This window comes from Xenia sp. Carnegie-2017, unplaced genomic scaffold (genome assembly GCF_021976095.1).
Source record: "Xenia sp. Carnegie-2017 unplaced genomic scaffold, XeniaSp_v1 HiC_scaffold_20, whole genome shotgun sequence".
Lineage (NCBI taxonomy): Eukaryota > Metazoa > Cnidaria > Anthozoa > Malacalcyonacea > Xeniidae > Xenia > Xenia sp. Carnegie-2017.
In genome coordinates this window covers 8,426,124-8,498,212 of record NW_025813483.1, presented here as the reverse complement: position 1 = coordinate 8,498,212, position 72,089 = coordinate 8,426,124, and the positions used below count along the sequence as shown (strand labels likewise).

Here is a 72,089-nt window from a genome sequence, read left to right as displayed (position 1 = left end):
TGATACCGATTGGATAATTTTCATTAGTGTTAATAGATGATTTTTTACAAGTCCTTAGGGTTATTTTTTAGATTGAAAATGATTATACAAACCAGTTGTAAAATTTCAACATCCTTTTATGATGACTAATTGTGGACAATCACAATGTGGAAAAATACATTTTATAAAAGAATTGATAAAATTTAATGATGAAATCTTTGAGCCTCTATTCATAAATTTGTTTAATCTCTTTTGTATTACTATTCATCTAGTTATCAAGAGATGCTTGACAAAATAAAATCGACTATTAATGAACAAAAAATTACAGCCCTGCAAAATTACGAATTTATCAAATGTAAATTGCATATATACCCTCTGTAACTGACATAAAACAAAGATTAGGGAATCAAACATTAATAATGCTGGATGATTTGATGATTAATGCAACGGATAATAAAGACAATTAAAAAAAAATTGGATGAAATTGCTATACGAGACTGTCATCATGAGGATTTTTCTATCATATCACTTGTCAAAATTTAAATTACGGAATTTACAAAATTAATAACAGCTAGAACAAAGAGTCAATACATTATTGTATTCAATAATGTAGATGATAATAGAAATTTAAAAACATTGTTTAATAAGGGATTATCAAAAAATTTTATTGAATGTTTAATAGATGATACGAATGAGAATAATCATGGTTATATTGTTTTCGACAATCATATAAAAAGTGAACATAATGTAAGAATTACAAAAGATATTTTTCGCAATAAATTGACAACAATATATGATGTAAATATTTAATTTTATTTCTGAAATATACTTTTTATTAAATAAGTATAATTCTTGTCGTTACAGATAAATACTTGTATATATAGAGAGTAAATTTTCAAATTTTGTGTAATACTTCTAAGAAAAATATCTTTTTTAAAAAAAATGATTCTAACTTTTTTTAGTGTTGCAATACCATTCCATTTTTTCAATGTTGGTGTGAATTTGATGTATTAAAAGAAATAGTGAATAAAATAAGAATTGTAGAAGTACCATTTATTAATGAAATGACGAAGAGAAGAGATATATTTTGATGAAAACTTTGTCATGAAAGTTCGGAACCATTTTGTTAAGTATTCATTTTTTTCTGAAGTTCTAGTCAAGCGTGATTTACGAGTTGCCGAATTTAGTGTTTCATATAAAGACTTTAAAGAAGAAGAAAACGAAAAGTGATGTTTGTCATAGTAATCTTTACAACAAAAGATATGAAAAAGCACATTTTTCTTTAGATGAAAAAGTATTCTTGATATGAAAGACATGGTTGATCCTAAATTCAATGATTATACATACGATGAATTACATGCTAATAAAGACTTTGTCAAAATGTTTTGGAAAATATGTGTTAGATATGGATACACAACCCAAGATATTGGTGTAATTCCAGATAAAATGACGTAATTATAGATAATTTATTTCTTAAATATATTTTTATATCTACAACATATTCCAATTATTTTTTTCTCATTCTTACTTAGGATATCACTGTTTACTTTGGATCTAAGCTTATTCTTGAAGATGAAGGACATGGTTTATCCTAAATTCAATGATTATACATACGATGAAAATGAATTTTTTCATTATGAAAAATATAATGAATTATATACTAATAAAGAATTTCTTAACGAAATTGGGAAATTATGTGTCACATATGAATACATAACCAAAAATATTAATGAATATCCTGATAGAATGTTGCATATCATAGATATTTTATTTCTTAAAAATTCTTTTAGAACTTTAACATATTTGAGTATTTTTCTTCTCATTCTTACATTTTCGTTCAAAAACTTTTTTAATCCTTGGAAAAACATTTTAGATAAACTTAACAATTTTTTATCATTTTCTAAAGACGAATTATGATTAATTACATTTAAGATATTCATTTTAAAACATTTTTGTAACAAAAAACAAACACCAAACACCACAAGTAGTTGTATTAATAATTTTTTTCCCATTTATTTCCAAGTCTTTTTTGTTTATACCATGGTTATAGAAAAATCTTGAAATTAAATTGTGATGTTGCGCTTTTGAACCCCTAGTTATTATTGGTGTTTTAAAGGGAGTACCACCACCATCTATATTTAAGGTATCGCCATCATCCATTATATCATTTGCATTTACAACTTCCTCTTTTTCAACCCTTCTTAAATCATCCGCTTTATTCAAAAAAACATAACTCTACATTCGACGTCACAATGGGTACCTTCGACGGAGCTGAGACATGCGAACTCGTAGGAAGCTACCTCCTTTCTCAACTACGAAACATCACAACAGACACAGGACTTTATCGAGACGACGGACTTGCCATTTCAAACACCACACCACGAGAAACAGAGAACATAAAAAAGGAAATATGCCTCATCTTCAACAACAATGGACTACACACAACTATCGAAGCAAACAAAAAAATCATCGACTTCCTTGACATTACCTTCAATCTTAACAATTTTTCATATCGACCTTACACAAAACCCAACACTTCTCTGCAATACGTCCACAGCGAAAGCATTTATCCACCAACAATAACAAAGAACATACCCGCCGCCATCAACAAACGTCTATCATCCCTATCATCCGACAAAGAATCATTTGACCAAATAACTGCACCATACCAAAAAGCACTTGACGAAAACGGATATCGATACACACAAAATTCGACTCAGACGCTACTACCAAACGGAAAAACAGACTGACTTCGATTTTTTCTCAACACCACTAAACATATTTACGCTCTGCTCTCGGGCTTCGAGCACTGTTTTATACGAAGAATCATCTAATATAAACTTCCTATATATATATATATATATATATATATATATAAAATGAAATAAAATGGACAAGTGCTTGCTGTCGCTTACTCGGAGTTTCACGCAGTAGGACGATCCGCAGGCAACTGACAGATTATATATTACTTGCTAAATATATACATCGATTAAAAGGTGTTAAGTTACATGACGGCATGCACTAAACATATGGGAACGTTTATTTAAAATGTTCTTTTTACGTCTATTCAGGATAAATAGTCTTTCTTCAAGGCAAAGACGGCAGGTTTTTTGGTTTTTGTTCGGAGGTGGAAGTTGTTTGATGAAGTCCAATGTAATGTTGTAGTTGATTTAGTGTGGTTTCGATATCGTGTCTTTAAAGTGCATGCAGTAACACCTATATAAGTTTTTTTATTTCGTTGTTGTCAGTCGTTGTCGCCTCGATTTTGTAGTAAATCATGTTGGGTTTCAGGCAATTGCCATTTGTCGGGCGTAGGTGTTTCTGTCTGCAGTTACATTAATGAAATGACGTAGAGAAGAGATATATTAATGATAGAGAAGAGATATATTAATGAAATGACGAAGAGAAGAGATATATTTTGATGAAAACTTTGTCATGAAAGTTCGGAACCATTTTGTTAAGTATTCATTTTTTTCTGAAGTTCTAGTCAAGCGTGATTTACGAGTTGCCGAATTTAGTGTTTCATATAAAGACTTTAAAGAAGAAGAAAACGAAAAGTGATGTTTTCATAGTAATCTTTACAACAAAAGATATGAAAAGCACATTTTTCTTTAGATGAAAAAGTATTCTTGATATGAAAGACATGGTTGATCCTAAATTCAATGATTATACATACGATGAATTACATGCTAATAAAGACTTTGTCAAAATTTTTTGGAAAATATGTGTTAGATATGGATACACAACCCAAGATATTGGTGTAATTCCAGATAAAATGACATATTATAGATAATTTATTTCTTAAATATATTTTATATCTACAACATATTCCAATTATTTTTTTCTCGTTCTTACATAGGATATCACTGTTTACTTTGGATCTAAGCTTATTCTTGAAGATGAAGGACATGGTTTATCCTAAATTCAATGATTATACATACGATGAAAATGAATTTTTTCATTATGAAAAATATAATGAATTATATACTAATAAAGAATTTCTTAACGAAATTGGGAAATTATGTGTCACATATGAATACATAACCAAAAATATTGATGAATATCCTGATAGAATGTTGCATATCATAGATATTTTATTTCTTAAAAATAATTTTAGAACTACAACATATTTGAGTATTTTTCTTCTCATTCTTACATTTTCGTTCATAAACTTTTTTAATCCTTGGAAAAACATTTTAGATAAACTTAACAATTTTTTATCATTTTCTAAAGTCGAATTATGATTAATTACATTTAAGATATTCATTTTAAAACATTTTGTAACAAAAACAAACACCAAACACCACAAGTAGTTGTATTAATTTTTTCCCATTTATTTCCAAGTCTTTTTTGTTTATACCATGGTTATAGAAAATCTTGAAATTAAATTGTGATGTTGTGCTTTTGAACCCCTAGTTATTATTGGTGTTTTAAAGGGAGTACCACCACCATCTATATTTAAGGTATCGCCATCATCCATTATATCATTTGCATTTACAACTTCCTCTTTTTCAACCCTTCTTAAATCATCCGCTTTATTCAAAAAAACATAACTCTACATTCGACGTCACAATGGGTACCTTCGACGGAGCTGAGACATGCGAACTCGTAGGAAGCTACCTCCTTTCTCAACTACGAAACATCACAACAGACACAGGACTTTATCGAGACGACGGACTTGCCATTTCAAACACCACACCACGAGAAACAGAGAACATAAAAAAGGAAATATGCCTCATCTTCAACAACAATGGACTACACAACTATCGAAGCAAACAAAAAAATCATCGACTTCCTTGACATTACCTTCAATCTTAACAATTTTTCATATCGACCTTACACAAAACCCAACACTTCTCTGCAATACGTCCACAGCGAAAGCATTTATCCACCAACAATAACAAAGAACATACCCGCCGCCATCAACAAACGTCTATCATCCCTATCATCCGACAAAGAATCATTTGACCAAATAACTGCACCATACCAAAAAGCACTTGACGAAAACGGATATCGATACACACAAAAATTCGACTCAGACGCTACTACCAAACGGAAAAACAGACTGACTTCGATTTTTTCTCAACACCACTAAACATATTTACGCTCTGCTCTCGGGCTTCGAGCACTGTTTTATACGAAGAATCATCTAATATAAACTTCCTATATATATATATATATATATATATATATAAAATGAAATAAAATGGACAAGTGCTTGCTGTCGCTTACTCGGAGTTTCACGCAGTAGGACGATCCGCAGGCAACTGACAGATTATATATTACTTGCTAAATATATACATCGATTAAAAGGTGTTAAGTTACATGACGGCATGCACTAAACATATGGGAACGTTTATTTAAAATGTTCTTTTTACGTCTATTCAGGATAAATAGTCTTTCTTCAAGGCAAAGACGGCAGGTTTTGGTTTTGTTCGGAGGTGGAAGTTGTTTGATGAAGTCCAATGTAATGTTGTAGTTGATTTAGTGTGGTTTCGATATCGTGTCTTTAAAGTGCATGCAGTAACACCTATATAAGTTTTTTTATTTCGTTGTTGTCAGTCGTTGTCGCCTCGATTTTGTAGTAAATCATGTTGGGTTTCAGGCAATTGCCATTTGTCGGGCGTAGGTGTTTCTGTCTGCAGTTACATTAATGAAATGACGTAGAGAAGAGATATATTAATGATAGAGAAGAGATATATTAATGAAATGACGAAGAGAAGAGATATATTTTGATGAAAACTTTGTCATGAAAGTTCGGAACCATTTTGTTAAGTATTCATTTTTTTCTGAAGTTCTAGTCAAGCGTGATTTACGAGTTGCCGAATTTAGTGTTTCATATAAAGACTTTAAAGAAGAAGAAAACGAAAAGTGATGTTTTCATAGTAATCTTTACAACAAAAGATATGAAAAGCACATTTTTCTTTAGATGAAAAAGTATTCTTGATATGAAAGACATGGTTGATCCTAAATTCAATGATTATACATACGATGAATTACATGCTAATAAAGACTTTGTCAAAATTTTTTGGAAAATATGTGTTAGATATGGATACACAACCCAAGATATTGGTGTAATTCCAGATAAAATGACATATTATAGATAATTTATTTCTTAAATATATTTTTATATCTACAACATATTCCAATTATTTTTTTCTCGTTCTTACATAGGATATCACTGTTTACTTTGGATCTAAGCTTATTCTTGAAGATGAAGGACATGGTTTATCCTAAATTCAATGATTATACATACGATGAAAATGAATTTTTTCATTATGAAAAATATAATGAATTATATACTAATAAAGAATTTCTTAACGAAATTGGGAAATTATGTGTCACATATGAATACATAACCAAAAATATTGATGAATATCCTGATAGAATGTTGCATATCATAGATATTTTATTTCTTAAAAATAATTTTAGAACTACAACATATTTGAGTATTTTTCTTCTCATTCTTACATTTTCGTTCATAAACTTTTTTAATCCTTGGAAAAACATTTTAGATAAACTTAACAATTTTTTATCATTTTCTAAAGTCGAATTATGATTAATTACATTTAAGATATTCATTTTAAAACATTTTTGTAACAAAAAACAAACACCAAACACCACAAGTAGTTGTATTAATAATTTTTTCCCATTTATTTCCAAGTCTTTTTTGTTTATACCATGGTTATAGAAAAATCTTGAAATTAAATTGTGATGTTGTGCTTTTGAACCCCTAGTTATTATTGGTGTTTTAAAGGGAGTACCACCACCATCTATATTTAAGGTATCGCCATCATCCATTATATCATTTGCATTTACAACTTCCTCTTTTTCAACCCTTCTTAAATCATCCGCTTTATTCAAAAAAAAACATAACTCTACATTCGACGTCACAATGGGTACCTTCGACGGAGCTGAGACATGCGAACTCGTAGGAAGCTACCTCCTTTCTCAACTACGAAACATCACAACAGACACAGGACTTTATCGAGACGACGGACTTGCCATTTCAAACACCACACCACGAGAAACAGAGAACATAAAAAAGGAAATATGCCTCATCTTCAACAACAATGGACTACACACAACTATCGAAGCAAACAAAAAAAATCATCGACTTCCTTGACATTACCTTCAATCTTAACAATTTTTCATATCGACCTTACACAAAACCCAACACTTCTCTGCAATACGTCCACAGCGAAAGCATTTATCCACCAACAATAACAAAGAACATACCCGCCGCCATCAACAAACGTCTATCATCCCTATCATCCGACAAAGAATCATTTGACCAAATAACTGCACCATACCAAAAAGCACTTGACGAAAACGGATATCGATACACACAAAAATTCGACTCAGACGCTACTACCAAACGGAAAACAGACTGACTTCGATTTTTCTCAACACCACTAAACATATTTACGCTCTGCTCTCGGGCTTCGAGCACTGTTTTATACGAAGAATCATCTAATATAAACTTCCTATATATATATATATATATATATATATATATAAAATGAAATAAAATGGACAAGTGCTTGCTGTCGCTTACTCGGAGTTTCACGCAGTAGGACGATCCGCAGGCAACTGACAGATTATATATTACTTGCTAAATATATACATCGATTAAAAGGTGTTAAGTTACATGACGGCATGCACTAAACATATGGGAACGTTTATTTAAAATGTTCTTTTTACGTCTATTCAGGATAAATAGTCTTTCTTCAAGGCAAAGACGGCAGGTTTTTTGGTTTTTGTTCGGAGGTGGAAGTTGTTTGATGAAGTCCAATGTAATGTTGTAGTTGATTTAGTGTGGTTTCGATATCGTGTCTTTAAAGTGCATGCAGTAACACCTATATAAGTTTTTGTTTCGTTGTTGTCAGTCGTTGTCGCCTCGATTTTGTAGTAAATCATGTTGGGTTTCAGGCAATTGCCATTTGTCGGGCGTAGGTGTTTCTGTCTGCAGTTACATTAATGAAATGACGTAGAGAAGAGATATATTAATGATAGAGAAGAGATATATTAATGAAATGACGAAGAGAAGAGATATATTTTGATGAAAACTTTGTCATGAAAGTTCGGAACCATTTTGTTAAGTATTCATTTTTTTCTGAAGTTCTAGTCAAGCGTGATTTACGAGTTGCCGAATTTAGTGTTTCATATAAAGACTTTAAAGAAGAAGAAAACGAAAAGTGATGTTTTCATAGTAATCTTTTACAACAAAAGATATGAAAAAGCACATTTTTCTTTAGATGAAAAAGTATTCTTGATATGAAAGACATGGTTGATCCTAAATTCAATGATTATACATACGATGAATTACATGCTAATAAAGACTTTGTCAAAATTTTTTGGAAAATATGTGTTAGATATGGATACACAACCCAAGATATTGGTGTAATTCCAGATAAAATGACATATTATAGATAATTTATTTCTTAAATATATTTTTATATCTACAACATATTCCAATTATTTTTTTCTCGTTCTTACATAGGATATCACTGTTTACTTTGGATCTAAGCTTATTCTTGAAGATGAAGGACATGGTTTATCCTAAATTCAATGATTATACATACGATGAAAATGAATTTTTTCATTATGAAAAATATAATGAATTATATACTAATAAAGAATTTCTTAACGAAATTGGGAAATTATGTGTCACATATGAATACATAACCAAAAATATTGATGAATATCCTGATAGAATGTTGCATATCATAGATATTTTATTTCTTAAAAATAATTTTAGAACTACAACATATTTGAGTATTTTTCTTCTCATTCTTACATTTTCGTTCATAAACTTTTTTAATCCTTGGAAAAACATTTTAGATAAACTTAACAATTTTTTATCATTTTCTAAAGTCGAATTATGATTAATTACATTTAAGATATTCATTTTAAAACATTTTTGTAACAAAAAACAAACACCAAACACCACAAGTAGTTGTATTAATAATTTTTTCCCATTTATTTCCAAGTCTTTTTTGTTTATACCATGGTTATAGAAAAATCTTGAAATTAAATTGTGATGTTGTGCTTTTGAACCCCTAGTTATTATTGGTGTTTTAAAGGGAGTACCACCACCATCTATATTTAAGGTATCCCCATCATCCATTATATCATTTGCATTTACAACTTCCTCTTTTTCAACCCTTCTTAAATCATCCGCTTTATTCAAAAAAACATAACTCTACATTCGACGTCACAATGGGTACCTTCGACGGAGCTGAGACATGCGAACTCGTAGGAAGCTACCTCCTTCTCAACTACGAAACATCACAACAGACACAGGACTTTATCGAGACGACGGACTTGCCATTTCAAACACCACACCACGAGAAACAGAGAACATAAAAAAGGAAATATGCCTCATCTTCAACAACAATGGACTACACATAACTATCGAAGCAAACAAAAATCATCGACTTCCTTGACATTACCTTCAATCTTAACAATTTTTCATATCGACCTTACACAAAACCCAACACTTCTCTGCAATACGTCCACAGCGAAAGCATTTATCCACCAACAATAACAAAGAACATACCCGCCGCCATCAACAAACGTCTATCATCCCTATCATCCGACAAAGCATCATTTGACCAAATAACTGCACCATACCAAAAAGCACTTGACGAAAACGGATATCGATACACACAAAAATTCGACTCAGACGCTACTACCAAACGGAAAAACAGACTGACTTCGACAAAATATACTTTGGTACAACCCTCCATTTAGCAAAAATGTCTACACGAACATTGGCCACAAATTCCTTTCATTAATCGACAAACACTTCCCCATAGACCATAAACTCAAGAAAATATTCAACCGTAACACCATCAAACTCAGCTACAGCTGCATGAACAATATCGAACAAATAATCAACAACCATAAAAAACATATACTGAGAACATCAGACAAAACTAACGACAACATGGCGAACAAATAGACACATACAAAAACATGAAACTGCCGATAAAACAAAACTACGCACTTAACGGAAGCTGCCTGCAGTCATCTGTTGTCTACCAAGCTACTGTGAAACCCAAAGACAATAACACAACTGAGACGTACATTGGACTTATTGAAAACGAATTTAAGACTAGACATAGAAATCACACTGCCTCTTTCTGCCACAAAAAAACTACTAAACTCGACCGAATTCAGTAAGCACATTTCGACCCTTAAAGACAGCTACATTGACCACGACATCTCATGGAACATTATCACACACAGCAAACCTTACAACCGCACTAGTAAAAGATGCAATCTTTGCCTCAAAGAAAAATTCTTCATCCTCTACCAACCATCCAAATCATCCCTCAATAAACGCAAAGAACTCGTTTCCTCTCGTCGCCATAGATCCAAGACACTCCTATGTAATTTGTAACTATACACCACAGAATAGATACATACAGAAGCGCCACTCGATGCCGGAAGCTTTGATGTTCGTGTCCCCTGTTTTGAGTTCTACAATCCGGGTATTTATAACGGCGGCCATGTTTCCAGCCAGATGAGTGCAGCCAAATCGTAATATAATATATAGTTCTACGGATGGGTTTTGGCAAATAAACCCAAATATTTCTATAGATTGGCCATTTTTTTAATATTTTTTGTGTGGATACAGTTAACACATCAAGCTCTCAATAATTTATCAGTAATTCGACGTCCATTTTGATTAATGAGGGTTTATTCGGAATATTTACAAAGTAGATATGTATCTGACGAGATGCGTACTCGGTATATGGTTTGTCGTCAGTTTTAATTTTATCATATAAGAATTCTGCAGAGAATCTTGAAGACATTTGTTCTAACATTTGAAATCTCGGTCGTGGCTGAAACAAGTGACAAATCAAATTATCCTCCAGTTAGTTTATATATTGCAAACAACGTTTGGCAGGACATTCGAATCACCAAAATTGTCTACCCAGGTGTTTTAAACTATCAGAAGCGAAGCTGCATGGCCACTATGAAAGTCATCTGATGCCAAAATATTTTGTATTTATCACAGTTGTGACTTGTGAAGCTTTAATGACTTTTTGAGCAAGTTGGAACATAAGCAGCAGCATGTTAGCCTCCACCAATAGAGTGCTTGAATAGCAATTTGTAAAACATATACTGCCATATGGTCCACATGACTTAACTTTGTTATTTCTGCCTTTTTAAATTCAATCAGGAGATTATTTATATATTTGACATGGATGCTTATTGGTGATGTGAGAAGTGAACATAAAAAAGCTTCCTGAATGCTTTTGTGAATTGGATTGGTGTTGGCTTGGCACAGTTTCCCCCTGTTGTCAAATGTTTTAAAAAAGTTTTCTGGTGTAGCTGTGTTTTACCTTTTGGTAAACATTTTACTGTGTAAAGTATTAAGATTTAAATAGCATTAAGAGTAACTATAACTGGTTTTGTCAGAATATGTTCTGTTTGTGACATGATTACTTACAATAAAAATTTTAATTTATTGAATGAAGTTTATGGATTTTAGCAAAAATTAAATGTTCGAGCCCTTTGTTGCAATAATTTCTTTCTGCTGATTGATCAATGCGGTGAATGAAACATAATTCTAATCATTTTTCACATACAATTGTTGGTCACAACTCACAAGTGAAGTTTAACCAAAGAGGTAAGCTGTAGGAGCTTGACAAAATGTTTGACATAATGGCATAGTTGTTAATTTCATTGTAACAATTTATCAATAACTTCATTCTTTAAAAAATTGTAATTTCATGTATTGCTTATTGAAAATAAGACAACAAAAAACATCTTTATTTGTAAGTTAATACAAATTTGACAGACATGATAGCCACAGGAACTCAATATACAATTACAAATAAAAACTTTCAATTACAATTATGCAGACAAGCTACATTGCAAATAAAAAGCCCCGATTCAAGAATCAAATATAAATTAGTTTAGTCCAAATTTTATACTAATAACGTCTTCATCTGAAGAACGTTCTTTACGCATAGTAGGTCGTTTTATCGCTTCTATCAAATCCGTTGACCATTCTAATAGGAAACTTTCTACTAGAAAATACAGAAATAGAATCACACTAAATATATTTATTACTTTTGTCCTAAATTATAAATTCATAGGGCAACTGCCGTTCAATATAAGAGACGTCCTAAACATGGATCTCGCATACAATTCAAGGCAAGAAACTATACAACCCGTAAAATTATATTTGACGAACGTATTTTACAATAAAACTGTTTCTCACCTCATATGCTTGGTATTCTATCCAATGGCATTAAAAATTTTGTCCATAAGTGAATTTAAATTCGTCAAATTTTCGAAAAACAACTCTTCATAATACGAATCTATATACATTCTGGCCAGTTTATCTGGCTGGAGTAATGGTGGACGCAAAAGATGCGCACTTGAGAACTGGGTACAAGTAGGGGACAGATTTTTCGCTGAGTGGCGCTTCTGTATGTATCTATTCTGTGTATACACCTTAATTAATACACTAACTTCCGTCATCTAACTTGTAACAATACACCTTCATTAATACACTAACTTCCATCATCTTGTATAATTATTTTAAGTATTTAAGTACTTTATTCATTAAATCCCCTGAAGAGTGAGCAATCACGAAACAGGCTAGTCAGGATGAATCTGTAGTTTTGTGATTTTTTCTCAACACCACTAAACATATTTACGCTCTGCTCTCGGGCTTCGAGCACTGTTTTATACGAAGAATCATCAAATATAAACTTCCTATATATATATATATATATAAAATGAAATAAAATGGACAAGTGCTTGCTGTCGCTTACTCGGAGTTTCACGCAGTAGGACGATCTGCAGGCAACTGACAGATTATATATTACTTGCTAAATATATACATCGATTAAAAGGTGTTAAGTTACATGACGGCATGCACTAAACATATCGGAACGTTTATTTAAAATGTTCTTTTTACGTCTATTCAGGATAAATAGTCTTTCTTCAAGGCAAAGACGGCAGGTTTTTTGGTTTTTGTTCGGAGGTGGAAGTTGTTTGATGAAGTCCAATGTAATGTTGTAGTTACTTTTGTTTTCTTTCAGTGTCCACGTGTATTTAGAAAGTTCTGTCTCGTTGCGGTATTTAATGTTCGTAATTGATTTAGTGTGGTTTCGATATCGTGTCTTTAAAGTGCATGCAGTAACACCTATATAAGTTTTTGTTTCGTTGTTGTCAGTCGTTGTCGCCTCGACTTTAAAGTAAATCACGTTGGGTTTCAGGCAATTGCCATTTGTCGGGCGTAGGTGTTTCTGTCTGCAGTTACATTTTTTGGGGGGTTGTTCTTGTTCTGAGTTGTTTCTGGGTTAAGCCTTTTTAAAATAGTTTTGTTGTGTCTGGTTATGAAAGTGTTCATGTTTTCGCCGCAGCTGTTGCTTACGCATATTGTGTGTCGGTTGAATATCTTAGTTCACGTGTTGGTAGCGTTAGAAAAGACGAAAATTATAAAACACTCAACAAAATCACTTCCTCTCCACCAAAACAAAACATGGACCAAACGCATGGCTAGCAAAACGTTTGATGTAACCATGGGCAGCTATGATGGAGCGGAAGTTAGCAAGCTTGTAGGGCTATTTTCACTCGACCAACTACAGCACGGGTACGGGAACAACAGGGTGGACTCACTTTTTTGGTACTAGTTTTTTTGTTGTGAAAATGTGCTCAAATGCATGAATTATGGTCTTTTTGTAACAATATGGATTTATGATATAATTCATTTTCATGGGTGTGGATTCACCTTTTTTGGAAAAGCTCCTTTTGTTGTGGAAAATTTGTTCAAATTCATGAATGTTGCTCTTTTGGTAAAAATCTGAAAATATGATAAAGTTAATTTCCAGGTGGGGTGGACTCACTTTTATTGGAAACGTTCTTTTTGATGTAGAAAATGTGTTCAAATGCATGAATGATGCTCTTTTTGTGAATATGATAAAATTCAATTTCAGGGGGGTGGACTCACTTTTTTCCTACTAGTCTTTTGTTGTGGAAAATGTGTTCAAATGCATGAATTATGGTCTTTTTGTAAAAATATGGATTTATGATAAAATTCATTTTCAGGGGGGTGGATTCACTTATTTTCATATTTTTACCAAAAGAGCATCATTCATAAATTTGAACACATATTCCACAACAAAAGGAGCTTTTCCAAAAAAAGTGAATCCACACCCATGACAATGAATTTTATCATATATTCATATATTTACAAAAAGAGCATCATTCATGTATTTGAACACGTTTTTTAGAACAAAAAGACCTATTACAAAAAAAGATAGTCAACCCTCCCCTGAAAATGAATTTTATCATATTTTCATATTTTTACAAAAAGAGCAGCATTCATGAATTTGAACACATTTTCCACAGCAAAAAGAGCTATTACAAAAAATTGAGTCACCCTCCTCTGTGAAAATGAATTTTATCATATTTTTATATTTTTATAAAAAATAGCATCATTAATGCATTTGAACACATTTTCTACATCAAAAAGAGCAATTACACAAAAAGTGAGTCCACCCCACCTGAAAATGAACTTCATCATATTTTCATATTTTTACCAACAGAGCATCATTCATGAATTTGAACACATTTTCTACAACAAAAGGAATTCTTCCAAAAAAGTGAATCGAACCCCCCTGTAAATGAATTTTAAAATAAATCCATATTTTCACAAAAAGACCATAATTCATGCATTTGAACACATTTTCCACAACAAAAAGAACTATCAAAAAAAATTGAGTGCACCCCATCCCTGAAAATTAATTTTATCCTGAATCCATATTTTCAAAAAAAGACCATAATTCATGAATTTAAACGCATTTTCCAGAACAAAAAGAACTATTAGAAAAAAAGATAATCAACCCTCCCCTGAAAATGAATTTTATCATATTTTTATATTTTTACAAAAATAGCATCATTAATGCATTTGAACACATTTTCTACATCAAAAAGAGCGTTTACACAAAAAGTGAGTCCACCCCACCTGAAAATGAACTTCATCATATTTTCATATTTTTACAAAAAGACCATAATTCATGCATTTGAACACATTTTCCACAACAAAAAGAACTATCAAAAAAATTGAGTGCACCCCCCTCCCTGAAAATAAATTTTGTCCTGAATCCATATTTTCAAAAAAAGACCATAATTCATGAATTTAAACGCATTTTCCAGAACAAAAAGACCTATTACAAAAAAAGATAGTCAACCCTCCCCTGAAAATGAATTTTATCATATTTTCATATCTTTACAAAAAGACCATAATTCATGCATTTGAACACATTTTCCACAACAAAAAGAACTATCAAAAAAATTGAGTGCACCCCATCCCTGAAAATAAATTTTGTCCTGAATCCATATTTTCAAAAAAAGACCATAATTCATGAATTCAATCGCATTTTCCAGAACAAAAAGAACTATTAGAAAAAAAGATAATCAACCCTCCCCTGAAAATGAATTTTATCATTTTTTTATACTTTTACAAAAATAGCATCATTAATGCATTTGAACACATTTTCTACATAAAAAAGTACTTTTACAAAAAAAGCGAGTCCACCCCCCCTGAAAATCAATTTTTTCATATTTTCATATTTTTACAAAAAAGAGCATTCTTCATGCATTTGAACACATTTTCCACAACAAAAGGAATTTTTCCAAAACAAGTAATTCCACCCCACTGAAAATGAATTTTATCATAAATCCATATTTTTACAAAAAGACCATAATTCATGCATTTAAACACATTTTCCACAACAAAAGAACTGGTAGAAAAAAGTGAGTCCACCCCCCCTGAAGTGGAATTTTATCATATCTACAAAAAGAGCATCTTTCATGCATTTGAACACATTTTCTTCATTAAAAAGTGAGTCCACCCCAACTGGAATGAACTTTATCATATTTTCATATTTTTACCAAAATAGCATCATTCATGAATTTAAACACATTTTCCACAACAAAAGGAACTTTTCCAAAAAAAGTGAATCCACCCCCAGAAAGTGAATTTTATCATAAATCCATATTTTTACAAGAAGAGCAACATTCATGAATTTGAACACATTTTCTACCTACAAAAGAACGTTTGCACAAAAAGTGAGTCCACCCCACCTGGAAATGAACTTTATCATATTTTCATATTTTTACCAAAAGACATCATTCAAAAAAAGTGAATCCAACCCCCTGAAAGTGAATTTTCTCATAAATCCATATTTTAACAAAAAGACCATAATTCATGTATTTAAACTGGTTTTCCATAACAAAAACAACTATTACAAAAAAAGTGAGTCCACCCCCCTGAAAATGAATTTTATCATATTTACAAAAAGAGCATCATTCATGCATTTGAACACACTTTCTACATAAAAAAGTACTTTTACAAAAAAAGCGAGTCCACCCCCCCTGAAAATAAATTTTTTCATATTTTCATATTTTTACAAAAAAGAGCATTATTCATGCATTTGAACACATTTTCCACAACAAAAGGAACTTTTCCAAAACAAGTAATTCCACCCCACTGAAAATGAATTTTATCATAAATCCATATTTTTACAAAAAGACCATAATTCATGAATTTAAACACATTTTCCACAACAAAAGGAACTTTTCCAAAAAAAGTGAATCAACCCCCCTGAAAGTGAATTTTATCATAAATCCATATTTTTACAAGAAGAGCAACATTCATGAATTTGAACACATTTTCTACCTACAAAAGAACGTTTACACAAAAAGTGAGTCCACCCCACCTGGAAATGAACTTTATCATATTTTCATATTTTTACCAAAAGACATCATTCATGAATTTGAACACATTTTCCACAACAAAAGGAACTTTTCCAAAAAAAGTGAATTTAACCCCCTGAAAGGGAATTTTATCATAAATCCATATTTTCACAAAAAGACCATAATTCATGTATTTAAACTGGTTTTCCATAACAAAAACAACTATAACAAAAAAAGTGAGTCCACCCCCCCTAAAAATGAATTTTATCATATTTACAAAAAGGGCATCATTAATGTATTTGAACATGTTTTCTACATCAAAAAGTACTTCAACAAAAAAAGCGAGTCCATCCCTCCCGTAAATTAGTTTTATCATATTTTCATATTTTTACAAAAAAGAGCAGTATTCGTGAATTTAAACACATTTTCCACAACAAAAACAACTTTTACAAAAAAAGTGAAATTACTTTTATCACATTTTGAAAATGAGTTTTGTCATATTTTCAAATTATTTAAAAAAGAGCATCATTCATGCATTTGAACACATTTTCTACATAAAAAAGTACTTTTACAAAAAAAGCGAGTCCACCATCCCCTGAAAATGAGATTCATCATATTTTCATTTTTTTAACAAAAGAGCAACATTCATGAATTTGAACACATTTTCTACCTACAAAAGAACGTTTACACAAAAAGTGAGTCCACCCGACCTGGAAATGAACTTTATCATATTTTCATATTTTTACCAAAAGACATCATTCATGAATTTGAACACATTTTCCACAACAAAAGGAACTTTTCCAAAAAAAGTGAATTTAACCCCCTGAAAGGGAATTTTATCATAAATCCATATTTTAACAAAAAGACCATAATTCATGGATTTAAACTGGTTTTCCTTAACAAAAACAACTATTACAAAAAAAGTGAGTCCACCCCCCCCCTAAAAATGAATTTTATCATATTTACAAAAAGGGCATCATTAATGTATTTGAACATGTTTTCTACATCAAAAAGTACTTCAACAAAAAAAGCGAGTCCATCCCTCCTGTAAATTAATTTTATCATATTTTCATATTTTTACAAAAAGAGCAGTATTCGTGAATTTAAACACATTTTCCACAACAAAAAGAACTTTTACAAAAAAAGTGAGTCCACCGCCTTTTGAAAATGAGTTTTATCATATTTTCAAATTTTTACAAAAAGAGCATCATTCATGTATTTGAACACGTTTTCTACATTAAAAAGTACTTTAACAAAAAAAGCGAGTCCACCCCCCCTCTGAAAATGAATTTTATCATAAATTCATGTTTTCACAAAAAGACCATAATTCATGGATTTAAACTGGTTTTCCACAACAAAAACAACTATTACAAAAAAAGGGAGTCCACCCCCCTTAAAATGAATTTTATCATATTGACAAAAAGAGCATCATTCATGTATTTGAACATGTTTTCTACATCGAAAAGTACTTCAACAAAAAAAGCGAGTCCACCACCCCTGAAAATTAATTTTGTCCTGAATCCATATTTTCGAAAAAAGACCATAATTCATGCATTTGAACACGTTTTCCACAACAAAAAAAACTAGTACCAAAAAAGTGAGTTCACCCCCCCCTGAAAATCAATTTTATCATATTTTCATATTTTTACAATAAGAGCAACATTTATGAATTTTAAACACATTTTCCAAAACAAAAAGAACATTTACAAAAAAGTGAGTCCACCGCCCCTTGAAAATAAGTTTTATCACATTTTCAAATTTTTACCAAGAGAGCATCATTCATGAATTTGAACACATTTTCTACAACAAAAGGAATTTTTTGAAACAAAAAGAATCCACCCCCCTGAAAATGAATTTTATCATAAATTCATATTGTTAAAAAAAGACCATAATTCATGCATTTCAACACATTTTCCACACAAAAAGAACTTTTACAAAAAAAGTGAAATGAGTTTTATCACATTTTGAAAATGAGTTTTGTCATATTTTCAAATTTTTAAAAAAATAGCATCATTAATGCATTTGAACACATTTTCTACATCAAAAAGAGCGTTTACACAAAAAGTGAGTCCACCCCACCTAAAAATTAAATTCATCATATTTTCATATTTTTACCAACAGAGCATCATTCATGCATTTGAACACATTTTCCACAACAAAAAGAACTATCAAAAAAAAATTGAGCACCCCCATCCCTGAAAATAATTGTCCTGAATCCATATTTTCAAAAAAGACCATAATTCATGAATTTAAACACATTTTCCAGAACAAAAGAACTATTACAAAGATAGTCAACCCCCTGAAAATGAATTTTATCATATTTTCATATTTTACAAAAGAGCATCATTCATGAATTTGAACACATTTTCCACAGCAAAGAACTATTAAAATTGAGTCACCCTCCCTGAAAATGAATTTTATCATATTTTATATTTTCAAAAATAGTATCATTAATGTATTTGAACACATTTTCACATCAAAAGAGCGTTTACAAAAAAGTGAGTCCACCCCACCTGAAAATGAATCATCATATTTTCATATTTTTACCAAAAGAGCATCATTCATGAATTTGAACACATTTTAAAAAGAATCAAAAAAATTAAGTCCACCTCCTGAAAATAAATTTTGTCCTGAATTTATATTTTCGAAAAAAGACCATAATTCATGAATTTAAACACATTTTCCAGGAAAAAAAGAACTATTACAAAAAAAGATAGTCAACCCTCGAAATTTTATCAAAAATTCATATTGTTACAAAAAGACCATAATTTATGCATTTGAACACATTTTCCACAACAAAAAAAACTTGTACCAAAAAAGTGGGTCCACCCCCCTGAAAATGAATTTTAATATAATTAAAAAAAGAGCATCACTCATGCATTTAACACATTTTCTACATCAAAAAGAATAATTAAACAAAAATTGAGTCCACCCCACTTCGAAATGAACTTTATCATATTTTCATATTGTTACCAAAAGAGCAACATTCATGAATTTGAACCTATTTTCTAAAACAAAAGGAACATTTCCAAAAAAAGTGAATTTTATCATAAATCCATATTTTCACAAAAAGACCATAATTTGTGAATTTAAACACAATGAATGATGCTCTTTTTGTAAAAATGCAATGAATGATGCTCTTTTTGTAAAAATTTGAAAATATGATAAAACTCATTTTCAAAATATGATAAAAGTCATTTTCACTTTTTTTGTAAAAGGTTTTTTATGGAAAATGTGTTCAAATTCATGAATTATGGTCTTTTTGTGAAAAAAAGGATTTATGATGAATGCATTTTCAGGGGGGTGGACTCGCTTTTTTTGTGAAAGTTCCTTTTGTTATAGAAAATTTGTTCAAATTCGTGAATAATGCTCTTTTTGTAAAAATATAAAATAAGACAATTTATTTTCAGGGTGGACTCAATATTTTTGTTATAGTTCTTTTTCTTGTGGAAAATGTGTTCCAATGCATGAATTAAGGTCTTTTTGTGAAAATATGGATTTATATATGAAAATATGATAAAATTGATTTTCAGGGGAGGATTGACTATCTTTTTTGTAATAGTTCTTTTTCTTGTGGAAAATATGTTTAAATTCATGAATTATGGTGTTTTTTCGAAAATATGGATTCAGGACAAAATACATTTTCAGGGGGGGGTAAACTGAATTTTTTTTGATAGTTCTTTTTGTTGTTTTGAAAATAAGTTCAAATGCATGAATTATGGTCGTTTTGTAAAAATATGAAAATATGACAAAATTGATTTATAGTGGGGGTTCACCCACTTTTTTGGTAATAATTCTTTTTGTTCTGGAAAATGTGTTTAAATATGTGTGTTCAAATGCATATTTGATGCTCCTTTTTGTAAAAATTTTAAAATATGATAAAACTCATTTTCAAAATATGATAAAACTCAATTCACTTTTTTTGTAAAAGTTCTTTTTGTTGTTGAAAATGTGTTCAAATTCATGAATTATGGTCTTTTTGTGAAAATAAGGATTTTTGGAAAAATCCATTTTCAGGGTGGTACACTCGCTTTTTTTGTGAAAGATCCTTCTGTTGTGGAAAATGTGTTTAAATTCATGAACGATGCTCTTTTGGCAAAAATTTGAAAATATGATAAAGTTCATTTCCAGGTGGGGTGTACTTACTTTTTGTGTAACTCTTCTTTTTCATGTGGAAAATATGTTTAAATGCATGAATGATGCTCTACTTGTAAATATATATTAATATTAATTTTCAGGGGGCTGGACCTACCTTTTTGGTACTAGTTTTTTTTGTTGTTGAAAATGTGTTCAAATGCATGAATTATGGTCTGTTTGTAACAATATGAATTTTTGATAAAATTTCGAGGGTTGACTATCTTTTTTTGTAATAGTTCTTTTTGTTCTGAAAATGCGTTTAAATTCATGAATTATGGTCTTTTTTTGAAAATATGGATTCAGGACAAAATTTATTTTCAGGGAGGGGGTGCACTTAATTTTTTTGATACTTCTTTTTGTTGTGGAAAATCTGTTCAAATGCATGAATGATGCTCTTTTGGTAAAAATATGAAAATATGATGAAGTTCATTTTCAGGAGGGTTGGACTCACTTTTTGTGTAAACGCTCTTTTTGATGTAAAAAATGTGTTCAAATGCATTAATGATGCTATATTTGTAAAAATATAAAAATATGATAAAATTCATTTTCAGGGGAGGGTTGATTATCAAATGATGCTTTTTTTGCGAAAATATGAAAATATGATAAAATTGATTTATAGGGGGAGGGGGGGTAAAATGAAAATGATTTGAACATATTTTCCTATAAATTGAATCTATAGGAAAATGTAATTTGAATGTAATTTGATATAATTTGAACATACTTTCCTATAAAAAGGAAAATCTGTTAAAATTCATGAATGTTGCTCTTTTGTAAAAATATAAAAAATATGATAAAATTCATTTTCAGGGTAGGGTTGACTATCTTTTTTGTAATATTTCTTTTTTTCCTGGAAAATGTGTTTAAATTCATGAATTATGGTCTTTTTTCGAAAATATAAATTCAGGACAAAATTTATTTTCAGGGAGGGGGTGCACTTAATTTTTTTTGATAGTTCTTTTTGCTGTGGAAAATGTGTTCAAATTCATGAATGATGCTCTTTTGGTAAAAATATGAAAATATGATGAAGTTCATTTTCAGGTGGGGTGGACTCACTTTTTGTGTAAACGCTCTTTTTGATGTAGAAAATGTGTTCAAATGCATTAATGATGCTATTTTTGTAAAAAAATAAATATATGATAAAATTCATTTTCAGGGGAGGGTTGATTATCTTTTTTTCTAATAGTTCTTTTTGTTCTGGAAAATGTGTTTAAATTCATGAATTATGGTCTTTTTTTGAAAATATGGATTCAGGACAAAATTTATTTTCAGGGAGGGGGTGCACTTAATTTTTTTTGATAGTTCTTTTTGCTGTGGAAAATGTGTTCAAATTCATGAATGATGCTCTTTTGGTAAAAATATGAAAATATGATGAAGTTCATTTTCAGGTGGGGTGGACTCACTTTTTGTGTAAACGCTCTTTTTGATGTAGAAAATGTGTTCAAATACATTAATGATACTATTTTTGTAAAAATATAAAAATATCATAAAATTCATTTTCACAGAGGAGGGTGACTCAATTTTTTGTAAATAGCTCTTTTATCTGTGTAAAATGTGTTCAAATGCATTAATGATGCTATCTTTGTAAAAATATAAAAATATGATAAAATTCATTTTCAGGGGAGGGTTGATTATCTTTTTTCTAATAGTTCTTTTTGTTCTGGAAAATGCGTTTAAATTCATGAATTATGGTCTTTTTTTAAAAATATGGATTCAGGACAAAATTTATTTTCAGGGAGGGGGGGTGCACTCAATTTTTTTTTGATAGTTCTTTTTGTTGTGTAAAATGTGTTCAAATGCATGAATTATGGTCTTTTTGTAAAAATATGACAATATGATAAAATTGATATTAAGGGGGGGTGGTTGACTCAATTTTTTTGTAAAAATTCTTTTTGTTGTGGAAAATGTGTTCAAATGCATGAATTATGGTCTTTTTGGAAAAATACGAAAATATGATAAAATTGATTTATAGGGGGGGGGTTTACTCACTTTTTTTGTAAAAATTCTTTTTCTTCTGGAAAATGTGTTCCAAGGCATGAATTATGCTCTTTTTGTGAAAATATGGTTTATTTTAAAATTTATTTTCAGGGGGGTGGATTCACTTTTTTAGGAAAAGTTCCTTTTGTTGTAGAAAATGTGTTCAAATTCATGAATTATGGTCTTTTTTTGAAAATATGGATTCAGGACAAAATTTATTTTCAGGGATGGGGGGTGCACTCAATTTTTTTTTGATAGCTCTTTTTGTTGTGGAAAATAAGTTCAAATGCATGAATTATGGTCTTTTTGTAAAAATATGAAAATATGATAAAATTGATTTATAGGGGGGGGTTTACTAACTTTTTTTGTAAAAATTCTTTTTCTTCTGGAAAATGTGTTCCAAGGCATGAATTATGGTCTTTTTGTTAAAATATGTATTTATTTTAAAATTCATTTACAGGGGGGTTTGATTCACTTTTTTGGAAGAATTCCTTTTGTTGTAGAAAATGTGTTCAAATTCATGAATGATGCTATTTTGGTAAAAATATGAAAATATGATAAAGATCATTCAGGTGGGTGGACTAACTTTTTGTGTAACTGTTCTTTTTGATGTAGAAAATGTGTTCAAAAGCATTAATGATGCTATTTTTGTAAAAATATTAAAATATGATAAAATTCACTTTCAATTGGATGATCCCTATTTTTGTAAAAGTTCTTTTTGTTGTGGAAAATGTGTTCAAATGCATGAATTATAATCTTGATGAAAATATAAAAATATTGTAAAATTCATACTCAAGGTGGTGGCCTAAATTTTTTGTAAAGTTTATATTCTTTTGATGAAAATATGGAAATATGAGAAAATTCATCTTCAAGGGGGCAGGAATTCCTATTTTTGTAAAAGTTCTTTTTTTTTTGAAAATGTGTTCAAATGCATAAATTATAATCTTGATGAAAATATAAAAATAATAAAATTCATTTTCAGGGTGGGATGGACTCGATTTTTCATGCATTTTTCATGGACTCATGTTTCCATGTTTTAATCAAAAGACTATAATTCATGAATTTTAACCCATTTTCCACACAAAAAGATTTTTTAAAAAAACCCGAGTCCACCGTCCTGAAATGAGTTTTATCATAGTTTCATATTTTCATCTAAAACTATAATTCATGCATTTTAACACATTTTCACGTCAAAAGATTCTTTACAAAAATTGAGTCCACCCTCTGAAAATGAATTTTAACATATTTTTATATTTTCATCAAAAGACTATAATTCATACATTTCCAAAACAAAAAGAACTTTTACAAAAATAGGGAGTCCACCCCCCCTCAATGTGAATTTTATCGTATTTCCATATTTTCGTCAAATGACTATAATTCATACATTTGAACACATTTTCCACAACAAAAAAAACTTTTACAAAACTAGGGATTCCACCCCCTGAAGGTGAATTTTATCATATTTCCATATTTTCGTCAAAAGACTATAATTATTGCATTTGAACACATTTTCCGCATCAAAAAGAACTTTTACAAAAAAATCGAATCCATCCCCACTGAAAATGAATTTTATCATATTTTCACCAAAAGACTATGTCTCATGAATTTTAAGAAATTTTCCATATCGAAAACTTTTACAAGGAAATCGAGTCCACCCCAACTAAAAAAAATTTGACCATATTTTTCTATTTTCATCAAAAGACCATAATTCATACATTTTCCAAAACAAAAAGAACTTTTACTAAAATAAGGATTCCACCCCCCCTGAAAGTCAATTTTATCATATTTCCATATTTTCGTAAAATGACTATAATTAAAGCATTTGAACACATATTCCACATCAAAAAGAACTTTTACAAAAAAATCTAGTCCACCCCCCCTGAAAATGAATTTTATGATATTTTCATCAAAAGACTATAATTCATGCATTTGAACACATTTTCCACATCAAAAAGAACTTTTACAAAAAAATCGAATCCATCCCCACTGAAAATGAATTTTATCATATTTTCACCAAAAGACTATATCTCATGAATTTTAAGAAATTTTCCATATCGAAAACTTTTACAAGGAAATCGAGTCCACCCCAAATAAAAAATTTGAACATATTTTTCTATTTTCATCGAAAGACCATAATTCATACATTTTCCAAAACAAAAAGAACTTTTACTAAAATAAGGATTCCACCCCCCCTGAAAGTCAATTTTATCATATTTCCATATTTTCGTAAAATGACTATAATTAAAGCATTTGAACACATATTCCACATCAAAAAGAACTTTTACAAAAAAATCTAGTCCACCCCCCTGAAAATGAATTTTATGATATTTTCATCAAAAGACTTCTATTCATGCATTTTAACAAATTTTCTTCGTCAAAAAAATTTTTTTTTTAAAAAAATCGAGTCCACCCCCACTGGAAATGAATTTTAACATATTTTTATATTTTCATCAAAAGACTATAATTCATGCATTTTTACATATTTTCCACATCAAAAAGATTGTTTAAACAAAAATCGAGTCCACCCCCCTGAAAATGAATTTTAACATATTTTTATGTTTTCATCAAGACTATAATTCATACATTTGAACACATTTTACACAACAAAAAAAACTTTTACAAAACTAGGGATTCCACCCCCCCTGAACGTGATTTTTATAATATTTCCATATTTTTGTCAAAAGACTATAATTAATGCATTTTAACACATTTTCCTTATCAAAAAGAACTTTTACAAAAAAATTGAGTCCACCCCCCCTGAAAATGAATTTTATCATATTTTCATATTTTCACCAAAAGACTATAATTTATGCACTTGAATACATTTTCCACAACAAGAACTTCTACAAATAAATCGAGATCACCCCCCTGAAAATGAATTTTATCATATTTTGATATTTTCACCAAAAAGTATAATTCATGTATTTAAACACATTTTCCTTATCAAAAAGAACTTTTAAAAAAAAGTTGAGTCCACCCCTCTCCTAAAAAAGAAATTATCATATTTTCATATTTTCATGAATTGCAATTCATGCATTTGAACATATTTTCCACATCAAAAAGATTTTTTACAAAATAAATCTAGTCCATCCCCCCTGAAAATGAATTTTATCATATTTCCATATTTTCATCAAAAGACTATTATTCATGCATTTTCACAAATTTTCTTCGTCAAAAAGAATTTTTTAAAAAAAATCGAGTCCACCCCCCTCTCCTAAAAATGAATTTTAACATATTTTTATATTTTCAAGAATTGTAATTCATGCATTTGAAGACATGTTCCTTATCAAAAAGAACTTTTACAAAAATAAGGATTCTACCCCCCTGAAAATGAGTTTTATCATATTTCCATATTTTCATCAAGACTATAATTAATCCATTTGAACACATTTTCCACATCAAAAGATTTTTCCAAAAAATTGAGTCCACCCCCCTGAAAATGAATTTTATCATATTTTCATCAAGACTATAATTCATGCATTTGAACACATTTTCCTTATCAAAATGAACTTTTAAAAAATTGAGTCCACCACCTCTCCTAAAAATGAAATTTTCATATTTTCATGAATTGTAATTCATGCATTTGAAGACATTTTCCGTATCAAAAAGAACTTTTACAAAAATAAGGATTCTACCCCCTTGAAAATGAATTTTATCATAGTTCCAAATTTTCATCAAAAGGCTATAATTAATGCATTTGAATACATTTTCCAATGAAAACCATAGAACACCATTAAAAAAGAAATTAACAACAGAATGAAATACATGGCTGCGTTGCCGCCGAAGGTAGCACAAATCTGGACTTTACAGTTATTGCTTGGTTTCATTTAAACATACAATGCTTCTCTCCATTGCAGTCGCTCTCATTGTCCAAGAAATTATGTCGCTCAGCTGACCTGAAAAAACTTCACGATGTGAATAATAAAGAATGCGAACTGTTTGCTCAAAGATGGCTTTCGGAGGAATGCGCGCAAGCAGTGATGACTTTTACAACGCATATCAAAATATAGTTGAAACATTAAGTTGATTCCTGTTTATGAAATCTTCGATGTATTTTCTTTCTGTGTATTTTATTCAGTTTGATAAAACCATTTACACCAAAGTGTTAAGCGTACAAAAGCACCTGCGCAAAATATCTACTGATGATGTCACGTGACAATATGTTAATTAATCACACTTATTTTCAAACAACTGCATCATTTTTCAACAAATGCGCAAGAAAATAAGGTTATTGCGACTAAGAAGTCCGTTACGCCAGCAGGAAACACTGAAGTCTCAATGACTTCGACGATACAGAACGAGTGTTCGAAATTTTCCAGCAAATTTTTTTTTTTCTATGTTTTGGAACTTGATTCAAAACGCAATTTTTTCCTCCAAAGTAAAGATTTTAAAAAATCGTGGTTAAATGAACGAATATGTTTTGTTATTCAACTCAAGTTACGAATGATTTACACAAACAACGCTACAAATTCCGCTGCGTAAAGGTTACAAACGGATCATTAGGAATACAATTTCCGCTGCGTAACGGTTACAAACGGATCATTGGGACACACTATCCTATTTGTACAATAAATATTAGCACGCGCCATAAGTCTGATCGCAAGTATACCTGGATGGTAAGTCATTCCTGTAAGCTCGTCCACCATCAACTTACGATGCAATCCACAATATCATCGTTGCTGATGTACTTTTGAAACAAATCGCATTCCTCGTGATTTTTAAACTGAAGTTCTTCATATTACTGCTGACCATCAACGTCTTTGTGTCTCGCAGGCACTACAATATTAAATATGCTGCTTTACTATTTGTTGACATGGATTTGCTAAAAGTTCGAAACTGTCAATATTTTCATAATCTGCGACGCGAACGTCCATGAACAACAATAGAAATTTATTGCATTTTCAAAGGTCCCGTGTCCAGTCCCTCTCCTCCAGTTGCTAAGCTCCGCCCCCCACTCCTTCCTCTTTCCAATAGTGCCCAATCCCTCTCCCTCGTAAAAATAGACACACAAACCTGTCTAGAAACTAGTGAAAATCTCGCCAAACGTTAATTGAGTTCCTTCTCCAAATGTTTGAAAGATAAAATTTCTGCGACAATTCTGCATTCCTTTGCCATGTAGCAGTCGAGTTTCGTGCTGCATAGAATAACAGACAAGGCCTGATTTAAAGGAAGTTCACCTTAAGACAAAATGAAAATTTTTTAAAGCATCTCGGTTTTTTCATAAAAAAAATAATGTTTCACGATACACTTTTTTGAGGAGGGGGATAGGAGTGAAGCATTTTGGGGAACTTAGATAAGCTATCCGTAGTTTTAATTACTTTTCAATCTCACAGTTAATTTTTAACACCTCAGAACATAACACATCCTCTCAGGTTCAAGAAAAGAAAACATTTTAATTTTTATATAAAGTGATCAATAGGCGTGGATACAACTCAAATACAAAAAATGGCAAAATATGACCAAGTGCCCAGGCCTCCGTTTAATATAAACAAATCACTTGTACCTGTGAACGACCATATAAATGAGGTAAAGTTAGAGAGCAACATCCAACTGGAGGATGACCCCACTCCACAAACTTCGTTTGAAAAGTTGCCTTTAAAAAAACACGACGAATATGTCAACTGAAATAAGAATTACTTAATGTAGTACTGAGGAGTCACTAGAGGGGTGAACAAAGTACTCTATTATATTAAGGGACGTGGGTAAAGAGGGAAGTATGGAGGTAAAGGAAACTGAACCCGTCGAGGTTTAAGATCGCCACGTTACCACATAATTTTTTTCACTTTGGGGATTTTCGTCTGAATGTATTATTGACGTGTTTATTGCATTCATTGGCGAAGTAAATTGACCAATCAAAAACGACTCAATAAATGTTTGACATATAATATTCAACAAAGTTCGGCTGTTTTAAAAATGATATCAATTCCTTTCTTTTTTCCACAAAACTCTCAAAAATGACTTAAATGTTAGTGACGTGACGGTACGCGCAAAAAACTCTTTTGAGACAATCACTAATTTCCATATTAAATATAACTCTGATATTAAACAGTTGAAAACACAGATGAAGTCAGACCAGCTAGGATGAGTAATTTTATAAACTCAATACTATTACCTTTTCTGAAGCAAAGACTATATCACACAATGCGAGAAGGGAAAGACCAAATCCAGCTGTTGGACCGTTTAGCGAAGCGATCAAAGGCTATAACCAAACTTTTTCTATCTTCTTTGTAGCTACTTCATTCCTTTATATACGCAACTTCGAGCAAAGGGAAAGGGACCACTTCAATACCCCAGTTATATCATCACATAAAGAATGTTTAGTGCAGAGTAGATCTTCTGTGAGTATCAGTTGACCACCTTCAGGTGGGCTCATATAATAATGGGGCCCATCATCATTATATGAACAAACAACTGACATCCACAAAGAATCCAAACTACAAATAAACATTCTTGGCCATGAATCACCATGACACATGAGCAATGAAAAACTAGTAAGAGTAATTGAAGTGAATGAGAGAGGTGGTAAAGGGACTTTCACAACTCCATCATTGTGGGATCTACAATGTGAGAAAATATGAAATAATGATATGCAAAGTTACAATGCATCAGCAAATTTAATTTGTCATGAAATCTCGTGCATTTCTTTCATATTATATTACATTGACTCCCAAAGACTATAGTTCCTGCACTTAACACCATAAGACTAGAGTTCATGAACATAACTCCTGACTGTTATAGTCTATGCCCCTAAATCACAAATATTATAATGAATCCCCCTAACTCACTAACACTATACTTCCTGCATCTAACTCATAAACACTATAATTCACACAATTAGCTGGCAAACACTATATTTCATGCACCTCACACTCAAAAACTATAGTTTATGCACATAACTCCAAAGATTACATTTCCCACACCTAAGTACCAATCATTAAATACAATAGATTTTTAAGAGATGACTTTTATCACAATATCTCTTTAGACGTATTCCTGACGCTAGCAAACGTGAAAATCAAGTTGTTAGTGATTATATCTGCTAAATATGATTGAAGAAAAACATCGAGCCAAGAATCATCTAAAGACATAGAAACAGAACATAAACTTACCACATCGCTTTCAATTTCATTGATAACGGCTTCTTCATCAAATTTCAACGAACGAATTTTGACCTTGCCTAAATGTAAAAGGAGTAATGTTGCAAAGGAAGCAAAGCGAGAAATGTCCGACGTCAATATATCTCACATTCAAAATATACTTTTCACGTTTTTCAGCCAAAGCCGCGTGTCGCTTTTCACGACACACTTTACGAGAACGGAATCGTAACCTTCAATGCAACAAGCCCATAGCCAGCAAATAATTACTAGAGAAAGCATGGTTTTTACATATGTAAAAAATTGACGCTCAATATTCAAAAGCATATTGAAAGGAAAACCGAATAATAAATTATGCAACGTCAATTTAAATTTTATTGCAAAACCAATCAAATTCATTCATACACATTACACTAGTTTAAATTCATAAAAAAAATTTAAAATTTTCGATCCGTGCCACGCCTTAACAGCTTTCTCTAATCTCCCAAGTTGACTTTTATAAAGCATTGATATGTGGTTAATCTCTTTTACCGCGAATTTTGTTGTAGATGGACAACTTTTCGCATTAGACAGAATATTTCACATAAAAACCGTCTGTGAAAACTATACTTTTAAAATTATAGTTGTTCATTCCTTTTTATGCAAGAGAAATCGCAAGTTATTAGTAGCCTTACAGATCTTCTTTCTCAATCAGTAAACCATAAATTTTCTTTTACTGCTCAACATTCTATTAAAAAAAAGGTAAAGGTGTGCGAACAGCAAGCGGTTTTAGATTATGTTCTTAAGCCATGAAAACCGCATGAAATCTTTGTGACTATCTATAAACATCTTCACACGTTTCTCAAGATCACATTCAGTTTCAGTTCCAAAATTTATATTTTTCTCGTTATTATAAAGCATCTTGTAAGTTGCGCTATTCATAACAGCTTAGCTTTCCGCTAATAAATAAGTGATAATGAGCAAAGTACATACAACATGTGGCTTTCAGCTTCGTAAACATTATTCTTCGTTTGTGGCGTTGACAAAACTACAACGAGAATTTCTTCTTTTAAAGTACATATCGTTACTCCATAAATCTATTTATTGAGGCTTAAATAATCGCAATGATTGTACTATCTTGAAGCAATTGAATGAAAATTGATGAGAGACTTGCGGCTGCTTCTTGCGAGATGCGGCCCCTTGCTGCAGAGTATTTGTCCTTTGTTGCATATTTCAAAAGGTTTTGAATAAACGGAACTTTTAATGAACTGAACCAGCAGCTGGTGGAAATGTCGAAGAAAATCTTGATAAACCTTTGAATAAATGGCTGGTCATGGTTAGAAGAGGTAGTCTATTGAATGGGTATGACTGGTAATTGTTAGAGATAAACCATTGAATAAATGGCTGGTTATGGTTAGAAGAGGTGGTCTATTGTTGGAGCATGATTTTCTAGTAGTTAACAACAAACCTTTGGGGTCAAAGCATTGTATTTATCAGGCCTGTTCATTGTGATTGTCCTCAAACCGCCATCAGTAGAGACAAGAATATTTTCAAACTCATTTGATGTATTAATGTCTTTGTTGGGTTGGCTGTTGGTCTTGGATTTTTGTCCTGAAGTTACATTTAAGAAATATTGAATAAATTTGCAATAACTGTTTTGGACTAAACAGCCCAAAAGTGTAAGAGATTGAGTTCAAAGATGTTTCATCTCCTTAATGAATGACTAAGGTGTTTCACTTGCATGTCAAACCTTTTTAACAATATTTAACTTTAATAACTGTAGTCATATAAAGGGAATATGGTGATCGAGTAAGAGAGATTGTATATGCTGCTTTTACACCACTGGTTTTTTCAACATCAGGTGGTATGGGGAAAGAGACGGCAATTGCTTATAAGCGGCTAGCTGATCTGCTGGCACAAAAGAGAAAGCTGAAATATGGCATCAGGCTAGCGTGGATGCGTTGTAAACTGTCTTTCGCACTGATTAGGTCAGCAATTACTGCGATACGAGGAAGTCGATCTGCCTCAACTCGCGAACATACTTTAAATATTGACCTAGGTTATTGGGAAAGTTGTCTTTACACTTGACTGTCCCTTTATCATGGATATTTTAAACATTGATGTTAGTTATCTTTGATTTAGTTTTTGACATTTATATTTGTATGTTGTAGTTTATAATTTTAATTAAATTTTAATTTTTTAAACTTTAATGCTTTAAATTTTAATTTTTTAATTTTAGGATTTTTCAAACATCAGTCATAAAACGACGGGGGCGATCCGCACCTGGGGTGGTCTGAGGCATTCTCCCCTGAGAAATTTTGAATTTCAGAACCTTGAAAATGCCATTTTCAGCGTTTTAGAGCAATACAAAATGTATTTTGTGGGCATCGGTTTTGCGTAAGTACAACACATTTTGCTTACGTTTTTTTCAAAAGAAAAATGAAGTGAACAATACTTGAATGTTTTGCCAAATATTTAGGCTCATTATCATGCCAAATATATGGCTCATTAGCATGTCTAGGAACGTAAAATTTATTTTACAATAATGCTATTCAAAAACAGATACAGTCTTTAAAAATTTCTACCAAGTTGTCAGGCATAGACCCCCCCATTCAAACCTCTATGTAACGAGTTAAGTTAGAAATTTGGTACTACAAGTGACAGTTCATAGATATAGAAAAGCTCAGACTTCAAACCATGCAAGTTTATTGTAACCCTTTACCCATCTCCACATCAGTGTCAGCAAATTCACTTTTGAGAAAAACTCAAAATTTTTCTGCCAAAGATTAAGCAAAAATTATCAGAGTAAAAATTTGCAGTTAAGGACAGCTTAATGTCATAAATGTTTATTAGGCATTTCACTAGACTATTATCTTCTGTAAGTATATGCAAGGTGTGCTATATAGCAATCACTAGTAGCATTGTATTTGCAAATACAAACAGAATGTAACCAACATGTCTTTAATTATATAATTACATGAATGTTATATTTGGTTCATGTGTCATGCTTACTGGTTATGATAAATATCTTTTGATATGATCAAAGCTCGTTTGATCTGAAATAATTTAGTTTAGAAATTATAATGATCATCAGAAAAATTACATAGTGATCATGAAAATACTTTGCTGTTTTGCCAAATTTCAAGGTTTATCTGCATACATAGGAAGACATTTTTACTCTATAAAAAATGCTTTTCATACATCAATAGCCCTTTGGATTTTATGGTATGAGCCATAGATTAACACACCTTTACATCTCTACATGAGGTGTTCAGTTTGAAAAGGGGACAATATGTGACATGGGACAACATTTCATGTATGTGAAATACTCAGGTTTAATACCATTCCAGTCAAATTGTCAAAATAAAAGCTTCATGGATCAGAAGACTCAAAATCACAGGTTATAGTAAACAGCTTCTCATGTAATCAATGTTAGTTTTCTCAAATCTTAAACAATATGTAGTATAACTGTCCAATGATTGAATGATCAATGATCATAAACTGAAAAGCCCCAAACATTTGCTTATGATAAAGTAAATAATAGTATGGCGCCTTATGGCTACAGATTTTTTGTCCATTGAAATATATTTGCAGGAATGTAGGATTTTGCTGCCATATAACGGCCACGATTCCCCAAGCACTAAAGAAATTATAGCTAAAACTCCTTCGGCAACAACAATTTTAGAAGCATCAATCTGCTTACCATATGGCATATTGACATAAATCGCATCACATACTCGCATAAATTGACTTTGATATATTACATTCATGCATACACTTCACTTGTCCTTTACTTACGATTTTGGATGTAAATTTCTGCTGATAAAACTCAAAACAATGTTGGCTTTCTTTTGAACATCAATGACTGAAATGTCGCTCGCGAGATCGTCTTCGCCAAGCATTTACAATTTATATAAATTTTTCACCCTCTTGAAAAAGTTCACAGTTTGGACAGCTTCATTCATGTCAATATATGAATTTGTAAAGATTTCCATAAAATCCATCTGATTGTAGTTTAGTTTCTATCATGCTTATAAAATTGCTATGAAACGATCAAACATTCAATTCAGACAGTGAGCTTGACTATGTTAGTTCAGTTGGCTATCAGTCGAAATCCGTCAAACCAATCACAATAAAACAAAAATTCAAATGAACCAATTGTAAGATAGCAATGAAGTATTTGCCGGTTGCCAGTCTCCCTTAAATTTGCGCAAATTTGCTCATTATACTGAACTACCATTTTGCTTGCACCAAGTCAAATGGAAGAGAAATGGAGTGCAAACAATGACCATTAAGTCGAGTACGTATATTTCCGATCGTATTGAAGTCACATTTTAACAGATGGAAAAATAATGCTACAAGTTAATGTTTCCTTTTCACTTGTAAGAGTTTCTTAAAGAATCCTTTTACGTGGAGAACTGTGTCTTTACATGATCGCCGATATTGCTTTTGCTCAAAAGTCTTGGTAGTGTTTATGCCGATGAACTAAAATGGCGGGATAGCTGGTCATTTATCGTCACAAAACGTGGCCAGAAATACTCAGAGAAACATCATCACGCAGCAGACATATCGAACTGGGGTGAGCCTGTCACTGCTCGTTCTACAGTTCCTCTTGTTCCTGCTAAACAATCTCAATGTGCTTGGGATGACAGTGAAGAATCAAAGCGAAGAAGAATGTTTTGTGATAAGTTTGAAGGCTATGGAAGTGTATGCAGTTGTAAGTATCTTTTCGTTACATCCATGTAGGATTAGATTTCTTATTTAATTGAACGTACAGCGATGTGTTCAGTAATTTTGCCATTCACATTGTGCATTAAAACTTCGAGAAAATATTCTGAGAATACTCCATGGAAAAATTGTAGAAATAAGGATATCACTGTTATTGCAGCTAATGTTAGAACGATATGAAGAACTGACAGAATATGTTCTTAAATGTTGTAGGTAATAATCCTGCTCCAATTGAAATTAAAACAACACCGTTGAAGTTAGAAAAGTTCAAGACATTCCTGTTGCTGTGATTGCTAGTAACAGGCCACATTATCTTTATCGTGGCTTACGGTCAATGTTGTCAGCTCATGGAGCAAAGAAGGAGTTATTTACTGTATTTATTGATGGATTCTTTGAAGAACCAGCTGCTGTGGCAAGGCTATATGATGTAAAAGTCGTACAGCATATTCCTATTAGCAGTAAGAACGCTAGAATATCACAGGTTGGTAAGGCTTTTTCTTTGAGAGTGTTTACACGATGTAATCAAAATTTTTCGTTCCTTTTATTACTTTTAAATGTATTTTCTCTTCCTCCCAGCATTACAAGCGAACATTGACAGAGACGTTTAATGCTTATCCCAATGCTGGGTATATGATTATTTTGGAAGAAGATTTAGACGTATCTGTGGACATATTTAGTTATTTTAATCAATTTTGCCTTTAATGGATACAGATGAAAGTCTGTACTGTATATCGGCGTGGAATGATCAGGTTTGTTATAAACGAAAGCTAACAACATTCTTTTCATCTTTTAGTCTTTTACTCTATTGTTGGCTTGTGTTTGCTACACAACAAAATTTTAATTCGTTTTCAACTTTATTAACGTGGTTTTGAACGTCTCTGATTCTTTTGCTTTTTGTCGAGTCCAGTTTATCTCTGACGAGAGTGCAGAATGTAAATTAAATAAATCTCAAATATTTTTCACATTATAATGGAAAATGGAAATCTCCGTACAAGAATCTGTTATCTTATTGTAGTTTTCATTGGTTACATTATGTTTGTCTTTATCGAGCTTCCTTCCTTGCACATCACAAAGTGAAATTTAGGAAATTTACCTTAGAAATGGTACATCCATTGAAAAACTAATTTATGTGATTAATGATTTAATTGCAAAAACAAGTATTTCTATTTTTAGGGTTATGATCACACGTGTAATGATCCTGCAATGTTATATCGTGTAGAAACAATGCCTGGTTTAGGCTGGTGAGAATTTTTATTACTACAAATGATTTTGTTTACGCTATGACATCACGCAACAGTGACGTCATGCTACAATGACATCACACTACAAGCACATCACGCTGCAATGACATCACGCTACAATGACCTCACGCTGCAATGACATCACGCCACAATGACATCACGCCACAATGACATCACGCAGCACTATAAATGTATAGATAGTATAAACTTCATTCTATCTATTATTTCTCTTTGCATTAACAGGTTGCTCAAACGACGAGTTTATAAAGAAGAACTTGAGCCAAAATGGCCAACCCCCTGATCTCTTTTGGGATTGGGATATGTGGATGAGGATGGACAGCAACAAAAAGGGACGTGAATGTATCATTCCGGATATCTCAAGAACCTACCATTTTGGCGCCAAAGGCCTGAATATGAATGTATTTTTTCAAGAATCCTATTTCAAAAAACATACGTTGAATACTGAACCTAACGTTAAGTTTAATGTTGGATTGTTGAAAAAAAGAAAATTATGAGAAGGAGATTGAACGGCTTGTAGGGTATGTCTTGCAGGATTTTATAAAATATTGACAACAATATTTTTCTTTTCACAGGACAATGAAGGAGATTTCTACTTAGTGATTCAGTGATCTAATTATCATCATAGTGCGTATATTTATGTCATTTGATTGTTAGAGATGTCTATCTACTGTTTTTTACAGGTTGGCAGAGCCGTTGGATCACAGTAAAATCCTTGCAAGAACGAGAAAGACTTTGTTCCAGAAACATCTGATAAAACATATATATTTTATATTGAAATGAAACATGCTAACGACTGGACAACATGGAATAATATAGCGAGATGTTTACGAATCTGGGACTTAGATGCTCGAGGATTTCATAAAAGCATGTGGAGATTATGGTTAAAGGGTAATCACGTGTTAATTGTTGGATCACCGGCTTCACCTTACGCCAAACATAAACCAATTAACGTAAAACCTATTTTCATTCCTAAAAAATCGGAGACTGCGTGATCATCTTTGATTAGAGATATCATTCGTTTATCATGCGGGATTTAAGCTAAATGAATGTGGGGAAATCTTGAAGTTTAAAAAACTTTAATGTAAATGTGATTGGATAAATTTTCATCATGGTTTGATCAAGGAAATGAACTCGTTGAACAAGGAATATAAGAGGAAAAAGATAACTTTCAATTTGTTCAGTTTTACTGTTAATAATGTAATTTTAAGGATTACAACCACGGAAAAGAAACAATCGCGCTTTTCCCACAAAACATTTACCGCATTTGAAAGTCCTGCTATCGTTACATCGCTAAAGATAATTATTTGAAAACGAACTTACCTCTCATTCTTTCCCTTTGTCCCATCCTATTAGGATTGCTAAAATGAATCACTTGCTACCATTTAGTTCTGTCAATAAAATTCTCTCGTTAAATTATTACATTACATTTTACAATGGCAAGTCATATTATTGCAATAAGCAGGGCTCCAATGTTCATAATAAGTATTGAGCACGACAAAAGCTTTTCTATAACATGTGGGTGATTCCCACGTGAATAAATTACAAGCTTTTGATATGCCTTCTAATTTATTTGTTGACGTAACAAGTTGAATAAAGGTGGTCAGGTGGGAGAAAAATGATAACTCTCCTAGCTATGGTGCATTGAATTGCGGTTTTGGGTGAGATAATTTTTTGTTCATACTAGATAAAATTTACCACAACACGACATGCTCTGTCTGCCGTCATAACCTTACAATCATTGATTTCGCAAACTCTTCATTGAGGAAACAAAAGAAATATTCTTTTGTTTTCTCCAAACCTCTGGGGAAAAGGCTTTGCTTTCTTTTACTAACCAATGTCGTTAGTTAACTTATAACCAGGCTTAATTCCTTTTGTCTTTGCCCTGCATATATTTTCATGCAATCAATGAATTTAATCCCTTTTTATCATGGTTTGAACAAAATTGACGAATGAATTAATAATTAATTCATGTGATATATGAAAGTTATCAGAAGAAAAGTAGGGTCTTTCACTTCGATAACCCTATTTGACCGAGCTGTTCGTCTGGGAAAGGTGAAAGTCTGTTGAAAGTCGAAGACAGCCTTCAAGAAATGCGACTACTTGTTGGAAAGGACGAGCAACTGAAGACATGACACGGTTGAGATATTTTAGCCATGTTTGAAAGCGGCAGGTTAAATACAGAAAAATCGTCGATGACATAAAGATGTAAGTTTGAGATCGATGAATTAAAATGTATAACCCAATTGTGATGTGAATTCTCGTTACAGCATATTCAAAGCATCGTTATGAGTCCTATTTGTTCGAAGGAATGATCGATTTCTTTGGTTTCTTAGTATTTCTATGTTTCGATCTTGGAGCACAAAATGCCGTCAAGTTTCAGTTACATATTGAAGTGAGAACACGAACGAAACTGCCAAAAGTTTCCCACTATTCTTGACATCAATTATTGGACCTCTTCAATACATGTCCAGAAAATATTTTCATTTTTGCATTCATCGTTATCATTCACATAAGTGTGATGATTTTGCATTTTGCCTATTTCTAACAACTGGCCATTGTTAGAAATAGTAGTTCAATCCTTTGTCTTTGTGACAAAAGGATATAATATTTTATGTCTCCCGAGCAGGGCCGGATTAAGATGTGTGGAGGCTCTGAGCAGCAAAATACGTAGTAAAGATCCCTTTCCCTTACTCTAAACGCAATGTGCTGCTCATTTTTCAACAGTAAAATTTACTTTCAAATTTCGTAAAGCATTTGATAAAAGTATAAACTTCGAATATAGCGTGTAAAGCGGTTGCATACGACGAGTGAATGCTGCTACTTGAGATAAAGTAGTTATTGCGATTTTATTCTGGCAGTCTTTGATAAGTTCTTCCAAGTTTATTTCTGTTAGAATATTGTCCTCAATGCTCATCAGAGCAAAATGGCTGAGTTTACTGTGATTCGTTGTCATACGTGGTCTGTTCTTCATCAGCTGAAATTGATCCAACAAATAAACTAAATGCTTTTCCTTCGTCTTTAAAGCAACTATGTTTATTCTTCCTTTGAATAATGTGAAGGCCCTTGTTTGTGGAGGCTTCTAGACAGCTTCCTTTGGTTAATCCGTCCCTGCTCCTGAGAGGAACTACTGTAGCATCAAGTGATGTTATAGTAGGTGAGATAAAGTGGGTAATTCACTTGAGAAACGTTCAAATGAATTACCTCAAATATATATTATAGAGTATACAAGATATTGCAACATGGGGCAAAATGTTGCTGAATCTTCAAATGCGATGATGTTTTATAAACCTTCGTACCTTACCGTAATAATTAAACAACCTTTTCAATGAAATCGAGCAGAGAATATATTGCATGAGACATTCGTTAATTATCTTGTTTTTATCTAGGTATTTTGAATTATATCGCATGTAATAAATCGTTTGACAATGTTACAGAACACTGCATGTGTTATAACATTGAGGGTGTTACAGCACAATGCACGGTTCAAACGATAAGCTTTCCGCGAGTCTTATAATCTTCAAAGAGTTGTTCACTTAACATACATGTTCAGTCATGTACAGTGTCGAGCGTACGGACAGTGAAAGAACGCGAACTCTGGCAGTGGTATGTGCTAAACAATTGTTTGTTTCCATTAAACAAATAACTCCTTCTTCAGTCTTTTTTTAGGTACAAGAGATGAAGATCAGGAAGAAGATAGAGGAGTACGTTATTATTTTTCCTGTCCTTATCTTAACTTGTTTTTAGATTTTTCGTTTAGATGAGGAGGAGGCTGATGAAAAGTAGAGGAGGATGCTGACGGAGAGACAAGAAGGATGCAGATGAAGAGACGAGGATGCAGATGAAGAGAAAAGGAGGATGCAGATGAAGAGACGAGGATGCAGATAAAGAGAAAAGGAGGATGCAGATGAAGGGACGAGGAGGATGAAAATGAATGGACAAGAGGATCAAGAACGGACAAGGAGGATCAAGAAGGATATAGAGAAGTATGTTACTTTTTTCCTGTCATAATCGTAACTTGATTTTTAGGTACTTCGTTTAGATGAGGAGGATGCTAATGCAGAAACGAGGAGGATGCAGATGAAGAGACGAAGATGCCGATGAAGAGAGGAGAAGGATGCAGATGAAGAGAGGAGGATACCGATGAAGAGAGGAGGATGCAGATGGAGAGAGAGTATGCAGATGAAGAGACGAGGAGGATGCAGATGGAGAGAGGATGCAGATGAAGAGGAGAGGATACCGATGAAGAGACGACGAGGATGCAGATGAAGAGGAGGATGCAGATGAAGAGAAGGAGTGAATTATCTCGATTATATATCATAGAATATTTGTATATTAATATATAATTGAGGTAAGTCATTTGATATTGCAACATGCGGGCAGAATGTTGCAAAATCTTTAAACTCGATAGTCTTTTATTAACCTTAGTGCCTTACCGTAATAATCAAACAACCTTTTGGATGAAATCGACAAGATTTGAGTAGAGAATATATTGCATGAGACATTCGTTAATTATCTTGTTTTTATCTAGGTATTTTGAATTATATCGCATGTAATAAATCGTTTGACAATGTTACAGAACACTGCATGTGTTGTAACATTGAGGGGTGTTACAGCACAATGCAAGGTTCAAACGATAAGCTTTCCGCGAGTGTTATAATCTTCAAAGAGTTGTTCACTTAACATACATGTTCAATCATGTACAGTCATGGATATCGATGTTTTAGCATGATAGAACTATAACAATGTGAAAGCACGATCTCCATAATCACTTGCTATGATTTTCATTCAACAATTTTTGTTGCATTTATGTGGACATGTCGGGCTTACGGACAATGAAAAACACGAACCATAACAGTGGTATGTGCTTACAATTGTTTGCTTCCATCAAACAAATAACTTCTTCTTCAGTCTAGTTTTAAGCACTAGAGACGATGATCAAGAAGAAGATAGAGAAGTATGTTATTTTTTTCCTGTCATAATCTTAACTTGATTTTTAGATGTTTCGTTAAGATGAGGAGGATGCAGATGAAGATACAAGGAGGATGCAGATGGAGAGACAAGGAGGATGCAGATGGAAAGACGAGGAGGATGCAGATGAAGAGACGAGAAGGATGCAGATGGAAAGACGAGGAGGATGCAGATGAAGAGACAAGAAGGATGCAGATGAAGAGACGAGGAGGATGCAGATGAATAGACAAGGAGGATGCAGATGGAAAGACGAGGAGGATGCAGATGAAAGACAAGGAGGATGCAGATGGAAAGACGAGGAGGATGCAGATGAAGAGACAAGAAGGATGCAGATGAAGAGACGAGGAGGATGGATGAAGAGACAAGGAGGATGGATGGAAAGACGAGGAGGATGGATGAAGAGAAGAAGGATGAAGATGAAGAGGAGAAGGATCGATGGAAGAAGATGGAGGAAGGAAAGGATGGGATGGAAAGGATGAAAGATGGAAAGATGAAGATGGAAAGATCGAAAGGAAGATGGAAGAAGATGGAAAGGATGCAGATGGAAAGACGAGAAGGATGCAGATGGAAAGACAAGGAAGATGCAGATGGAGAGACGAGAAGGATGCACATGAAGAGACGAGAAGGATTCAGATGGAAGGCGAGAAAGGATGCAGATGGAAAGAAGAGGAGGATGCAGATGGAAAGAAGAGGAGGAGATGGAAAGACGAGGAGGATGCAGATAGAAAGACAAGGAAGATGCAGATGGAAAGACGAGAAGGATGCACATGAAGAGACGAGAAGGATGCACATGAAGAAACGAGAAGGATGCACATGAAGAGACGAGGAATTTAAACAATTCTCAATTATATATTACAGAATTGTATATTCTGTAATATATAATTGAGGTAATTAAGTTAATTCATTTGATATTGCAACATGCGGGCAGAGTGTTGCAAAATCTTTTATAAACCTTAGTGCCTTACCGAAATAATTAAACAACCTTTTGGATGAAATCGAAAAGAGTTGAGCAGAGAATATATTGCATGAGACATTCGTTAATTATCTTGTTTTTATCTAGGTATTTTGAATTATATCGCATGTAATAAATCGTTTGACAATGTTACAGAACACTGCATGTGTTATAACATTGAGGGTGTTATAACACAATGCACGGTTCAAACGATAAGCTTTCCGCGAGTCTTATAATCTTCAAAGAGTTGTTCACTTAACATACATGTTCAATCATGTACAGTCATGGATATCAATGTTTTAGCATGATAAAACTATTACAATGCGAAAGCACGATCTCCATAATCACTTGCCATGATATTGTTGTTGCATTTTATAGACATGTCGAGCGTACGGACAGTGAAAGAACGCGAACCCTGGCAGTGGTGGGTGCTTACAATTGTTTGTTTCCATCAAACAAATAACTTCTTCTTCAGTCTTTTTAGGTACAAGAGATGAAGATCAAGAAGAAGATAGAGGAGTACGTTATTATTTTTCCTGTCCTAATCTTAACTTGTTTTAGATTTTCGTTTAGATGAGGAGGAGGCTGATGAAAAGAAGAGGATGCTGACGGAGAGACGAGGAAGATGCTGACGGAGCTACGAGGAGGATGCTGATGGTGCTGCGAGGAGGATGCTGATGGTCCTGCGAGGAGGATGCTGATGGTCCTGCGAGGAGGATGCTGATGGTCCTGCGAGGAGGATGCTGATGGTCCTGCGAGGAGGATGCTGATGGTCCTACGAGGAGGATGCTGATGGCGCTACGAGGAGGATGCTGATGGAGCTACGAGGAGGATGCTGATGGCGCTACGAGGAGGATGCTGATGGTGCTACGAGGAGGATGCTGATGGTGCTACGAGGAGGATGCTGATGGTGCTACGAGGAGGATGCTGATGGCGTTTCGAGGAGGATGCTGATGGAGCGACGAAGAGGATGCTGACGGAGAGACGGGAAGCATGCTGATGGAGAACAAGATGAAAAACAAGATGAGGTATAAAATTTTTTTTATTTGTTTCACTGACTTGTAGCTTAGTGACTTCAGTCTTTTTTCAGGTTTATGTGTTTGTTTTAATTGTGTCGCTAATTTGTTCTTTGGCTATCTTTTAGATTTTTAAGAAATCTTGGATTTTGAGAGAGCATATATACTCTGTTGAATTCGGCGTGTTCTTACTAAGTCAGAGAGTTCCCTCGCTCTCTGACTTAGAAAACGAATTTTGTGGTAAAGTATTTCAAAGTAGGCTCCTGCCACCTATTTTGGAATAATGTTGTACAAATTTCTATTAAGTAATGATTTTAGAATAATAATGTTGTTCGAAAAGCATTTATGCCGTGATGAATAAATAACATCCATCGGTAGTTTTGAAACGACTGTCAGCTTAAAATATGCATATGTATTTAAATTAAACATGGTCACCATGCCAGCAAGTGTCAGCGTTTGATAAATGTTTTTCGAAATACGCTTTTCAATGCAATATGGAAATTTGTCATCATAACGTGCACAAAATCGCTGTTTGGTAATAATATATACGCAATTTTAACAAATATTTAATGTTTGGGGCTGTTTTCATTCAACCGTAGCTATAGTGTGTTTTCTTTTGACGTCATATAAGCCATGTTGGGAGAGTACATGAGAGTGTCGAAGCTCAGCAAAGCATAAAATTAGCAGAAATTCTTTTCACTGTATGGAATTTTGCCCCAACATGGTAACTGATGAAAACAATTTAGAGGAAGAAATCATTAAGGTGTAAAATGATTTTTTCATCAGCTGGCAATCCATTTGGGACTTTTCACAGTATTTTTAATTCACGAAAATTTACATAAAACGTACAAAATGACATACCTCGCAACAAGTATAAAACATGTGAAAATTGATCATCAAATTTACTGGCATTTCCCCAGTATAGTAGCGGCATCTTCTTTCATGTTTAGAGATTATTTTACACCTCAATGTTTTCTACTCTCATGTCCTTAGACCCAAAAAAATTTACATCTGTAATGTAATGTATGATAAACTTAAGAATAAATTTAAGAGAAAGGAACTTCTCAAACGACTTCCAGTAATATGTAAGTTTTAGCAAGTAAAATGTTCGTACAATAAATTATAAAAAACTGTGACTTGTGATGGATTTGTTGTTTCATGGCAAGACTCTTTCTTTCTTATTTATCAAAATCAACTTGGATATCGCAGTTTGGCCCTCTATGGTTTTTAAACCTAAAGTCATAGACAAGCAGGAACAATATGTTACTTTGTCTTACAACGTATTTTTGTCAAATTATCTTTTCTCATTTTCTGGCACATTTATCAAATGGGGAATGAAATATACATTGAATAACAGTTCCATTTGACTTATTAAAAACAACATTGCAGTGGGTATGTGGTCAAGTCATATTTAACATATCTAATTGTCTATCGTATTCTTTAACATCGATATGATATCGTTTACATAGAAGAATGTCATGTGACTAATGTTTTATCCATATATCTGGATCTGGTGAAGTCAAATTGGCAAGTCGATACAGTTGAATTGAATCAAGCTAAAGTGTGCATGTAGCTTCTATTTATATTAACTGCTATTTTTCCAACAAAATGATATGCACTGCAAGTCATTCGAAGGGCAAAGAAACAAACTGTAAAGAGTAAAATAAAACCATTTTTTTTAATAATTCCTGCAGAAGAACACGATGAATTTTCGCTAAAGATAATTATTTGAAAACCAACTAATCTGTTTCTTTGTCTTTCCCTTTATCCCATCCTATTAGGATTGCTAAAATGAATCATTTGCTGCTACCATTAAGTTCTGTTTACTCCATACTCTTGTGTAAAACCACTAACAGTTATTTTCAAAAATTATCTCAAAAACACCTGAAACTTCTTAATTACCCTTAACTATCCTTTTAAATTACGTTAATAATCAAAAATTGCATCATATGTGGTAGGTACATACATATTTCTAGGGTTTATCGCTCTTGCAATATCCTTAACTAAAGCATATAAAAACACTACATAATAATTCAAACAAAAAACTAGTACAACGTACTTTAAACGTTCCTTTTTTTAAGAGTTCAATGCGAGAATTTAATTGTACCATTTTGGACGTTATGAACTTTTGCTTTAGTCTGAGGACATTGGAAGGATTAACTATTGGAGAAGAAATTATATAATCTGATTTTGATATAAGAAATCATAACCCTTGCAAGACACTGGAAGTCCACTCCACCCCCCTTTACCCATTTCTGAAAAAGATTTTGTTGTTCATAAAGAATATCTTCAGAGGTCATTCATTTCTGTTTTGCATGGATGTGAATAAATATTCCATGTAGAACAACACCGAAAAACGGACCAAAGGCCGCCAGAATAAAAGCCTGGAAGGTTGGAAGGCTGTAACCAAAGATTTTCAAACCTTGTGCTGTTTTGACGTATTTACACATGCGTCTTATGGCGTACATATGGAAGAAGATGTATCCTTTCTTTTCTTGCTCTTCTAAATCACAGTCCTCGATAACTTGATAGGCTTGGTTTAAGCGGTTTTGAAGGCGAACCATCAAACCAATAGGAAGCAAGTAAAGCAACAATGATTCAAGTGTCTTCATGATGGTTTTAACTAGAAATGTTTTTTAAGAGCAGAAAATGCAACATGAGAAACACTTGGAAGGCAAATCCAGTTCTACGAATAGCTGTTTTTATTTTGCAGAACTTTTTCCTCGCTTCATTCTCGCCACTGCTGATAACGTCGCGGTTTATTTTTTCATCGGGGCCTAAACAAAAAATGTATATAACATGAATAAATACGTTAGTTTACCTTAATACACATAGTTTGAATGCAAAGGTTACAAATAAATTACCAGCAAACTGTCTAACGTCACGTACGAAAATATAAAAGTTTTAAACTTAAGTCAATAAAAACCGATGACAGATAATTAAAAATGTTTTTAAATATCAATGCTTAGTCGTTTGTTTTCGAAGTTTCGATTTCGGTTTCAACCAGACATGACACTTCGCACAAATTCTTCGTAATTCACTTGTCCTTTCTGTTCCAAGCCACTTGTCAACATGTCGGCGTCTTCAATGGTCAATTTATCTCCTAATGTAGTCAAAACTTGTCGACGTTCAGCACAACTGATATTCCCAGAGCAATCCTTATCGAAAACACGGAGGCATTCAACGAATTCTTGAGGTTTAACTTTCCTCGATTTTTGCTTGCAAGAAAGTGCAATTGGTATAAGATCTTCGTGGGTTATACGCTTGTTTCCAGAAGGATCAAGTTGAACAAGAAATTTCTGAACTTCGCTTTCTGTAGGATTCTCACCGATCGCTCGTAGGATATCAGCTAAAGCACTAGAATCAACTTTTCCATCACCCATAGTATCATACAAATCTATAGCATCTTTCATTGCATTTATATCACGTTCGCTTAACGAAGACATTTCTGATTTCTTTCAGAGGCAGAGCAGTTGACTCAAAATTTCCTTGTTTACAACACAACGGAGCATACATAAATATTAAATCTAGAATGTGAACGAATATTTAATTAGGTATGTGTTATTCGATTTATTTCAATAGTTGGAGGATAATAATGAATATGAGAGAAATCCTTTCCTGTTCAAGTACGCACGTAACGTTATAATCTAATTCACCTAAATATTTGGCAGAAATAAAAACAGAAAAAAGATATTTTATTCACCATTCTACAATTTTATTTTGATAATAATGACCTCCTACGCAGTTCTTGTCTTAGGTTAGCTGTGTGTCAAGATGGCGGTCGACGTGGCAATTAAATTGCAATCACCATTCATGAATATTTACTAGAATCAAGTGATTTAGTGATGCGAGTATTTTGAATGAAACGAAAGGACTTCATTAAGATGCCATTCATGGAAGGGCGCTTTGGAAGTGGACAAATTATGTTACTGGTATATAAATTTATCTTTCGATAGAAGTTTATTTATTAAATAATTAAGTGGGTGGAATTTCTTAAGAATACATTCTTTTCACGGCTCCATTTTGTGCACCTGCAAAGCTCTCATTATTTCATATGCTATAGCCTACGCAGGTGGTCAATACTTTTAGGTCAAAGTGGATTGGTGTGGTTTACCAAAAATGTAGATTCGATTACTGAGATATCACTGGTGTTTAGAATCAATTTTAAATTTGGTTAGTCCCTAAGTCAAATTTCTTCTTTGGGAGAGAGAATTAGTTTGGGAATCAAATCAAATAGTATGGTGTCATAACTTAACGAAAACTACCATGAATGGAGGTTTGCGATACATAAATTTATATAAACTTGTTTCATTCTCACTAATTCTCGGAATTCCCCACTTCTAGGATCATGTGATCGTCATGAATAATTTGGTTAGCACTATTTTCCACCCAGCAAACCGCCCTTTACTTTGAAATATAATATTTTACACAATATAATATTTTACGCAATCTAATATTTTACACAATATAATATTTTATATAATATTTTACACAATCGTCGAAAAACGACATTTTCCAGCCTGGATTATAAGTTTATAACTTAAGGTGGTTGCATGAAAATTTATACTGCAACATTTATCGCTAAATATTTTCATATATGTTGATATTAAAAACTGTATTATAAAAAGATAAAATTACTCGCCATCTCAAAACGACCTAGCACCAGTGCATGCATGGTTTCCTTTTAGCTTTTGGTTCTTTCCCATTAGCCGCCATCTTTAATTTATTTCTGATTGTGTAAAGTAAAGGGCGGTTTGCTGGGTGGAAAATAGTGCTAACCGAATAATTTGGGGCAAAGAGCAACATTGTTTCAAACCATTGCAACGAACCATACGCCCAATAGCGTAAATGGTAAAGTTTAGAATAGCATACTACGATGGTTTTTGCAATGCATTCTGGGATCGCCAGGGGGCAAACATTGTGTATTATAAAGATATCTTTTCGTAAAAAGTTTATATTCAAATTATAATGGGAATAGGGATCACAGTGCTGTTTATGGCTGTGATAACGATAGGAGATATCCTGAAAATATATCGTTTCCCATCACGTTGGTATTCTTAGCTTTTTTCTCCGAAAAACGAAAGACAAGAGTGCTTGGCAAAAGCTGATCAACAGGAAAAACTTCAAAGTCACTACTAATACGATGGTTTGTTCTAATCATTTTCTTGCTGGTTATCGATCCGAAGGCTTTCCCAATCCAACTTTGTATCTGAAAGGATACCAATCAAAAGAAACCAGTAAACGATTACCGCCGAAAGATAGAAGCAAATCAAATATTCCTAAAATAAAAGAGACGAAAAGTTCTCTGTGAAGGCAGTACTTAAAAACGCTTTGAGCATGAGGATAAGGCATTTTTTGCTGCTGAACTCACTGCTCCTGAGCAGTGTACTGAGCCAGAGTCTGTGCTCCAAGACAGTCCACAAATAAATTGTGCAACAGACTTGGATGTTACAAGTTATGATTCTGATGATAGCTACAGCTTTAAAAGTGATAAACATGACCTCATTGACTGTTATTGCCAGGGCGATGTTAAAACATTGAAAAGAAACTTATTTATTGAACAAGCTATTTCCCAGATACCTAAGATACCTGGTAGCCTGAAAATATCATGGAGCAGCTATAAGTCACCAACTCTGGTCTCATAAACTTGCTAGAAAAAGGTGATGGTGTCATGGCTGATAAAGGATTCCTTGTTAGAGATCTACTTGTGGTGAAGAAAGTTCACCTTATTTCTCCTGCCTATTGTCATGGAACAACTCATACTCGGCGTGCTGCCTCATTAAGATCTCATGTCGAAAGGAATATAATGAAACTAAAGCAATTTCAGATTTTATCAGGAGTTATTCCATTGACATTAAAACCAGTTTTGGACAACATTTTGTTTCTGTGTACATATGTAATTTAGGAAAGTGTGGTATAAAGTAATCCTCACACAATCTAAAATAAATTACACTTAATATTTTTATTTTGAAAAGCTATTATTTGTAAATATAAAATTTTATCATTGCACATATTTCAATAAAAGACTACTAATCATATAATTCTTATAGAAAAGAAACACAGTTTTAAATACATCACTCCAGAAGTCAGCATCAAATGGTAATTGCACTATATCACTTCCTTTTCTGTAAATACAATAAAATCACAATTGTCGATTTGGCTTATAGCCATACACATTTGGACTTGAAAGTAATATAAATGGTTCCTGTTCAACACTTTCTTTCCACTATCATTAGTTTTCCCACAAATAGCTGTTGAGAAAAATGCAGATTTGGGATGCATATTCCTGGATGTTAGAGGGCACTTAATTTCAAGTGTCCTTGAACCACAGCATTCACATTGGTATATTCATACAAACTCACTATCACTTTTGGGTTTGGATTGGCAGGATAATGTTTTAGGTTTTGATGGACAAGGTACAGTTCTAGTTTTGAGTGGAGGTGATTGGTCATTAGAAACAGATGGTTCTTTCTTAAGTTCAAGATAAACCAACACTGGTGGTTGGTATTAATTGGCAGATATTGTGCGAGACCACAACTATAGATAGGTTGCAAAAGATTGAAATGGGAAGCAGCTCTGTGAAAGATATGCAAGACCAAAATGATTGGACCATCACAAATTCGATCACATTTTAACAATGGACGTAACATCAGGCGAGGAGTGAAATAAAACTATTTCTGCTCAAGCATAGCATAAACACAAATTTCATGCTGCAAGGCCGTGGCTCAAACGTACATATCCACTGTTTCTCACCACGAAGCGGACATAATGCTTCACTCCAGATGCCTTTCCATCGATTCGTATCGAAATAAATACGGTCGAAAAGTAGCCGGATTTTGTATCAAAACATCGTTACACATTTCTAGAATATGAGCTAAGTTTTCGTCACTTTCACCGTTTATAACCAACGCAACTGCTCGATAGAAGTAATTGCCGTCTCCACATACTTTTACTTCTTTTCTCCCAACTGGTAACTGATACCCATTACAATGGAAATGGTGCTTTAAATTGAGAATTCTCGAAAATATCACTATGACAGATATATTTCTAAACAAATGTTTGCCCCCTGGCGATCCCAGAATGCATTGCAAAAACCGCGCAAATTTAAGGGAGACTGGCAACCGGCAAATACTTCATTGGACTCCTTATACGTCCGGCCACCCTCTTATCAGTCGAGACCATTCTAGACTGTCCACTGATCTGGCCATTGACCAATAAAATAAGCGGTTTTGGCGTTCATAGACTCCTTTATCCGTCGAACCAGTCAAGCCACCCCGCTTATCAGTCGGTTATTCCAGGTCAATTAAAATTCAACTGATCTGGTTACCAACGAGATATTCATTGGATTAGTCATTAGTTTTTAATAAATAAAGCTGGATTTTAATCACGAAGTAAATGCGATAATAAAGTAAGAATAATTAATGATTTTAATTAATATGTATAGGTAATTTTTGAATTTCAAACATTAGTCGCGCGACGGATTTGACATACTCTAGATCCGCTCCTGCGTATGGACGAGAGATTCTCGCCACTATAGTAGTTTACTGGATGGCACCGTGTTTCGACTTTATTCCAAAGCCATCATCAGAAAATACATATAAGATATTAATCCTAACACAGTTTTAATATGCACATGAAAAACATGTGACTTGGACAAGATTTGAACTCGCACTTTTGGGATACTAGTCCGCCGCTCAACCTGTTGAGCTACCAAGCCGACAGAGATTGGAGACGAGTCAAATCTCTTAAACTGCATATCGATGAGAGATTCTTGCCACTATAGTAGTTTACTGGATGGCACAGTGTTTCGACTTTATTCCAAAGCCATCATCAGAAAATACATATAATATATTAATCCAGTTTTTCATGTGCATATTAACACAGTTTTAATATGCACATGAAAAACATGTGACTTGGACGAGATTTGAACTCGCACGTTCGGGATACTAGTCCGCTGCTCTACCTGTTGAGCTATAGTTTACTGGATGGCTGACTAGTATCCTGAAGGTGCGAGTTCAAATCTCGTCCAAGTCACATTTTTTCATGTGCATATTAAAACCGTGTTAGGATTAATATATTATATGTATTCTCTGATGATGGCTTTGGAATAAAGTCGAAACACGGTGCCATCCAGTAAACTACTATAGTGGCGAGAATCTCTCGTCCATGCGCAGTTTTAAGAGATTTGAATCGTCTCCAATCCCTGTGGGCTTGGCAGCTCAACAGGTAGCGCGACGGACTAGTATCTCGAAAGTGTGAGTTCACATCTCGTCCAAGTCACATGTTATTATGTGCATATAAAACCGTGTTAGGATTAACATATTATATGTATTCTCTGATGATCGCTTTGAAATAGAGACTTTGTCGTGGTGACACTTAAAACAAAGACAGATTAAATAGGGATGACATTGACCTTTTGTAACATTATAAATATAGCATGATTTGGAGTTTCTCATTTAGCAGACGTTGACACCTGACGAGTAGTCTGCCGAAATGCATAGTGTCTCTTTCTAGCTGTAAATAACGGTTCCTTTGAATTGTTAGGTTAGTGTTCTGGTTAAAACAGTTCTTTTAAGAACTATTATATTGTTATTATCACCATTCACCATGGTATTTGCTTTTTTGAAATCCATCTTTATCATTAAATTATTTACATGAGTTTTTGTTTCAAAATCAAAGAAAAGTAATATTGGTGTGCATTTATGTTGTTTGTCCAAATATTTTCTACAATGAGCACAATATATTTTTGACAATCATGAAAACAACCTTATTTTTCTTATTGAAGAAAAATCTTGGAACAATTTTATTACATGTATTATAAAAAAAATTTTGACAAGGAGTGACTTTAATATTGTTCTTATAATTAAACAATTCATTAAACAAACGTTTTTGAAAACAATCTGCAGATTAAAAAATTATATTACATTCGAATAACATTTTAAGCATGTATCTTCATTTTACATATATGAGAGTTCACATACTCATCAAAATTTAGATAATGCATGCATTTGAAGCAAAATAAATCTAGCTTAAAGTTTGAAAAAAAGTTTAGGATTTAAGATTAAGTCATAGTGGGAATCATTTAACCATATAAAAATAATTACTTTATCACTATGTGAAAGGATTTGTGATTATTCACTCTTGAATCATAAATTATTGTATCTAAATTATCTTTAGAAAAAATTACCAAAAAAAATTATCTTTTTTTAAATAGTTTTCGTAAATTATATTTAGTTGGGACCAAAAAACCATGACCAGTCGACAATTTAAAGAAGTATATTATAAAACAAATTGAGAAATTAATTGAATATATTGAACAAAATATTGAACTTTATGCTGGAATAAGATTAATTTACTAAAAATGAAACAAAGTATAAGGAAAGTACAACAATGTGATGGAATTATCTTGAAAATGTAAAATGTTGAAAAAATTTCAATGACCAATTTATGTTGGATTCACTTGGGAAAAAATTTAATTTAAGAATTAAAACTTTAAATATTCCTAACGCTGGAAAAGGATTATTTTCATATAAAAGTCCATTTTCAAAACCATAAAACGCACGAGTCTTAAAAAAATGATAATTCTGTAAAGATAATTGATTTATTGTCTGCCCTATCCAGATTTATTTAATTTGATCGTGGTCAAATTCTATGGATGGAGACAATGGATTCACTAAGGATGCCTTGAATGCTTTGAAGGTAAAGTTCATGATCCAAAGAAAGATGGCAAGAAGGTTGTATGTGTTTTGATGCTTAATGAAATGTCAATTCACAAACATGTAAAATGGAAGGCCATAAAGTTTTTGTCTATGTAAACATTTAAACTGAGATTGATGATGACTCGATGCAGATGTGAAGCTTCAAACTGTATAAGCTGTAAAACATAACATTGGGTTTTAAGTAACTTAATGTTTAAATCATGTCATATCTTTATCAAAATATTTTAGTTGAGTGTTGTTTGAATGTTACTAATATCTAATGCACTATACTGAAGCATTAAAGATTCAGTGATGAAACCTTTAAAGTTACTGTACTGTATATTTCTTCATTATTACAGTTTTTGCTTTAAGAAACAGTTTGAGCTTATTTGCCTAGTAAAGTACAGAATGGAGATTTATCATATGCATTATTGCTGCTTTTTTAAAGAAAAGTTTTTCACTTTTCAAAGCTTCTCTACAAATTTTTTGCTTCTTATTTCTTATCATGAGATTGATGATATAGAGGTAATATAATCAAAAACTTTCTAATTTCTAAAAAGCTTTTAAGCTTCTAGCATAAAAGTACACTATAGGTATGTAATTCATTTGGTTTTATTGCCTTGCTATGACATATCTACTTGCACTTCATCATTCTTGTATAAACAAAACACCAGATGTGGATACTCAGAGAACAAAATGCACTACCAACTGCTTATGAAATTTATTATTGAGGTGAAAACTGTGTTAATAATTCAAATTATAGTGGACATTTATTGCAAATATAGAAAAAACAAAACAAAGTGAAAAAGAAAGGTAGAAGTATTAAAACTACAAATGAATTATAAACACCATTGGAAGCATAAGTGTTTTGATGATTATTTGCATTTTGCCCAATTCATATATCAATACAACAAAATCAAAATGTGCTACAACTTTACAAGTATTTGATGCAGTTGCACTTCAGAACATCACAAAAAGGTTACTCAAAGTAATTTCTATACAATATTGTTTGTTTTCATTTACCAAACCTATGCAGACTTGAGTCCTTTTGAAATTTCATAAGAAACTCAATTACAGAAAATCCGTAAATATCCAGAGATTTAATATTTACTTTTTTAAAGAAACAAGTAAAAATCCTACAATTGTGGCGAAAAAAGCCATTGCCCATTGCATGAAAAGAAGCAAACTAGCAATGATAACAAATAAGCTAACTTCTCTCTCGTGAACCGTGGAGATGAACTATGATATAATTTTTTGTATAGACTAAAGAGTTTAATCGATCAAACAAGTTTGACGCTGATAAGAAAACGACGCACATCTGCATTCATACATGTATAGCCGACATATAGGTCTTTCGTCGATAGTTATAAATGCATCCTCGTAGGAGCAGATAACTGACAACCACAGTTGACTCGCAGTCACTCGCTGTTATGAATTTAAGGTTTTTACCTTAATTTTTATCAAAAAATTGCTTGCCGAACCCAAATATACACACATACATTTTCTTCGCTCTTTCCTCAGGAGGGAGTGGGAAATTGGGAAATTTTCGGAAAAGCGGTCAATTTCGGTAAATCTCAAATCACAGTCACTCGCTGTTATGAATTTAAGGTTTTTACCTTAATTTTTATCAAAAAATTGCTTGCCGAACCCAAATATACACACATACATTTTCTTCGCTCTTTCCTCAGGAGGGAGTGGGAAATTGGGAAATTTTCGGAAAAGCGGTCAATTTCGGTAAATCTCAAATCACAGTCACTCGCTGTTATGAATTTAAGGTTTTTACCTTAATTTTTATCAAAAAATTGCTTGCCGAACCCAAATATAAACACATACATTTTCTTCGCTCTTTCCTCAGGAGGGAGTGGGAAATTGGGAAATTTTCGGAAAAGCGGTCAATTTCGGTAAGGACGAAATCCGCCATTTTTTGGCGTCATCAGATATCTAAGGCCGCGCTTGAGATAGCCGCTCCAGTTATTATAGAACTCAATGGTTATAGCATTCCCCCATTTTCTGGCATATACAACCATTGAGTTCTATAATAACTGGAGCGGCTATCTCAAGCGCGGCCTTAGATATCTGATGACGCCAAAAAAATGGCGGATTTCGTCCTTTGCCGCTGAGATTTACCGAAATTGACTGCTTTTCCGAAAATTTCGCAAATTCCCACTCCCTCCTGAGGAAGGAGTGAGGAAAATGTATGTGTGTATTTGGGATTCGGCAAGCAATTTTTTGTTGAAAATCAAGGTGAAAACCTTAAATTCATAACAGCGAGTCAACTGTGGCTGTCAGTTATCTGCTCCTACGAGGATGCATTTATAACTATCGACGAAAGACCTATATGTCGGGTACACATGTATGAATGCAGATGTGCGTCGTTTTCTTACCAGCGTCAAACTTGTTTGATCGATTAAACTCTTTAGTCTATACAAAAAATTATATCATAGTTCATCTCCACGGTTCACGAGAGAGAAGTTAGCTTATTTGTTATCATTGCTAGTTTGCTTCTTTTCATGCAATGGGCAATGGCTTTTTTCGCCACAATTGTAGGATTTTTACTTGTTTCTTTAAAAAAGTACATATTAAATCTCTGGATATTTACGGATTTTCTGTAATTGAGTTTCTTATGAAATTTCAAAAGGACTCAAGTCTGCATAGGTTTGGTAAATGAAAACAAACAATATTGTATAGAAATTACTTTGAGTAACCTTTTTGTGATGTTCTGAAGTGCAACTGCATCAAATACTTGTAAAGTTGTAGCACATTTTGATTTTGTTGTATTGATATATGATTGTAAATGATGATCGTCCAGGTTAATAAAGTCCTGAGAAGGACTGTTTTTGATGTTGTTGACTGACGTTTCGACAACCTTAGCGGTAGTCATCTTCAGAGTCAAATGAGGAGTAAACGTCAGGTTAGCCGTATTCGTTGTCTGGTTCTTACGTCATTGTATTGTGTGTACAGGAAATGTGCAGGAAATGTGTATTGTCAATGTGGATTAGTGTGAAGTGAAATATTTTATTTTTAGTTGTGATGTGTGATTTAGGTGTGACGTTTTTAGTTGTAGTGTGTGGGTGTCAATTGTGTATTGTCATTGTGAATTAGTTTGAAGTGTAATGTTTTTAGTTGATCGTTTGTTTGTATTGTGAATAAGTCGTTTGTAAGGTGCCGGTAATTGCTGTGATCTGTTCAGGGGGGTTTGTTCCAAGTTGGTGTACCAACTTTCTAATGTAAGCCGTTGTCTATAGTCAGTACTGTAAGTGATGCATTTTGCCGAGTCCCAGTCAATGTTGTGCTTTGTGATTCGGTGATGTTCGGCAATGTGATTAGTTTTGTCTTGTTTCTTAGTAGCTCGTTTGTGCTCAGTAAGTCTTATGTTTAAGTTCCTGCCAGTTTCCCCGATATAGGAGGCGTGGCAGTCGGAGCAGTTTATTTTGTAAACTGCACCTTGTCGTTCGTTGGGTTGTTCTTTGTCCTTTATGTTCGTTAGTACTTGTCGTAATGTTGTGATTGGTTTATGTGCGACACGTATGTTGTATGGTCGTAAGATACGGAGATAGTCTCAGACGTACCTTTGATGTAAGGTATCGTTGCTGTTGTCACTGAGTTGTTCGTTTCGTTGGGTTCGTTGGGTTTGTAAGTGTTGCGTTTGATAAAGTCAGAGTTATAGTTGTTTTGTCAAAACACGTTTGAGATAGTTGTTTTTGTTTTGTAGAGCGTCCGGTGAATCACATATGATTTGTGCACGTCTTGTTAATGTTCTGATTGTGGTGGCTTTGGGTGATGTAGGGTTGTAAGATGATTGGTCTAGTAGTCGGTCAGTATGTGTTGGCTTGCGATAAACTGTTGTTCCTAGTTTTTGATTGTCATGTTTTACCAAACAGTCGAGAAAAGGAAGAGTTCCGTTTTCTTCGACATCTTTGGTAAATTGTATGTGGCTGTTCTGTTTGTTGATGTGAGTATGGAAGTCATCAATCTCGTCTGCATGTAGTGCTGTGATTGTGTCATCTACGTAGCGAAACCAAAAAGGTAGTGCATGTTTGTAAGTCATGAGTGCCCGTTCCTCTATAGATTGCATTACAATTTCAGCAAATGGTTCAAACCATTTACTTTATTGATATATGAATTGGGCAAAGTGCAAATAATCATCAAAACACTTATGCTTCCAATGGTGTTTATAATTCATTTGTAGTTTTAATACTTCTACCTTTCTTTTTCACTTTGTTTTATTTTTCCTATATTTGCAATAAAAGTGCACTATAATTTGAATGATTAATACAGTTTTCACCTCAATAATAAATTTCATAAGCAGTTGGTAGTGCATTTTGTTCTCTGAGTATCCACATCTGGTGTTTTCTTCATACATGAATGATGTAGTGCAAGTAGATATGTCATAGCAAGGCAATAAAACCAAATGAATTACATACCTATAGTGTACTCTTATGCTAGAAGCTTAAAAGCTTTTTAGAAATTAGAAAGTTATTGGATTATATTAACCATATATCATCAATCTCATGAAAAGAAATAAGAAGCAAAAAATTGTAGAAAAGCTTTGAAAAGTGAAAAAACTTTTCTTTAAAAAAGCAGCAACATATGATAAATCTCCATTCTGTACTCCAATAGGTAAAGAAGCTCAAATTTTTCTTAAAGAAATATAAGAAATATATAAGAAATATACAGCACAGTAACTTTAAAGGTTTCATCACTGAATCTTTAATGCCTCAGTATAGTGCATATATATTAGTAACATTCAAACAACACTCAACGAAAATATTTTGATAAAGATATGACATCATTTAAACATTAAGTTACATAAAACCCAATGGCTTGTACAGTTTGAAGCTTCACATCTGCATCGACTCATCATCAATCTTAGTACAAATGTTTACATAGACACAAACTTTATGGCCTTCCATTTTACATGTTTGTGAATTGACATTTCATTAAGCATCAAAACACACACAACCTTCTTGCCATCTTTCTTTGGATCATGAACTTTAACTTCAAAGCATTCAAGGCATCCTTAGTGAATCCATTGTCTCCATCCATAGAATTTGACCACGATCAAATTAAATAACTCTGGATAGGGCAGACAATAAATCAATTATCTTTACAGCATTATCATTTTTTAAGACTCTGCCTGGTCAATAATATCTTCCAGTCATCTTTACTCCTTGATCTTCCCTGCATGTTGTCAGCAAATAGAACATAACAAGCTCTGCTCCAAATCATGGGTACCGTTGGGTACCGTACATATGTATTTTATGGCTTTTCAAGTGCATGTATAATTGCTTTTCAATCGTTGACAGACTAACAAAACAAACAACTACCTCACCTGTGAGAAGCGATATGTTCCTTTTTGTGGAAACTACGACATCCAACAATTGAACGATTGAAGTGTTGGCATTATAAAAGAAATGCCAAAAAAGAATCGTCACAGAATATGGAACTACGATATCCATATTCTGTGATATCGTGTTTGTTTTTGAAAAATTCTTTATAATTTACTATAGACACCAGGGGGAGGTCGAGAATATTATTTTTCTGCAAAGCGATCATTTCAGCGGAAATACGTCCTTTGGCCGCCATTTTTTTGGCGTCCTCGCCCCAGTAAAGTTAGCCGCTCCAGTTATTATAGAACTCAATGTATACAACCACAAATACAACCATCTAAATGAGGGTCTCCGCTGACCAAAAACGTGCCTACCTCTGACCTGACGACAACTGGACTACTCAAGTAGAAAAGACTCCTAGCTAGAAATTGCGCATTGGTAACACATGACAAAAGTGGCGTTTTATGTACTTACTTTAATCATGTAAAACCATTGTCACACAAACATTTTATTACAGAGACACTGTCAGTTTAAGCTTAAACGAGTTATGAGAATGCTAACAGTGTTAAAGTATATGTTTGTAAATGATGATCGTCCAGGTTAATAAAGTCCTGAGAAGGACTGTTTTTGTTGTTGTTGACTGACGTTTCGACAACCTTAGCGGTAGTCATCTTCAGAGTCAAATGAGGAGTAAACGTCAGGTTAGCCGTATTTGTTATCTGGTTCTACGTCATTGTATTGTGTGTACAGGAAATGTGTATTGTCATTGTGGATTAGTGTGAAGTGAAATATTTTATTTTTAGTTGTGATGTGTGATTTAGGTCTGACGTTTTTAGTTGTAATGTGTGGGTGTCAATTGTGTATTGTCATTGTGAATTAGTTTGAAGTGTAATGTTTTTAGTTGATCGTTTGTTTGTATTGTGAATAAGTCGTTTGTAAGGTGCCGGTAATTGCTGTGATCTGTTCAGGGGGGTTTGTTCCAAGTTGGTATACCAACTTTCTAATGTAAGCCGTTGTCTATAGTCAGTACTGTAAGTGATGCATTTTGCCGAGTCCCAGTCAATGTTGTGCTTTGTGATTCGGTGATGTTCGGCAATGTGATTAGTTTTGTCTTGTTTCTTAGTAGCTCGTTTCTGCTCAGTAAGTCTTATGTTTAAGTTCCTGCCAGTTTCCCCGATATAGGAGGCGTGGCAGTCGGAGCAGTTTATTTTGTAAACTGCACCTTGTCGTTCGTTGGGTTGTTCTTTGTCCTTTATGTTCGTTAGTACTTGTCGTAACGTTGTGATTGGTTTATGTGCGACACGTATGTTGTATGGTCGTAAGATAAGCGAGATAGTCTCAGACGTACCTTTGATGTAAGGTATCGTTGCTGTTGTCACTAAGTTGTTCGTTTCGTTGGGTTCGTTGGGTTTGTAAGTGTTGCGTTTGATAAAGTCAGAGTTATAGTTGTTTTTGTCAAAAACACGTTTGAGATAGTTGTTTTCGTTTTGTAGAGCGTCCGGTGAATCACATATGATTTGTGCACGTCTTGTTAATGTTCTGACTGTGTGGCTTTGTGTGATATAGGGTTGTAAGATGATTGTTCTGGTAGTCGGTCAGTATGTGTTGGCTTGCGATAAACTGTTGTTCGTAGTTTCTGATTGTCATTTTTACCAAACAGTCGAGAAAAGGAAGAGTATCGTTTGCTTCGACATCTTTGGTAAATTGTATCACACATCACAACTAAAAATAAAAATATTTCATTTCACACTAATTCACAATGACAATACACATTTCCTGTACACACAATACAATGACGTAAGAACCAGATAACAAATACAACTAACCTGACGTTAACTCCTCATTTGACTCTGAAGATGACTACCGCTAAGGTTGTCGAAACGTCAGTCAACAACAACAAAAACAGTCCTTCTCAGGACTATACCAACCTGGACGATCTACATTTACAAACATATATAACTATGAGAATATCAAGTGTACGCTGCTTAAAATTTTGCGCAAGTTATTTCAAAATAGGTGGCAGAAGTCTCTTTTGGAATACTTGAATTTCTTTTTGAAATTCTTCACTAAATTAGAGAGCGAGGGAACTCTCTAGTTTAGTTAGAATATTGTAAAAAATCTTTTATGTGCATGTTTTTGTGTTTTTGTGTATGTTTATGATCATCTGCAAACACCGAAGAATGGAAGTCGAAAATTTTGCCTTCTCGAAACATGCCTTCTTTAAATTTTAATATCTTCTCCAAAAATAAGTAATAAATATTGGTTTAACTTACTGCAAGAAGCGTTGCTTGACAATGACAGGTTACGGCAATGTGGTTCTGAAAGAAATTGAAGCAAAGAAGATTTGATGAACGATACAAACAAATACATGCTTACATCTCTGTTCTGCTATTCTTGATCTTATCGACCTCTGCATCTGAAAAATACTGAGGAAAAAGTTGCAGTATGATGAAGCAAACAAGCAAACAACTGACAAACAAACACATACCGCAGTCTCAATCTTCATCGTTCAGTGCCATGAATAACTGTAAGAATAATGTTAAAATACAATCATGACGAACTGTAGGAGCATATAAATTTTCAAAAACCAGTGTTTGCAGACGATCTGTCGAAATTTCTATCAAAACTGGTACTTTACGATGATTTCCAGAAAACAGCTGTAAACTGCAAACATTTACAGGAAAGGTTTACTTTTATGGCACAAAAGTTACTGTCAGATTTTTCAAACGAAGTCAATCATCTCCATTGAACATAATGGACAGACGAGCATTCATGACGAGCCCTCAAGTTGGATTCGAAAATTTGGAAACAGTTTCTCTCCCGAGGAATTATCTTTATGATTGCAATAGTTCTATACAATCATGCAAAATAGCTATTTTGGCTAAATCATTTACCAAACATTAGAACATCACCGGAAGTTAAATTTTATTGCTTTGTAGACACTGTTATAACATCCCTCAATATTATAACAGTGCAATCATAGGCACAAATAAACCATTAAATATTCAAAGTAGACGGCTAGTCTGACTGGCTCGTGATAATCATTTCGCATAGATGTTGAGTTTAAAGATTTTTGCAATACTCTGCCAGCGTATTGCAATTTCTCTTTTCAACCATGATGATTGATTTAATGTAAATTAGATTTTGTTTTAATTTTACACAAGATATGAGCGCAAGAAGCACTCTTATATTAACATGCTCTAAAGCATGTTAACTGATTTGTGCTAACATCTACAAAATTACTCCATGGTATATAGAAGCGCCAGTCAGTTGTTGCACAAGTACAACACATCTCTTTACTACCAAATCCCTCAGTTATTACCAAATCAAGCACGTGTCAGAACTAGGCAATAATCAAACATAAGCTAGCTCTCTGTTGGTCGGTCGAATTATTGATATGGACAATGAAGAAGGATGTTTTTGGGTCGAAGGATGATCTGTTTCTTCCGTTAGCAACATCTTGAAGTCAACTTTGTTGTCTAGAAATATAGAATACGAGAGAAATGAATTGATTTTTCAGTATCGGAAATCATCGCACCATGAACTTATTATGTTCGTTAATAAATCACTAATCACTTTGGTTACTTCTTAGTACTTTAACATGGCTCTCTGATCAAATAATTTAGTATGTTCAGCATCATAAATTATTGTGACACCCTGGCTCTTGCGTTCACTTCATTGCCATCTTTTCTTATTATCGTCAGTGATTCTTAACCGTGTACACTTTTAAATTATTTGTTTTAAAATTGAGTTTCTTAGCCTGTGGCTGTCATAGAAAAATGATTTTCTTCTTTTCAACTTCCAATGGCAAAGTTACACAACGAGAAGGTGCTTTTGGTGCTGTCTTTGGTCATACTAGTCTTACAGCACAAGCAAAAGTGATTATTAATTGTGAAACAAGACAGAATAAATGAAGGATTAGAATCAACATGAGCATAAACAAAACAATATTCAAAAGAATTTCCGTTTTCCTGGTCTTTTAGGTCTCGCGAGAAAACAAAATTGAATGCATGGTACATACGAATAGAATAAGCATAAACGATAAAACTTTATTTCTTTTTCTCTTCAGAGTTTACACAGAAAGACATGGAAATCTTCTTTCGTTTTTCTCTTGTTCTTTTTGTGTTCTTCTTTCAGCTAATGCCTAACACATTTCCTTAAGCCTGTGTAATGGTGTAACTTCGCTCTTTTGAGTGGGTGGGAGGAGCTTTAGGAATAAATTTGCCCATAAAAAGCGTGGTGTTATTTTTATGTTGTTTCCTAAGCTGAAAGAAGTATAAAATATTGAAAAGAAGAATATGATTTTTGATGTTTTTTTCTGTAAACCCTCGAGAGAGTCATAAGCACGCTCGTTGCTTATGCTTGTGATTACGTAGACGTTAATGTTCCAACTTTTGCTTATTGTTTTTCTTTAACACTTTATTGACACTTGACACAACATTCAAAAATAGATATATTCTATTCAAACAGTTCATGAAAAAATTATTGCTTTGTTCAGACAGTTGGAATTGGCTGGATTTGAACAGGACGTTCTATACGAGAAGGGATTACGTTGGTTTTATTCAGTTATTTTGGGGATGATTGACGTATTATCAGTGTACCGTATGTCAAGAAGCATCCTATGGTGATACAGGTGAGCCATCACCCCTCAGATTAAGCTCTAGGATATGTTTGCTACAATGACGGAATCGTTGTAACAAAGTCTTCTGTTCTTACTTCATATGCTTCATCTTGTTTTATACAGTTTTCCAAAATGACTCAACTGTAAATATTGTAAAACAAGCACGATTAAAAAGCGTGTATATAAATTTGTAACAATTTAAGAATTGCCCAAGAATTTGTCCAAACAATTAATTTTTTGAGAAATATCCAGAAATTTCCTTCAAATAGGCCATTCTTTTCTGAGAAATTTTAGAAATAAGACCACATTTGACCATCGTTATCATGTTAACTACTTCATGTAAAAGTTATATATCGTCTTCCAAGAAAACAACATAACAATTTTTAATTTTAAACCTCACAAGCATTCGTTCTCCGCAAGAATATTTCTCTCCACATATCTGTTGTAAAAGAGTGAAAGACAAATAATATTTTAAAGAACATATAAAGTTTTTTTTGAAAGCTGAAACAAGGTAATAGATATATATGTTATTGTTATGCCTGAGTCTGACTTTGAGTTTCATAGCGGGAAATTGAAACGATATTTATTTTTTATTTCTACGTAGCAAAGATATTTAAGTTTTTTTCCCTACACAGCCAATATTGTGAATAATCTTTTGTATAACATCTCTAACTAAAGCAATATCGTTAAAATGGATAAAGTTCAAGAACTTTCTGAAGCACTGCCTTTACCAAGTCAGCCATTCTTAAACGTCGAAGTAAATGAATGCAAAGAAAGGTTAGTTCATAATATGAACAAAGGACTGTATGCAGAAGGATATTGAATTGCATTTCATGTAATAATCTAGTTGAGTGAGTCTGTGTTAGTGAAACCATGCTACAGGTGAAACTAGGTAATGAACAAATCATGTTTTTGTTTTGTAAAGAAACTTGAATAATTTTAATATGTTACTAGATTGACGTCACTGGTCATATGTTGTGCTTCAACAGACTCACTTCTTCAAATACCACTGTGCTGTCAAAACGTGAACAAAACCATTTATTCAATTTAATAATAAGCATTAACATCTTAATAGTATTTACCACTTTATTTTAGCACTATCCCAGAGTATAGAATTATAAAGCTTGTCAAAGACTTTCTTATCAACATGAAAACAATTCATGGCGACTCATGTTTCGTAGAATTTGTTGATCCTTTTTAATGGAACATGTCAAGAGCATAACTATTGTGTATGACACAGATAATTTTTCAACATATGGCAAGGTTATTGACCCTATGATCAGACAATATTTACTCGCATGTGTGAGAGTAGGTTGTTCACACCCCTGGTATGTCACACATCCCTTTTTGTTGAACCCCCACGGAAAAGAAAATGCAAGAACTCCTAGAGGATTGACTTAGTTTGATAATGAAGATTTACATGAAGTACATATTTCTGTCAAACCTTCATAATTCTTTTAACAGATAATTGATTTGAAAAAAGTTATGCTAAAGTATCATATCTATCAACTTCATGATGGGGGGCATGGATATGAAGAACTTGAAGAACTCCATCTTTTTAAAATCACTCCCAAACAATGACATTTTCAAAGTATATATTAGTCACGTGTTTGAATCATATTTTAGAGGCGTGGATTTCAACATCATCTCGTGAAATAAAGTTACCTTATTACATGGTAAGTTAGTTTCCTTGGTAACCAGACGTGAGTCCTTGCGTCATCGTCCGTCACGTGTATCTTTTTACGAATCAAATTAGATTCTATTTTTGCGTGTGTTGACTTTGTAACAACTCTCATCTTAACGGAGTAATCTCTTATCACTCATAACATTCAAGATTGAAAAATCACATATCAAAGTATTGATAAGAATAAGTTAGCTACAATCAGATAGAATGAAACGCGAGAGACGTGATGGTGTTTTAACGAGCCAACTATTAAATGACGTCAAGGCTACCATGTTTGTGTACCGCTGTGACGTCACTTGAAAACAAACAACGAAGCCAATCAAACACCAGCATTTACCACTCATAGTACATCATGTTTGTCTTCACGTGATCTACTGCAAATATCCAGAAGAATGAGTTGAGCTTTTCTTTAAAACTTTCACAGAGCCAACCGGTACTGGTGAAACATCCTTATGCAAGGCGCTTGCTCAAAAATTATCCATACGACTTTCTAAAAGGTAAAAACACTACATTTTATTTTGATGTTACGTAAATCGCAATCCATTACTATCCATGTGTGTACTGCAACTAATATTGCCACGTAATTTTATTGTTATGTCGTGAATTATAAATACAAAGTATAATCCGAAAAAGGACATGTTGTAAACTCAACATCAAATTTAGAAAACAAGACGATTAAAAATGTAAATATTACACTTTCAATTGTTTTGCTTTGTAACTTTATTTAAGTTTACAAGATGTTCTTTTGGCATTATCTTTACTTTGTTTTAATGAAATTGTCGTCTACCTAAGGATTATGAACTATAAATTAAAGTGTGTTTCTACTTTTGAATCCTTAGATTTAACTATGGCCAGCTTATTGAAATAAACATTCACAGTTTATTTTCCGAGGTAGGCATCATTTTGAATAGCTCAAAGCAACATCACCGAGTGCGAAAATCCTCTGGAACCAAAAATTACATTGCCATAAATTTTCCGTGAAACCTTTGTCGTCACCCCCTGTCAATATAAAATGCACGGCTCACATCAAAATATCAGTTCAGAAAACTGACATTTATATACCTGGGATTGAGATGTCGTTGAAGTTAATAAATCTAGTTCCGTATCACAAAATGATCATATCCAATTAAAAATAGCATCTGTAATTTAAAATGTACATTGACATTATCTTTCCCTACAAACAGAGTGGAAAGTTAATGATGAAAATGTTTCAGAAAATTCAAGAGTTTATTGACGACAAATAAGCTTTAGTTTGCGTTCTTATCGACGAGGTAAACTTTGCTTAAACATTTCTTTCTTAATGCTCATGGTCAGATAGATGAGAAATCATTTACTATTTGTGTTTCTTGTTTCACAAAATACCCGAAGCACATGTACGCTTGTCGGTAATGTTTAAGGAAAATACCTTTGCTATCCATATCTTTTACTTCTGAAGGTTGAAAGTTTAACATCGGCAAGAAAATCTGCGTTGAACGGACAAGAACCTTCAGATGCCATTCGTGTTGTGAATGCATTTTCACTCAAATTGACCATATAAAACTGTAAATGCAAAATATAAGCAGAATATGCATTTCGGCGAACATTGCGTTCTCATGGATTTTTTAGTGAACTAAGAGATTGTATTCGGTTATATGAACGGCGAGGCCAGCCGGCAGGGTTGTTGCGTTATGTATTATTTAATAAAATAGAGACTTTGTAGAAAATAGTTCTAAAGATAGCAAATACCATAGTAAATGGTAAAAGTAATATAATAAGTTGATAGTTCTTACAAGAACTGTTGTAAGTAAAGAGCACTAACCCAATAGTTCTAAATTAAACGACACGATGCATTTCGGCAGACTACTCCTCAGGTGTCAACGTCTGCTGAATGAAAATTTACAATCTACCGATATTTATAATGCCAAGACAACAGTCTTTATCAACTTATTATATTGCATTTACCATTCACTATGGTATTTGCTATCTTTAGAACTATGTATTATTTCTTTCTCTACAATGTTGTCGCTTTTACAGGGAGTAAAAGCACGAAAATATTTATATGACATGAACAAACTTGCTTGATGACAACTTTGCTCAGTCAAATACTTATTATCTATCAATTACGTATTTACAGAAGTCTTGATTTGAACTACATTTATGCGTTTATTTGCTAAACCTAGTCTTCCCCAATGTTGTTTTCTTCTTATTTCAGACATCCTAATGTAATTATATTGACAACATCGAACATAACTAGAGCCATAGACGTTGCGTTCGTGGACAGATTGAAAAATATGTTTGTGACTCGAAAGTTTTTTAATTCACTTTCTCATCTAACTTCGCTATTTGTTCGCCCACAGAGCCGACATCAAACAGTATATTGGTCCGCCATCAGCCAAAGCTATTTACAAAATTTACCATTTGTTTGTATGTAACTTATGTCTTCTTGTGCACGTGATCAACGAAATGGCTGCCGGTCAATTATGTTTTCTGGCCAAAAGGAACGCCGAAATGGCTTACCGCAACCTATCATCATATACAATATAAAACAACAATTTGCCTCGTGAAGTATATCCCCTCTTCTCAGTACTTTGTACCTTTACGTCTACTGCTTTATTTCCATACCACAATATAGTCGTTTGTGCAAGTTATACAAACATGTTGCTTAAATAGAGAGGTGTGCAGCTATATAGAAATTGATTGCAAACGATTGCATTGTAGATAATTTTTTAATAATCAAAATTAATGTTCACCGTTTCATCACAGACCAGTATCATATCACCAGCCACTCAAATTTTGGATTTAAGGTACAACTGAAAAATACACGAAATTTTATTTTGACGAAAATTGACGGTGTTTGTTAGAAATTTTTTTGTTCACTTCTATGTTGATGACATGGTTTTCTTTTCCGATGTACAACTTTTTTTCCCTATTTTCCATTGTAGCTTTGTCGACAACGATGTAACACACTGTAGTCTTGAATTAAAGAAGATAGCCGAGTAAGTGAAGTAGATGTTTGTAGATGTAGATCGTCGAGGTTAGTGGTGTCCTGCGAAGGACTGTTGATGTTGATGTTGACTGACTTCTTAACAACCTTAGCGGTAGTCATCTTTAGAGTCAGCATCAACAACAACAGTTCTTTTCAGGACTTTACTAACCTGGACGATCTACATCTACAAACATGTAACGATACTCCCATGTTCAAACCTTTCACTTTAAAGTAAAGTGATGTCACAGAGTAAAATAAACATTTCTTGTCTTAGTTTATGGTAAATATTATGTCACCCAGTCTTCATGTTTTCAAGTTAGTATTCTTCTCGTTTTACAAAGAAAACGAAACTACGCCCGGGGGATTTTCAGAAGTTGTCTGAACCTTGGCAGTATGTTCTAGTTTCTTTTATGAGAAGAATTCTTGTAAAGAAAAAAGACAAATTTTGAAAGGAAAAAACCCCGTTTTCGGTCCATGCTTCCCGATACCTTCTTAAGCGTAAGGCACTAAAACGCGGCATGTTAACGTTTCGGTAGCAGATTTCGGCCCCTCCACGCTATCCTACTTGGGAGATGCAATAGCAAGCTTCCGCCCATCAGACCCGAGATCACCTGCGATAGGCTTTGCTCGGGGTACGCAGGGAGAGTGCGGTCGCCACCGAAGTGTGGACCCCTAAGCCACTGCATACTATATCGCACCCAGCTTCCACTGCTAGTTGACATCTACTATATGAAGCTATAGATTTATATTTATATATACAAAAATTTAGAGGCTTACGAAATTTGTGGTATTATTAAAGTCACAACTGCGCATGCCCAGATAATTTCTTTGATAATTTGCGATTAAGTGGGATAATTGCCACAGATGTAGTGCAAGTACATCTAGTTAGTCGTTGCCATGACTATAAACAATTAGTCGAGTGGGCTGCGAATGCTCGAGCGCATGCGCAGATGATTTCTCCATTAAATTGTTACTAAACATGCTATTTACTTCAAAATCGGGGCTAGTAGATGCAATTGGTCGTCGCCATGACCATGAACATTGGCAGCCAATCAATTTAACTGCGCATGCTCAGTTGATATCTTTAATAGTTTGTTAATAAGCAAGTTATATACTCCCTAATTGATGCTAGTAAATGTAGTTGGTCGTTTCCATGACTATCAACTCGGACAATTGGTCAAGTGGACGTTGCATGCTTGAGCGTGCTGCGCATGCCCAAGCGTACTGCGCATGCTCAGATGATCTTCTTATATTTTTGTGACCAAGCGATTAATTACTCAGTAAGTGATGAAAATAGGTCCAGCTTGTTGTTGCCATCACTATGAATATGAAAAATTTGTTAAATGACTAAATTTCTCATTATGATTGAAATTTATGATTTCCCAATATCGGACCAAGTGAACCACAGAAGGATTCAAGCTTGTTCTGTTTGTCATTGCTATGATTGTAAACTCGAACAGTTTGTTGAGTTGTTTGTGCATGTTCAGATGAGTTCTCAAATAATTTAGGACTGAGGTTTAAAATATACCGTCTTAATACTTGCAACATAAATAAAATTTAACTTTGTATTACATCTACATTTAAGGCGTAAAGATGTTTTTTCTTTGTTATCGTAGTCAGTAGTTATCAAGTAATGGACCACTCTCAAATAATCACGAATATTGGTTGACTTTTGGTTAGGTTTCTTTGGGAGGCCCTTCTCCTTTTGAACTTGCAAGGAGCAGTCAAGCGTCTCACTGTGATAAACCTACGAAGTATTCTTTCTCTCATTTTCTTGTTTAGAAAAAGTTATCAACTAAGTGGTCGAACTCTTCGTAAACTACCATTCCTTGCACATGCGCTGTATTCGAAAGTAAGTAATACGAATTAAAGCCTTCACCCGTGTTCTTTGTTGTACATGCATGTACTTATATTGTCCCTCAAACCTACGTAATAGGCACAAACGATAACCTCAGAAGAGTTTTTGAATAATCTTTCAATGATTGTTGACAAGCAGTTCAAAGAAAAAGAGAATCTTTGCTCAGTTGGTGAAGAAAAAAGCGTGCAAGCGTGATCTTTTTAACGATTGTATACTTTTTATACATTCATAGAAATCTTTTGGATATGCTTTGTTGAAGATTAAGATTTTTTTATTTCTCAATTTAAGTCAATTTGGTAAGATAGATCACAAAGTTTGCTAATTTATATTGGTACTTTGAGACTCCTTACATGACGTTTCCCCAACACACCCGAGGTCAAAGGCAGCAATGTGTATAGTTCGTTATTGAGGATAATGTGTAGATTATTTTAAATAGGGAAGGATATTTATACGATATAGTTAATTGCAACTGTTTAATTTCAACGTATGTTTACATTAAATTACATCCTTAAGCCAACTTTACTAATATTGATCGCTATTTTCATGTTATACATCTATAATCATCTTGTTAAAGATTTGAAGCTCTGCTACGATAATACAGGTTTGTACTGCTATCTCATCTTTGTTTGTTGCCTATCTGATAGCATGTCAACCCGGGGACCAGATTTTTATCGAGATTTATATGACATTAGAGATTGTCGTACGTCAGTCTAATATCTTGAGCATGAACGATATGTTGTTGAAAGATAAGTTTACATATACTCTAGCGTAGTGTCTTCATCAGGAGTGATCGAATGTTGAAACTTGAGTCGCAATATGCTCCAGTCTTATGATTTGTCAGGAGTGATCTTTTATTGAAAGTTTCGCTAATGTTATTTAACCATGTTATCTAAAAACTTTATCCTCCATATGCATGTGAAACATGTTTTTACAAATGCATGTGAAACTCGTCAACACTTTGTTACGGCATTCGTAATATCCGTGACAACGTTAAAATGTTTTTATTTTCTCTACAACTTTATACTTGCATATTGCATGTCATATACAAGCTTTCCTTTGATTTGACGGGAAATGGTTTTTATTCACTCTTACATCTTCTGCCTTTATAATTAGTCGATCTGTATTTCTAAACTAATATTTACAAATGCCCCAAGAGAATCTTTTTATTTTATTGGCTCTCTTCTACAAATACAATACCATGTCCGACTATTTGATTGCACGAATTTTTTAATTTGATCACGTTTTTTTGACACGTGTGTTTACCATGGGAAAGATGGATTGCTTAAATGTACCTAGTTGTTTAGACTACTTGGATCCATAGTTATCCTGTAATGTATACTCTTGTGAAACACCAATGAGCATACGTAGTGTGTCTTCTATAACCTCTATTCTTGTTCTCCACTTCATCATCTATCCATATTTGTTCTTTTTTAGTTCTCAGCTCAACACAACCCTTGTCTGAAGTTCCTAAAACCTTGATCTACCCAAGAAAGATCTCTGGTGGTAACATGTTAGGTATGGCTAGTGGTTGGTCATCGTCATTGAGCCTTGTGACACCAGTTCAGTATACGTTAATTGTCCTGAAGACGTTGAGGAGGTTGCTAGTAAAGCGTCGCCTAAACCAGAAGTTAGTTTTCATGGTATGCTAACGGATTACGCAAACGTTGTTAGGAATAAGTTCACATAAAATGGTTATGGTCTCGTTCCATCGTGTTCTGAGAAGGTTTCATGTTCATCCTGTATCTTTCACCAATGTTACAAATACTTAGTTTTTTTATGCTTTTTGAAATTGTCGTTTTTATGACTATTATTTTAGAGCATAGACATTGAAAAATCTTGTGGTAGTACAGATATTTTCAACATTTTTTTGTTGAAAAATTCTCTAGTTTCAATTCTTCGAAATTTCTCATCTTAATTTTCACCTTTACTTTAGAATCCTTTCGATACGAGAAATCGTCGGGATTTGACGTACTTTATACGATATATTGAATTTAAGTTTAGTAGCGTTAATAACTCCCATCTGTTCATCGTAACTTTGCTATAATTCTATGGATAAATTATGTTTTTATATATAATAGATTATTGATGATCCTACTTCACCTGAAGGTGTTCAGCAAGAACGACGTATGAAGTTACTGTCGTTAATTAATAATATAGCCATTGATAAAGGGTTGGATGGTCGAAATTATTAATGTCATTGTTGTTTCAGACCAATTGGAATGAGTATGATCAATGAATTCTCGACTTGTTATTTGCTAATAACTCAAATATATTTATTTTCAAATTTCTTAGCTTAATAAATGTTATCTTTGTAGAAACTATTATAACAAAGTACATAATCCCTTTTTTCCGTGAAGCCCATGGATGCGTTCGTTCATGATGAAAGAGTCATATTGTATTAGGAGGCTCTCGTTCATCACGTCAGAGTTATGAGAAAAATACGTTGTAAAAAGTACTAAGTAAAAAACATACAAACATGCTTAGTGTTTGTTTAAGTTATAGTTCAAAAAGGCAGAAGTTGTTTGAACCTTTGAAGTATCCTTGGACGCTCTAGTTTTTTTTTATGTGAAGAGTTCTTGTAAAGAAAGATAAATTTTGAAAACCAAAGAATCCCGTTTTCGGTCCATGCCTCCCGATACCCCGAGATAGTTGATCACTAGAGCGTCGCATGTTAACTAAGGGAACCACATAATCCTTGTTTGTTTTCCATGAAACATATGAATGGTTTGCAATCAAAGAAATCATCTGGGCATGCGCAGTAACGATGACAATCATCCCAACACTTTCGTACGCCTTTAAATTTTGGTATATATATATAAAGCTAAAACTTCATATAGTAGATGTCAACTAGCAGTGGAAGCTGGGTGCGATATAGTATGCAGTGGCTTAGGGGCCCTCACTTCGGTGGCGACCGCACTCTCCCTGCGTACCCTGAGCAAAGCCTATCGCAGGTGATCTCAGGGTCTGATTTGCGGAAGCTTGCTATTGGCATTTCCCAAGTAGGATAGCGTGGAGGGGCCGAAATCTCCTACCGAAAAAATGCGGCGTTCTAGTGCCTTGCGCTTAAGAAGGTATCGGGAAGCATGGACCGAAAACGGGGTTTTTTGCTTTCG

The 72,089-nt window shown here is 33.2% G+C and overlaps 1 protein-coding gene, 8 long non-coding RNA genes and 1 pseudogene across 10 annotated transcripts; 5 read left to right on the top strand and 5 right to left on the bottom strand.

Annotated features, from left to right (window-relative positions):
* Positions 1-11,741: 11,741 nt before the first annotated feature.
* On the bottom strand, positions 11,742-12,353 carry LOC124443314. Its single transcript, XR_006947624.1, has 2 exons — positions 12,221-12,353; positions 11,742-12,026 (listed from the first exon to the last, which is right to left on the bottom strand). It is a non-coding gene; the product is annotated as an uncharacterized LOC124443314 (long non-coding RNA).
* Positions 12,354-27,222: 14,869 nt separating this feature from the next.
* LOC124443304 lies at positions 27,223-28,995 on the bottom strand. Its single transcript, XR_006947615.1, has 4 exons — positions 28,934-28,995; positions 28,325-28,414; positions 27,835-27,955; positions 27,223-27,597 (listed from the first exon to the last, which is right to left on the bottom strand). It is a non-coding gene; the product is annotated as an uncharacterized LOC124443304 (long non-coding RNA).
* A 1,777-nt stretch (positions 28,996-30,772) lies between these two features.
* LOC124443284 lies at positions 30,773-31,634 on the bottom strand. Its single transcript, XR_006947588.1, has 2 exons — positions 31,363-31,634; positions 30,773-30,942 (listed from the first exon to the last, which is right to left on the bottom strand). It is a non-coding gene; the product is annotated as an uncharacterized LOC124443284 (long non-coding RNA).
* Positions 31,635-34,328: 2,694 nt separating this feature from the next.
* LOC124441635 lies at positions 34,329-37,303 on the top strand (annotated as a pseudogene).
* A 2,177-nt stretch (positions 37,304-39,480) lies between these two features.
* On the top strand, positions 39,481-43,956 carry LOC124443276. Its single transcript, XR_006947576.1, has 3 exons — positions 39,481-39,491; positions 42,764-42,832; positions 42,949-43,956. It is a non-coding gene; the product is annotated as an uncharacterized LOC124443276 (long non-coding RNA).
* On the top strand, positions 41,968-42,462 carry LOC124443278. Its single transcript, XR_006947577.1, has 3 exons — positions 41,968-42,228; positions 42,289-42,323; positions 42,378-42,462. It is a non-coding gene; the product is annotated as an uncharacterized LOC124443278 (long non-coding RNA).
* A 17,023-nt stretch (positions 43,957-60,979) lies between the features above and the next one.
* Positions 60,980-61,709, bottom strand: LOC124443310. The gene is made up of 2 exons (XR_006947620.1): positions 61,434-61,709; positions 60,980-61,327 (listed from the first exon to the last, which is right to left on the bottom strand). It is a non-coding gene; the product is annotated as an uncharacterized LOC124443310 (long non-coding RNA).
* A 643-nt stretch (positions 61,710-62,352) lies between these two features.
* On the top strand, positions 62,353-65,669 carry LOC124443280. Its single transcript, XR_006947579.1, has 8 exons — positions 62,353-62,481; positions 62,873-62,980; positions 63,148-63,246; positions 64,096-64,145; positions 64,578-64,650; positions 64,993-65,044; positions 65,338-65,424; positions 65,589-65,669. It is a non-coding gene; the product is annotated as an uncharacterized LOC124443280 (long non-coding RNA).
* On the bottom strand, positions 64,298-65,660 carry LOC124443302. 2 transcript variants are annotated; one of them, XR_006947611.1, is made up of 4 exons: positions 65,559-65,660; positions 65,216-65,327; positions 64,979-65,152; positions 64,298-64,643 (listed from the first exon to the last, which is right to left on the bottom strand). It is a non-coding gene; the product is annotated as an uncharacterized LOC124443302 (long non-coding RNA). The 2 variants fall into 2 exon arrangements; XR_006947612.1 differs by having other exon boundaries at positions 65,030-65,152.
* A 416-nt stretch (positions 65,670-66,085) lies between the features above and the next one.
* On the top strand, positions 66,086-69,590 carry LOC124443259 (pachytene checkpoint protein 2 homolog). Its single transcript, XM_046993793.1, has 7 exons — positions 66,086-66,413; positions 66,490-66,556; positions 66,896-66,936; positions 67,075-67,128; positions 68,901-68,970; positions 69,055-69,185; positions 69,551-69,590. The coding sequence occupies exons 1-6, from the start codon at positions 66,322-66,324 to the stop codon at positions 69,169-69,171; spliced, it is 441 nt and encodes a 146-aa protein (XP_046849749.1). The 5' UTR covers positions 66,086-66,321; the 3' UTR covers positions 69,172-69,185; positions 69,551-69,590.
* Positions 69,591-72,089: the final 2,499 nt, after the last annotated feature.

Bases quoted from the DNA above. Each gene is read 5' to 3' on its own strand.
- LOC124443259 (XM_046993793.1), top strand. From the start codon at position 66,322: ATGTTGTTTTCTTCTTATTTCAGACATCCTAATGTAATTATATTGACA. The intron at 66,414-66,489 runs ATTGAAAAATAT...GTTCGCCCACAG, and splicing joins GACGTTGCGTTCGTGGACAG to AGCCGACATCAAACAGTATA. The intron at 68,971-69,054 runs GTAAGTAATACG...CCTACGTAATAG, and splicing joins CACATGCGCTGTATTCGAAA to GCACAAACGATAACCTCAGA.